Source organism: Coptis chinensis, chromosome 8 (genome assembly GCF_015680905.1).
Source record: "Coptis chinensis isolate HL-2020 chromosome 8, ASM1568090v1, whole genome shotgun sequence".
Taxonomy (NCBI): Eukaryota; Viridiplantae; Streptophyta; class Magnoliopsida; order Ranunculales; family Ranunculaceae; genus Coptis; species Coptis chinensis.
In genome coordinates this window covers 7,072,231-7,144,319 of record NC_141463.1, presented here as the reverse complement: position 1 = coordinate 7,144,319, position 72,089 = coordinate 7,072,231, and the positions used below count along the sequence as shown (strand labels likewise).

General features: G+C 38.8%; 5 protein-coding genes, 1 long non-coding RNA gene and 2 pseudogenes across 12 annotated transcripts; 5 read left to right on the top strand and 3 right to left on the bottom strand.

The window, feature by feature from the left end:
• Positions 1–8,149: 8,149 nt before the first annotated feature.
• On the bottom strand, positions 8,150–22,348 carry LOC147479631 (uncharacterized). 2 transcript variants are annotated; one of them, XM_086580803.1, is made up of 5 exons: positions 19,438–22,348; positions 10,706–10,751; positions 10,267–10,321; positions 9,369–9,439; positions 8,150–8,197 (listed from the first exon to the last, which is right to left on the bottom strand). In XM_086580803.1, the coding sequence occupies exon 1, from the start codon at positions 21,149–21,151 to the stop codon at positions 20,210–20,212; it is 942 nt and encodes a 313-aa protein (XP_086436929.1). In that variant the 5' UTR covers positions 21,152–22,348; the 3' UTR covers positions 8,150–8,197; positions 9,369–9,439; positions 10,267–10,321; positions 10,706–10,751; positions 19,438–20,209. The 2 variants fall into 2 exon arrangements, with proteins under 2 accessions (XP_086436929.1, XP_086436930.1); XM_086580804.1 differs by having other exon boundaries at positions 19,611–22,348.
• Positions 11,752–12,550, top strand: LOC147479633 (uncharacterized). Its single transcript, XR_015203946.1, has 3 exons — positions 11,752–11,840; positions 11,953–12,028; positions 12,495–12,550. It is a non-coding gene; the product is annotated as an uncharacterized LOC147479633 (long non-coding RNA).
• Positions 14,360–16,835, top strand: LOC147479632 (photosystem II 22 kDa protein 2, chloroplastic-like). 5 transcript variants are annotated; one of them, XM_086577461.1, is made up of 5 exons: positions 14,367–14,812; positions 15,089–15,238; positions 15,329–16,104; positions 16,198–16,433; positions 16,573–16,835. In XM_086577461.1, exons 3-4 carry the CDS (start codon positions 16,039–16,041, stop codon positions 16,384–16,386), a joined length of 255 nt encoding a protein of 84 aa, XP_086433587.1. In that variant the 5' UTR covers positions 14,367–14,812; positions 15,089–15,238; positions 15,329–16,038; the 3' UTR covers positions 16,387–16,433; positions 16,573–16,835. The 5 variants fall into 5 exon arrangements, 4 of the variants coding, with proteins under 4 accessions (XP_086433587.1, XP_086433588.1, XP_086433589.1 ...); XM_086577462.1 differs by having other exon boundaries at positions 14,368–14,812; positions 15,094–15,238; positions 16,198–16,835; XM_086577463.1 differs by having other exon boundaries at positions 14,368–14,812; positions 15,332–16,104; positions 16,198–16,835.
• A 3,829-nt stretch (positions 22,349–26,177) lies between the features above and the next one.
• Positions 26,178–29,960, top strand: LOC147479630 (endoglucanase 24-like; annotated as a pseudogene). The gene is made up of 4 exons (XR_015205000.1): positions 26,178–26,297; positions 26,485–26,678; positions 27,397–28,644; positions 29,843–29,960. The product of XR_015205000.1 is annotated as an endoglucanase 24-like (transcript).
• Positions 29,961–38,118: 8,158 nt separating this feature from the next.
• Positions 38,119–38,520, top strand: LOC147479629 (antifungal protein ginkbilobin-like protein). Its single transcript, XM_086578459.1, has one exon. It carries the CDS (start codon positions 38,119–38,121, stop codon positions 38,518–38,520), a length of 402 nt encoding a protein of 133 aa, XP_086434585.1.
• Positions 38,521–55,751: 17,231 nt separating this feature from the next.
• On the top strand, positions 55,752–58,959 carry LOC147479628 (3-dehydrosphinganine reductase TSC10A-like). The gene is made up of 4 exons (XM_086578336.1): positions 55,752–56,340; positions 56,976–57,123; positions 57,438–57,728; positions 58,520–58,959. Exons 1-4 carry the CDS (start codon positions 55,810–55,812, stop codon positions 58,525–58,527), a joined length of 978 nt encoding a protein of 325 aa, XP_086434462.1. The 5' UTR covers positions 55,752–55,809; the 3' UTR covers positions 58,528–58,959.
• A 2,691-nt stretch (positions 58,960–61,650) lies between these two features.
• On the bottom strand, positions 61,651–64,344 carry LOC147479627 (receptor-like protein CLAVATA2). Its single transcript, XM_086581007.1, is given in 2 exon segments — positions 61,651–61,902; positions 62,102–64,344. Coding segments are annotated over 2 exon segments (2,196 nt in total). The 5' UTR covers positions 64,172–64,344; the 3' UTR covers positions 61,651–61,776.
• A 140-nt stretch (positions 64,345–64,484) lies between these two features.
• LOC147479626 (norbelladine synthase pseudogene) lies at positions 64,485–69,685 on the bottom strand (annotated as a pseudogene).
• Positions 69,686–72,089: the final 2,404 nt, after the last annotated feature.

Genomic DNA, 72,089 nt, shown 5'->3' with positions numbered 1-72,089 from the left:
TTTTTAGGGCGAGACAAAAGTGTGATTGTGTTCATCACGAAATTGGCCAACCTCCCACTTCATTATAGTTCGACCAAGTTTAACATACATTTGAGCTTTGCATTCCCCTCTCTGGGTTGACGTATTCAAACGCGGTTTGTCCACGTCTTCATTTATTTTTTTCTTGTGAGACCCAAAATGTAAGCAAGCAAAAGAGACATTTGTCACTCTGTCACAATATCTCCAACCTTTGTTAGAGGATCTTGTAACGGTAGAAAAACCTTTGCTTATAGCATATACACCTCTCGTAATACTGTTTAGCTTCATCACTTGAACCAAAAGTCATCCTAACATAGGGTGTCTCTATGACATCATTGGATTTCCCATTTTCTTTGACTCCAATATAGTGCCCTGTAACCTCTGTGACTCTTCCATTTTTCACAGCACCTAAAACAATGATATAAGTGCATTATTAAATTGAATTCATGGCTAAGAAGAAAGTGACCAACTTTCGACAAGATTTACATAAATAATTAAAACAAAATGAGTACGTAGATACCCAAAAAACCAATTAAAACAAAATTTTAACCAAGTTACTCTCTTTCAATTAGATGAAGTGTTTCGAGAAAAGCAAACATTTTTTTCATTGAACGTCGTATCGGTCGTGGAGGGGGGGACAGTTTGTTAAGATTTTTTTTCTTGTTGTTCGGTCTAAAAGAGACGAGAAGGTGAGAAAAATAGAGTGGAATATGTGGGGGGTGTTTAGCTTGGCATGAGCCATGTTTTTGCACAACTTTATTGCCAAAATTAATACCAACTCACTCTACCTAAAAACCATTAGATTTTGTATGCTATGCAGTCAAGATCTGTTGTAAGAACTGTTGTATGAAAGTCATTGTATACGGAACCCACCCCATATATATGTATGGGGTGGGTTCCGTATATATATATATAGAGTGCCACTCTTATCTCACACTTTTTCTCAACCGTCCGATCTCTTCTCAAGATCTGATGATCTAATTCACTCAAAAACTCTGAAATTTTAAAATTTCGTAATATTTCAAAATTAATATAACGAAATAAGCCAAAAACGCGAAATTGGAGAACTCTCTCTCTCTCGGTCTTCTTCTTCTCCACTCCAGCAACCAAGCTTCTGGAACTCTCTCTCTCTCTCTTCAATCGGACGATTATCAATTGTTTAATTAAGGTAGCAAGCACTTTCATTATTTAATTTTTTTAATTCGTTTGATTTTCGTTTAATTCGTTTGGGTTTTGTTTAATTCATTTGAACAATTTATATTTTTAATGAAACTAAATATATCAACTTTAGTTTAGCTTTAAACATGCATAGTGATTTGTTCTCACCCCTTGCACTGGCCTCTTGCACATCTTTGAAGAGGTTTAGTGGCAATTTTGGCTAATCATAAAGCTCTTTATAACTTCAACTTCTTATTTTCAAAAAGATTTATAGTTTTGTTAGCTTATTTAAGAGTTAGTGAAAAAGTTAACTATAAGTAGACAATTTTGTAGATTGGGATTTGCTTACGGCAGATTCAACTTTCCAAACAATCAGCCAGTTCTAAATTTCTAATGTACCACTTCTTGAAAAGTTGTAAAGATTCTTACAATGCAGTTTATTCATTATTGTGCTCAATTTTTCTATACGGTCATCGATGCTGAAATGGAATCATTATTTGGTAACAATAATGAGTAAACTGCTGGATTATCAATTTGGAACTAGCATATTCGGTGAACTCTGTCAGAGTTCGGTGAATTAGCATATTCGGTGAACTCTGTCAGAGTTTTGAACTAGCATATTTGGTGAACTCTGTCAGATTTTGAACTCTATCAGAGTTTTGAACTAGCATATTCGGTGAACTCTGTCAGAGTTTTGAACTAGCATATTCGGTGAACTCTGTCAGAGTTCGGTGAACTAGCATATTCGGTGAACTCTGTCAGAGTTTTGAACTCTGTCAGAGTTTTGAACTAGAATATTTGGTGAACTAGATATTCACTCATACACTACCAGCTCATTGTTGTATATGTCGAGTCGAGTCCCTTTAACATCACATAATTAACATCACATGATGTCGAGTCATTTTTAAATGAGTAAAAGAAAACTAGATATTCAATTCAGAGATATTGAGAACGTAAAAGAGATGTATTTTTGGATAATGTTGGGAAATTTAAGTGTTCTGTTTTATATATTGTTAGGGCATAGCGTCTGCTGCAACGTTCATGGGTTCGAGCCATATTTCTACTTTAGTTATCCTCAAGGAATGGGCCCTGATGATGTCTCTTGTTTCCATCACATTGCTCAAGCTGGAGGCATTCGCTGTAGAGTGTTGGCATTCGCTGCAGAGTGTTGGCATTCGCTGCGGAGTGTTGGCATTGAAGCTTTCTTAGACTGAAGAGGATGTCTGCTGAAGAGTGTTGTCAAGGTTGCTCCAAATCCAGTGGACTTGGTGTTAAGTTTTCTTTCCATTAACCTCATTTTTTTTTCCAATTTTTATTGTGTTATTGTTATTGGTATTAAGGAAAGTGTATTTTGTGTGTTGCAGATCCAGCTCGAGTTTTATAATCCTCAAAGCTCTGGATCAGCGTCATTAGTGTCTTGTGTGGATAGTCTATGTAATTCGGCTGTTCAAACTGCTGAAGCTGGATGCAGTTAAGGGAGCTGAATTGCTGAACTTGCAGCAGTTTTGACAAATATATTTCTTTGTTCCACGTAGCTAGGTTATAAAAAAAAATTTGGAGATAATGAAAAGTTGAAGACAAATATGTATAACCAAGAAAATGGTTAAACCAGTAACGCAAATTGGGATTTTCATCTTCAATTGGATCACAACTCTATGTCTGTATGATGTATCAAATTGCTTTTAAATGAATTGTGTTGATTGTTCTTTGTTCAACATGACAAAATGGTGACAAAATTTAAAAATCTTCCAACAATGTGTATTTAAAAAGGTAAATGTATGCTCTTGACTACAGAGACAACGAGACATATTGTCACCTGGTCAAGTCAAGACTCAACAAAGTTTACACAAAGTCTCGAAATGGCTACCCGCCGAAGTTAGAAACGTAGAGTTAGAACTACTATTTTTTCACCACATCAGCTTAAAAAACAAAAGGATGTTGCTGCTTAATGTCAATGAACCACCAAAAAAGCACTAATGAAGACCCAAGCAGGTGGGATTTCATTTTTTTTTTGCAGGTACCTCATCAAAGCATATTTTACCTAGCTGCAGCAGAACCAAAATTTTAAAGTATGAACCCGCCGAGAAATAACTTGAAAAAAAAGAACTTTAAAACAACATCCTAACTACAAAATTGATCAAAATCTCATACACTACCAGCTCATTGTTGTTTAAGTCTGCGGGAGAAACATGTCATTGAGTTTTGTTACATAATTATTGTCACAAAAAGGCAAAAGGAAAAGCCTCTATAACATTCGAAGAAGAGCAGATATTATACCATCTATTTTGATTGTACAAAAGCTCTTTGCAAAAGACGAGGTGACATCAACACATAAACAAATAACTCGGTCTCAAACTACAATCTTCAAAGCTGCAATCTGGCCGAATTGCAATCTTCAAAACTAAAAATCTTCAAAGCGCTTTAACTGTTGAGCTGCTGCGGGCCTTGTGAATGTGCAGGAAAAAAAACAAATAGAACTGACCTTTGCCTTGACAGTATCGGCAGTCCACTCTCCCGTTACCTCCACAGATCACACAATGTGGACATATACAATAATTCACAGATCACACAATGTGGACATATACTAAATACAATAATGGATGCAAGCCACAATGAATATTCTAGTTCAAAACTCTGACAGAGTTCACCGAATATGCTAGTTCAAAACTCTGACAGAGTTCACCGAATATGCTAGTTCAAAACTCTGACAGAATTCACCAAATATTCTATTTCAAAACTCTGACAGAGTTCACCGAATATGCTAGTTCAAAACTCTGACAGAGCTCACCGAACTCTGACAGAGTTCAATACTCCGACAGAGTTCACCAAAGTGTGACAAGAGGTGTTAACTATTCTTTGTTCACCTTGAAAAAAGTTTCAACTCTTTGCAGCTTATGCTTCACATTTACAGAGACTACCTAATGCAGAACCTCGACACCACCACAATGACAATAGCTGGGATTCGGGGATTTCTTCCCATCTTAATTCTTAAATCAATTAATTCAGCCTGAGTATATAACCTAAGTATCCTAATTAATTCAACCAACCACAGTTAAAAACTCGAGTTATAAGTGGCTTTGAGGAGTAACCAACTACCATGGGTTGGAACTAGAACTGGCTCAAGGTCAGGAGAGTTTGGGTTGAGTGCTAAGTCAAATTGATAATCGAAAATCAAACGAGTTAAACAAAACCCAAACTGATAATCAATGTTCAAACGAATTAAACAAAACCCAAACTGATAATCGAAAATCAAACGAATTAAAAAAATTAAATAATGAAAGTGCTTGCTACCTTAATTAAACAATTGATAATCGTCCGATTGAAGAGAGAGAGAGAGAGAGAGAGTTCTAGAAGCTTGGTTGCTGGAGTGGAGAAGAAGAAGACCGAGAGAGAGAAAGTTCTCCAATTTCGCATTTTTGGCTTATTTCGTTTTTTCGATTTTGAAATATTACGAAAATTTGAAATTTCAGAGTTTCTGAGTGAATTAGATCATCAGATCTTGAGAAGAGATCGGACAGTTGAGAAGAAGTGTGAGATAAGAGTGGCAAATTATAAGAGTGGCACTCTAGCCTAACCGATATATATATATATATATATATATATATATATATATATATATATATATATATATATATATATATATATATATATATATATATATATAATGGAGTATAAAACTTACCGTTGTTCGGCACATACTCAAACTCCATCTCATCTAGTCTCACCACGAGAAATAAAAAACACATATCCAATATTACACACACAAATTAAATTGGCCTTTATGCTTGTTCTTGTAAATATGTATATATACAAAATGGAGTATGAAACTTCCCGCTGTTCCAGACATTCTCAGACTCCATCTCATTGTATCTCACCACTAGGATTTTTTATTTTATTTTTTTTTTTAAAAAAAAAAACCCCAATATTACACACACAAATTAAGTTGGCGCCTTATACTTCATGGCAATATATATATATGAAAAAAAATGGAATATGAAACTAGCCACTTTTCAGGACATACTCGAACTCCTTATCATCGTATCTCACCATTGGGAATTGTTCCTCTGCTACAACCTCTTTCTGATCCTCAAGCATTGTTGACTTTCCTTTCCTAGGTTCCTCATCATCTGCAACCTTTTTCTGATCCTCGAGCATTGTTGACTTTCCTTTCCTACGTTCCTCATAATCTGCAACCTCTTTCTGATCCTCGAGCATTGTTGACTTTCCTTTCCTAGGTTCCTCATCATCTGCAACCTCTTTCTGATCCTCGAGCATTGTTGACTTTCCTTTCCTAGGTTTCTCATAATCTGCAACCTCTTTCTGATCCTCGAGCATTGTTGACTTTCCTTTCCTAGGTTCCTCATAATCTGCAACCTCTTTCTGATCCTCGAGCATTGTTGACTTTCCTTTTCTAGGTTCCTCATCATCTGCAGCCTCTTTCCCATCATACGCTTCCTCATAGACCTTCTTATCAACCTCCAAAAGTTTCTTTTTCGTTTTAGCTTCGTCAATAGCCGTGAGTTCCCTTATCTCCGATGTGTAAAACCTTTTCCAAGGCAACTCTTCTATCACTTCTTTCTCCCATCTTCTTGCAATGGCCTGTGTACACTTCTCTTTGAGGATAACAAGTTTTTCTTGATAATCAATATTCAACGCCTCAATATTCATTACTCTTTGAAATTTTAAAAACTCTTCCGTGGCGTAATTACTCACTTCCCCCAATTCAATCCCAATGTCACAAGACTCCATCAATGTTCTGAAAGAAGGTTTGTCTCGAGAATTCAAATATAACAAATGGGAATAAAAGCATATAATTCGTGGGAAGCGAACTAGCAGTACACCCAACAGCTTTCGACATGTGAATCTCTTTGGCGTCTTCTTTTGTTTCTAAGAATGCGATTTCTTCCAAGCACGCTCCTTGGAGCCTAGTGACATAGATGGATATAGTGGGGTGTGTGTGGGGGCGGTCGCACCCCCAGAGATTAGGAAAGCTCTACTACCACATAACTAATTGTATAGAAAAAATTTCAAACTATAAAGACTCACACCCCCCAATTTTTTTAGCAATCTTCCACTACCGTACCTCCAAAAATTTCACAACTATAGTGAGAATATAATCAACAAAAAAAATAGTATGAAAAAAAAAGTAATAAAAAATATTCCAATAAACCAACTTTTTTTTTACTTCTCTTTTTGCCCTTACAAAATTATCATTTATCATTTATTTTGAGTCCAAAACTATTAAAGAGAGACAAATGTGTCTTTAAATGCTTGATGGGTTGATGAGACTAAAACAAATAGCCAAATGTCCAAAGCCCAACCAGTCAGTTTGTATAATTATAATCACCCATAACAAATCCGTAAGCTCTCCCTCATTTCTTTCACTTTCAATTATTAAACAAGCGTTAACCAAAAACAAAAACTAAAAACAAACAAAACAAATTCATAAAGGACTTGCAGTACTGCTTGTTGTACGCTTGTCCAAATTATTTGTAAAACTCGTTATCATTATCAATAAAATTTCCACTTAAAAAAACAAAAAATAAAACAAAGTAATTTTTTATTTTCAATGTTAATTTTTTATAGTTTTCTCCACATGATAGTAATATTATATATACTTATAGCATTATAGGAATTTAACAATTTGTTGAATTGTTGTAGACTTATGGACTAGATTATGTAGATATATATAGACATAATAATATCAATTAATGACTTAAGTGCTTAAGTAGTTAACTTCATCAGTTCATATTGAATTATTAGTAATCAACGCACTCTAGTTTTGTGAATTGAAATAAATGTATAATTTTGTTGATTTTTATTGTTTAGACCATGACAAAAATATTTTTTTTTTTGGGAGATGGTGGGGTTGCACATAATCTCGCACCCGGCTTAGAATCCTAGCTCCTGCCTATTGATAACATGACACAGAAGAGAACCCCTCAATGGATATACTAACATCTCCAGTATCATATCACAACTTCTTCTTGAACCATCTCGGAATCTACAAAGTGCCTTAAAAATATTATTCCTTTCACCTTGTATATCTCATTATCCCTTAGTATATAATTTCCACGTATAACCCTAATCTTGTTTTTGACTGATTCAATCCTCTCATTTGCATCTTTACCATCAAACTCCAATTGTATTAGGTGATTTGACTCTTTTGGGTCGATTGGGTGTTTTAGGGCTAACACTATACCATAATAGGCTATTACTAACAGTCAAAAACCGTTACAAAAAATATTTGTAACACTTTTTATCCGTAACAGTTTGGGCGTGGGTAATCTGTTACAAATATTTGTAACGGTTTAAAAGCGTTACAAAGCATTATTTTGTTAACAGTTTTTTCCGTAACTGAAAATATTTGCTAACGGTTTTCTTTGCTCAATTGTATTACTATTCAGTAACAGTTTTATAAAGTTAGTAACGCTTTTTTTGTGTTACTCCTTTCTAACATTAGTAATGATTTTATAAAATTAGTAACACTTTTTTGTGTTACTCTTTTCTAACATCAGTAACGGTTTTATAAAGTTAGTAACGCTTTTTTTGTGTTACTGATTTATAAAATTTGTAACGGTTAATTTTCTTTTTTGGTAGCGGTTTTCTTTGCGCAAGCAAAAGTGTTACTCATTGCAAAGCTTACTTTACGGTTTTTCACTATTACAAAACTATTTCATATGTAAAAAATAATTTCCCCAAAACCACTCTTTTTGGGAGACTCATTGAACACGCATAAAGATGCCCCACTTATTCGGTATTCTACAATCGTCCATAACATAAACAAGAAATTAATCTCACAAATACATCCAATCACATAAACTTTTATTAAAATAACATCACCAAAACATCTTTTCATAAATAGGACTTGCCATGAATGAAATACACACTATTTTCTAAATCAATGGGACTTGTCCTTAAACTCAAACTCTCCGTCATTTGTATAGAACTAGCACCTTGAGAATTGCAAGCATCGGGGGATGATTTTGAAATGGTATCATCGAGAAAAGTCCCTTTCATCCTATAATGCCAATAGAAATATATAAAATATAAGTCCGGCAGTAAAAACAAATATGTATAGATATATACTTATATCCTATTCTTAAGTAGTAGCTCATTATACTCAAACTACGAATTGAAAAGAGAATATAGTAGCAAGCTAGTAGCAATAGAAGCATATAGTATAGACATGAAAGTTTATGTAATGCCCTAAAACCCTATAACCTTGTAAGACACCTTGACTAAAGACATAAAAAATTTCGACAAAGTCTCATCCAGTATTTTCAACATTTCATATACATAAATCCCTGTCATAACACGAAAATCAAATAATATATTGATTCGTAGAACTAGCTATTCAAATATATATTGATTAAGTAGAACCGACTACTTAACCATCTCGACCAATGCCAGTTAAGTCAAATAACCAATCCTCGAATCAAAAAGACACTATAAATTATATGCACTAGTATACTACATTCCAATGGGGGCATAAGCGGAGTGGGGAAGATTTTTTTTGGGGGATATGAAATGTCCATCTTACTTAGGTTTCAACAATTTTTATGCTTTCATACATAGCTTTTGGATGACCATTCCTTTCCCAGCTTTTTTTTTTCATTCATTTGCCTTGGCATCTCCTGGCTCAGTTAAAGTAACATATTCATACCTAACAATTTTCCACACGCCACCAGTTTCATTGTCACAGTACATTTGTGGAGAATTTAAAAGAAAGAACCTATCTTAATAATTCCTAGCAAACCATATTACGTCAATGGAACACCTAGCATTTTGAAAGAAATATAATACTATGACAACATGGCCGGGGACAAGGAGAAAAAAAAAAAAAATATGAAAGGTTTGTGTTTTGCAATTAAAGATGAATGTAATTGAGTTGATAACTAATTGGAAGAGAAGTAGGTTATAATAGCTACGAGGGGTAAGGTGAACACCACTATCGATGAAGTTGGACCACTTCGGATAAATGAAGTTGTAGAATGACAAAAAAACATAAGCCAAAATCCATTTTTGTGACATCCATATAAATCAGCCTAGGTAGTTCGAGGCGGTGAGAATATTCTCCCCATAACTAAGTATTTAATTAATTAAGCTCATGACAAAACCATTACTAGGCTTGTAAATTTGAAACAATTTCTATATGTTATAACACAATGTAAGTAACTTATTCTATTTACCTTGAGTCTTCTGCTGGATCCAGCACTAGTGAGATCTACCAAAGCCACCAAACAAATTTGACAAGGAAATACTAAAGAAAAATACAAACACTCGAGTTCAGTCATGACAATGACGACAAGATAATATTTGTCCAAATAATGACATGTAAGAAAAGATCTCTCAAAATCAATTTTAACACCATCGATTAGTTTACTTACCACAATCATTTTACTTGGAAAAAACCCATAGAGATATACTAACGATAATAACATATAAACATATAATAACCACAAAATGCATTTCCACAAACAATCCGAGGAGACTCAAAAAGAAGAGTTCAAACTGCATAGTATTCATATATTGGTATCCCATCTGCTTATATCTAAAACAAAGTAAGTGCTTCTAAATACTCATTCTCAACACAACTCTAATCATAATGCATACGAGATAGAATCCTTAACAATCATTTTATCAAAGAGTTCTCGCGTGCGAATCCGGACTACCACAAGAAACATACATGAATAATAAAGCTGTTGGCTAATAGTAAAGTCATCCCATGACCACTTTTGGTCATGTGAGTGTGAACTTGTACACGGTTTCCGTCCATATATGGGTGCATTCTTTTATAAGATAAGCATACACACCATGTGGTATAGATAGTTTTAGGGCGTCCATAAAGCGTAAAATATGCGGCTGAAGTCACCGCCATGTCGTGGATAATATAATAGAGCATACCCATTACATATCTGATTAAAGCAACAAACTGAAATAGAGAACTAACAACTCCCAAAAACAATTAATTTTGATGCCTGATTGTTATGTAAAAGTAAATATCATAAGCCCTAAAATCATATCCCTTGTAGAGAAGATAGTAGTTTCGCTCAAAGAACACGCACAAATGAAAATAAAAAATCGTACCTTTTGCAGCAACTCAAATCGAACTTGGACTGAAACAAACTGAGCAAATCCCTCACTGAAGAATTAATCCAAAGAGAGAGAGAGAGAGAGAGAGAAGTTAATTAATCCAACTGAAAAATTACCAAACCCTATGTAATTAAAAGGAAGAGGAAGGGGAAGGCATATTTACAAGCGGTGGCAGGAAATAACTCAAGAACGAAACAGATTTGAGACAAATAAGACATTAGAAGCAAATGATGTGTACATCACATGTAATTAATCCTCTAATAAGACAAATGATGTGTACATCACAGGTAATTTTGTGCAACTATAATACATTAGAAGCAATTACTATCACCAACCACATTCTCGCTAACTACCCTATAGACCGCTCATTCCAATTTTGACTATAGACTATTAGAAGATTTTAAATGCAACAAAGAGATGTTATATGAAATACCTTAAGCTTAGGCACAGGTCCAATGAGATCATTAGAAGACAAATCCCTAAAATGTGAAACGCAATACAACAACACCCATTAGACAAAACCATGACATATATGGCTTGGCAACATGCCCATGCTGAAAAAAAATACCCTCGCAAAGGTCAAATGCAAGTGCTGCAATTTATGAATTGTAAAGTCCTGAATTATTATTAAGGGTATTTGTGTAAATTTCATATCAAATCTAGGGTCATTTATGTAAATTGGTCGTCGGGTTTATGTTTCAAACGTACGTAACTGGATGAAACTTAACTCCGACTCATAAGTCACGTTAGGTAAGCGACCATAGGCGAAAATTTGACCAAAAACGGCGGTTAGCGGTTTTCTGCGTGCGAAGCTGGCACGAGTTAACAGCTTACACGCATGATTGGGTCATCATTATAGCATGCGGTGAGATAGAATATAGAAGATTAAATTTAGCGGGATGAGCCGGAAAAATAATTACGACGCGACGCCAAATTAGTTAGTAGTTAGGAGTCTAAGTAGGACGTTAAGTCCAATTAGGATATATTGGGCTTGGGCCTAAATATATCGCGACCCAAATAGAAAAAAATAGAAATCGCGAAACAGGAAAACAAGTGAAATCGTGAAACCGAAAATCGCATAAACCCATTCTCTTCTTCCCCAATTCGTTACTTTTCAAAACCCTAGGAGAGAGAGAGACATAATCCTCTCAATTCCCATCGATTCTACCACAATCCTTCACACTCCAACCTAGAAACACTACACTAAAGTAATCTACTGGAAATTCGAGCGTACCCAAGCGAAACCGAAGTGGAATCGCGGCGACAGTGAGTGAATTCCTCTCCAATCAATTCAAACCCACGAATTCGAACAACCACTCACTAACAACAGTGAATTCAAGTGTGGAGACTCACAAAAATTCGGATTTTGCCGTAACACAGCGGAAGGTGAGTTTTATTTTCGTTTCAAATAATTATTTAGACTCGATTTAGATAGCTTGGGATTGTAATGCTGAAATTGATGGTATTGGGGGTGTTGAAGGTCGGCAGTGGAGGTTTGGAGGAGCTCAAGTGGAGGGAAACAGTGGTGGAGCCGAAAATTCTTGGAGTGCGTCGGGTTTTCGCGAAAGGTTAGTGAATTTCGCCTATAAATCGATAGTGTAAACTCGATTTCGAGTTCATTAGTGGTATTGGAAAGAAAAATGATAATAATAATTGGAATTGGGTGTTGAATGTCGGCAGTAGCTGATTTGGAGAGGAGTGAGTTGAGCGATATCGGTGGAGCAGCAAGCTAGGAGCGATTGTGGTTGCTGACTCGGTAAGAATTTTTAAATATTCAATCTATTTTAGAGCATTGATGCTAGTTCACATTTGTTTAAGATCACGGCGAGTATCGAGTGAGTGAGAAAGAACACCCACTTAGTATTGTTGGATTAAATGTGAATTGAAGAGTGGAATTTGTTGTAATTGGAGTTGGGAAAAATCGTAATAGTTAGTAGGATTGATAGATATGATTGGCGTTGACGTGCGGTCCTATAGTGGCTGTAAATGACTCTGAGCTGTCGAGAATACTTGAGTGCGAGAAATGGCACCCAGCTCTGATAATTGGTAGTTAGATGGAAATTTAACCGAAAACAAAATTTTAACGTTGAGAAAGAATTGAGTTTTGATGCTATCTACAAAACCAAATCCTTAGCGTCGAGATTCTTTTCAACTTTCGTAGATAAGAATTTTCTCGTTAGTTGATAAACTCTAACGACCGACATATACATTTGATGTTATAGGAGTGATCTCGAGTGAATTTGATTAAGTGGGCTTGAGGAGAACGGAGCTTGCTAAGGTAGGAACCTACATACCAATATATGATCTGCTTATTTTCATGCATGATTTGAATTGTTTAAATAGAAAATAGATAGTTGCGTATCAACCATGCATATATATATGATATTCATGTTTTGCACTGTATTTCCTCGCTATAAACTATATATATATATAGCTTTCGCGTGAAATGGGTTTTCTGTAAAATCGGGGGTAGCGAGGGATTGTTTTCTTGTTAAAGGTGAAAAACTGGTTTTGGGAAGGGTTCGCGTCTCTTGTTTCAGTAAGGAGACAGAGATGGATTTTGTATGCGGGTGAGGATTACCCGGTTGTTTGTAAATATGTGTGAGGTTCTGGATTTTCCCCGGGATAGAGTTTGTTTGTATTTACGATGATTCGCCGTTTGGGAATCATCGGTTGTCATTTACTATGACTGGCCCGTTTGGGAGTCATAGGTTGTATGTGATCGATGGGGAACATCCGGAACTCACACATACAGGATCAACAATTTTAAAAGAAAAACTAAATATGTATCTATAGTATTTGGAAAAACAATCGGTAATACGAGTATATATATAGATATTACTATGCTTATCACGAGGGGATTTAGAAAAGGAATTGTGAATTCCTAAAAAGAAGGAACTGTTGTCGCAAATTAGGAGGCGGCGGGTTCGCTTCTAGGATTCCAACTGTGGTGTACACCTTTCGAGGTGGTGGGCCACCTCTAAAGGGATGCATCACTGGATGTAGTCCGGGAATTCCTTTTCTACTTTTCTAGATAACCATGCTTTATGCGTGTCCATATGTATGGTGATTAGCTTGAGTGGGGTTACATGCTACCTCGATGAGGTTTTAGACATTTAGAGTGAGAGTTTAGTCCACTCTGGATGTGTCGGGATCTGGCGGTCTGCGGTCGTCGAGCGGTTGACCACCGTAAGTTAGGTGACGACCAGATGGGGGTCGTGGGTCACAGGGCCACCCGAAGTCCTAAAAGCTTTGGGGATTTTGTGTTAATGCGAACACAACAACGGAATTTCATCTCCCCACTACTGAGAATGACACATATACCACGGTCAATAAGAACGTTTATACCGCAGTTCTTCCAAAACCGTGGGAAATATTTTATATACCACGGGCGAAATTTCTTTGGTCATTGGTTTACTAGTATATGCCATAGTTACATGAAAACCGTGGGATAAGTTGGGTCATATACCATGGTTAGTTTTTTCAAAGATGAGAGTACTTCACATCCCACTACCTTAAACATAAACGATTGGTATATAAATTTTCCACTTTCTACCGTGGTTTATGACTTTATGCCAAATAGTCAAATCTTGAAAAAAAAAAATACCAAGATCTGAAACTCATTCAAATTGGATTCCCACTATACCAAAAGGGTAATTTTGTAACTCTCATTTTTCACTTGTAACGTTTTTAACCGTGACACAATTATTAATGTTTATAAAGCGTTAGCATGTACTTTATATGTTACTTAAATTTTAGATAATTATCGAATTAATTTGTCACGGTTGACTAACATATGGATACCGCCGAAATAAAATAAAAAAAAAAAAACTCGAAAAATAAGAAACAAGATAAAACCAATCCCGCGACTCCCTCTCTCTCACTTTCAAAGGAGGGAAGTGGTTGACTCAAACCAGTACTTCTTCATCTAAAACGAAGGTAAGTTTTTTTCTTTCTTCTTTTGTTAGTTCTTACTTTCCTTCTTCTTCTTCATTTTTTTTTTAAAGGTTTGGAAAATTAAGGTTTTTATTTTCGTGCCTTCCTCTTCAATTCTCTTCTTTAATTGGATTTCAGATTTCGGTTTGAGAACGAGTTAGCACTACAAGAAAATGGGTTTTTTGCCACGGAAGCCCGGTATTTTTACCCACGGCTAATTACCCTAGCTAAATAACCAACAGATGTTGGTCGTCGCTACTGCTCAAAGGTCCGTAGCACTATTTTGGAACTCATAGCCACTATTAAGCGACACTTTTAGCCGTGGCTGTTGCTATGGTTTCAACCGTGGGATACATGTGTGAACGGCTTTAGATCTTGTTATGCTGTCAAGAGCCGTAGGTAAAGGTCCACCTTATCATATATTATCTAAAACACAAGAAAAATTTAGAAAGACATAGCTCGAAACTGCTCGTATTCAACACTTCAAACCAACGAGAAGATCTGCCACTCCCACTTTGTGACTGGATGAATCAGAGTTATTATTAAATCGTTGGGATTTATGGGTGGAGGACGGACGCGCCTCTTTTTATTTCGATATACAAAGGTAAAAAATTATATCTTTTGTGTTCTTCTGTAAGGCAATTCTACAAATACCATCTTTTTGATATTTTCGCTAATTGGGGTTTCACTTGTCATATTTAATTGAATTAATGTTGAAGCTTTGGTTTTTCGAGAACCCCAGTTCGTATAAGCCTAATTTCTTGAGTATTTAGGGTTTGGAAAGCGAAATCTGATTTGAAAACATTTACTGGATTTCAAATAGAAACTAAAACTTTATCTTTATCTGGAATTGGTTCATAAATAATTTCCTTTTATGCAGTTCAGGAGGGTTTGGTTCCATGGGATTAGCTATTCCTGGAAAAAGTGAAGTCAATCAGAAACCTCGGAGTTGCAAGCAGCATAAGAAGATAGAGGTTGCTGGTTCGGGCGTGATGGCTCTTGACTTTCGTGACATTTCTTTATGGCACCGGTACTTGTACCCAGCACTTATTCTCCTTATCCCGCAGCACCTTCTGTTGTGTAACTTTTCTTTATGGTATCATGGATTTTTTTTTTATAGTAGTGATTGATTGACTGAGCCAAGAATGCATCTCTTAGTCGATTTCCCGAGAGCGAGGGCCCGAACACTTCCCTACTAATTGACTTCCCTGGTGCTGCTTTGCTGCCTGAATTCCCGGATAGCTGAGTTGGTGAAGCTCTTAGATGGGCTTGTTGGAATATTGTTGGGATAGGGGCGAAGCGTGAAGCCAATGCTGGTGGAAGGTGTCGAAGGAATTGAATCAAGAGTAGGAATGCAAAGAATATGGCCTTTGATTGAAAGGCAACTAAACTAGTCTTGGCGAGAGGTGCGTAGCAGAACTTTCTCTATTATAGTAGAGCTACACAATACTGAAATAGAATAACTTATATGGTTAGACTGTTCATCACCGCTAGTATCTACTTGCTTCCTTTTGCTGTGTTGATGCGCACCTGCCTGTATGGTGTGGGATCAAGTTTGTCGTGCAGGCAAATGAGTGTGCAACGTAACCGGTTGTTTGGAAGTGAGGAGACTACCTGACTTGTTATTATTTATAGCGGTGTTTGCAAATTTTGTGCAAACAGAAGGTGGGAGATTTAGCCTGCCTAATGGAAAGGAAAGAGAAATTGGTTTTACATTTTCTTTTCCAGTGAAACAGACGTCCATTGATTCTAGCATTTTGATCAAGTGGACAAAGGGTTTCGCTGTCTCTAGAACAGTCAGTATTTCACTCTATGTAATTAGTTGGTTAAATGTATCAATCGATTAGAGAGAAGGCTCAACCAGGTGCAACTGCATCTGATGTCAATGTGGATGAGGTAACTGAGAGTTGATTGTTTCACTCAAAAAGACAAAATATTTCTAAGTACTAATTTGCGTTTTACAACTTTTTCTCTGTTCATGGATTTCAGGTGAGAATGATAGTTGATGAGGGTGAAACTGGTTTTGGTTTCACAAAGAGGAATGAATTAATAAATGGAAAGACAGCCGCAATTGGTTTCCTCTTGTTGTTAGATTTTGAGCTCTTGACTGGTAAAGGTCTTCTCAAGGGAACAGGTTTCTTGGATTTCCTTTATGCTGTTTCAAATGCTTTCAATTAGGTGTCAGTTTTCTCCACAAAAGCTGCAGTGGTCCTAGATACACAGAGGTAAAGACCGTTTTATTCAAAGTAAAACATTTTGATAGAGGTGGATCAATTCTTTTTTGCACTAGTCTGGTTTGAGTTTAAAATGGTTATCACTGACTTTTAGTTATAATATCTGGTGTTGGATTTCGGTTGGTTTCAGCTAGCTAAAGGTAAAAAGGACGTGAGTATATGTCTGATGTTAATGATGGTCTTAATTGGACATCAAGGGGGTCATTCGTTCTTCACTGCATATGGCCTATGGCTACAGCAGTACAGCCTACAACAGCTTAGTAATAGTGTTGCTAAGCTAGTGTGATTTTACTCTTTTCAATTCTCAAATTCATAAAAAGGTTGTTCAACAATAAGGTATATATTGGAGATAAACATACGTCCATCAAACATGTATCACTTTCTTGATAGAGCTAGTTTAGGAAGGTTATTAATCATTTAGGTTGCATATTCCATAAACTGGTATGAGACAGAGCTCTATCATTTTTCTCACTTCATATAGGATAGGATGGTGATGAACCTGCCTTGTTGGATCAAAACATTGTGAAGCTTGAAAATAAGTTAACTCCTTAACATGTGTGAAATGTGGATGTTTAAAGCCTAGCATGTGAAGATGTATTGTCATTGTTAATTGTAAATCTTTCAAACTTCTGCTATGTACCTTTGGATTTGAAGTACATATCTGCGCCTCTCTTCTATCAATTTTGTCATTTTTTTTTATCCCGATTGGTCTCTAAGTCTAGTTCGTTTGGCGGGGAAAACCATGATGGTCGGAAGGATGAGTTCGATACTACTTGTTTGGAAGAATGGCTCATCTACTTATATCAAAGTGCAGAGCACCCGAAAGTTGGTTTGAACTTTGAAATGTCATTTAAATGGTCTCAAATTTTGTTAAAAATAACCGGGAAAGACTCACAATTGTTGGTTCAGGATCAACGAAGCTTGTAATGAAGTTGATTGTCAATATTTTTACATCAGACATTGAAAGAAACATTTGTAGTTTCTCTTATTATAATGTCTCTCCAAAACTGTATACATGAATAAAATCTCGAAGTTGTATAAATATTGAATCTCTCTTAGAACCCCTGAGTTACATGCAGTTTCTGAATCGCTTGAGTTTCAGAAACGAGGAAAAAAATTAATGGAAGTTTTTTTATTATTATCTTTTTTTTTGCAATGTTTGATAGTTTATTGTATATTTTGGAATTTGTTGGGAAGATGGAAATGTTGTATGTAGGCCGGCTGTGTAAATTTTGTTATGCAGGTTCAGTTTTTGATTGTTATTAGTATTATTATTAAAAAAATAATATATATATATATATACCACGGTTTGGCATAAACCGTAGTATTTAGTATAACTATATACCACGGTGTTATTACACATACACTAATATAAACCACGGTTTCAATAGCTTATATGTCACGGTTCTATTGACAACCGTGGTATATAATGGGCATACAAACCACGGTTCTTTGAAAAACCGTGGTATCCGTTAAATATATATACCACAGTTTTAATATAAACCACGGTTTCAATAGCTTATATGCCACGGTTCTATTGACAACCGTGGTATATAATGGGCATACAAACGGTTCTTTTGACAAACCGTGGTATCGCTAAATATATATACCACAGATTTTTTGCTATTATTATATACCACACCACCTATTGTCACGGTTGTATAACAAAGTTGGTAAATATATTTATACCACACTTAAAAACAAATTGGTATAAGTGTTATTCTCAGTAGTGCCCCCTCACGGTAAAATCGAAAACAACGGTGCATGGTTCATTGGGAAGGGAACCGATTGATCGCCTCGCGGATTGCACAATACTGAATACCGGTCGTCACTCACCATTCTAATAGGATGGCCGCCACAATAGTTGTATGATGGTTGTGGAAAGATATATTTGAATATTAAAGAAGATCCGATATGATTTATGCTAGCTAGTGATGTATGTATATAGTCACGATATTTTGATCGTATTATTATAAAAACATGTTTCAAATGATTTCTATAAGTAGAATATGTATTGGTTATGTCGCGTTGCTTTCTTGGGCATAGTTGTTTGCTCATCCTACTTAACATTTCGTGACCGAGCGATTCTTGGAGAGGAGGCTTTTCCTAACCCTAAGCGATGAGGGGTTATGGGATTTGGGAGGATTCCCTTTACGCTTTGACGAGAGACAGAGTCAAGTTTATATTTTTCATGTATAGAGATAAGCTAGGTTATTCTTTTCTTTGTATATAATGAGCATAGATCTTTTCTTTTGGTTGTATAGTAAGAGGCTAGTTCATTTGGTTGTATATATGGTGAGCTAGGCCATTTTGATGTAATATTTGATGTATTTAAGTAAAGCAGTTATACTTACATAGTTGGTGGATGGGATTTGATGTTGTTGGAAGGTTGTAGTTAGGATTTCCGGGTTTATGACAAAGTTATAGCGAGGTTTTATGTGTTTTGGGTTTACTTAATGTCGATCAAACAAAGGAAACTCTGTAAATTTCGGTAGAATCGGGATAGGTGTGCGCCTCGAGATTCATTCCACGTCCTCGGGATGTGTGATGGGTCTCGGGGCGTGACATGAATACAAAGTGAGTCATTTCATGAATACTTGGGCAGTAGATTTGTTATTCAAAACTTCTACTTGCATTGCTTCATGAACAAAAATCTATATTTCATAAAAAGAGGCCATGTATCTTCAAAATCTATCTAAACAGGCTTATGAACAGAAAACATCTAGATCAGTGGACTGCAGAAAAAATTAAAGAATTAACACGACATATAAGTGCAATGGTTAACATGGCAGCTGCAAAGAAAGCAAACTAAGACTAGGACCAATAAAGTATTTCCTTTCCTTTTTATTTTTTGAACAAAAAGTGATCCTTTATTTCTGTGGAATAGCAAGGTTTTCTATTTCGTAGACTAAAATTATTGAGTTGACAACAAATCATTAGAAAAACGGATAATAACATAAAAATTTAACTAAAATGATACCAATAAATCGGATACCATTCAATCAATTCTTCTGTTTAGTTCTGTACTCTCACAAAGATGGATGTCGAAAATGACAGAAACCTCCTTCATTGCAATAACCCCTCTGGTGATACCAGCACAGTTGGGTTCTGTAAGGTTTCCAGTACGGTGATACCAACATAGTAACCCTATTCTGATGTCTAGAATACCTGTTTTCATAAATCTCCTGATAGTTTCGCCGCATGGCAGTGTTTCCAGCGGGTGTACCCAACCCATTTTTGACATTTCCCCGCTGTGACATTCCCCAATTAGTTGCTTCATTTCCCTCTGATGCTGTTACCAAATCCATGGTCACTGTTTCTTGTCCTGGTCCTCCACAACTCAACTTTGGGGGGTTGGCTGAGCCACAAGAAGGTTTTGAGTCTGGATCCAGATTATATTCCGAGATAGTATGTGTACTTACATATGCAGTAGAACTGTTAACAACACACGGATCATTTCTCCATTTTTCAAAAGGTAACACAGGTTTTTCAGCAACAAATGCAGCGATAGAACCAAAACGCATTTTTTGGTTAACTGGTAATTCATTGCTCCATTCGAGTGATCCTGACTTAATTATAGGACCCTGTTCTGATTTCTTATCTGAAAAATCCCATCCTTGATTCTCTTTTGGAAGATTATCACAATTCCCAGATGAGTTTCCAATCAAGCCACTCGAACTAGCAAGTTCAGATGGTAAAGTTTCCGAATTCACACCTACATCCATCAAGGCTTCATCTAAGGCAGGTTGAGGAGGCTCTGCAAAACCTTAGATTTCAACTGAAATGATTGTCGACATATCCCGACTCTTTTCGCCATCGAATTCAGACATTGTAGGAAAACATGTTTCAGACGTTGTTTGAGGATCAAGAACATCCTGTAAGACAGCATGTGAAGCATCTGCCAGAGTAGATTTAGAGATCCTTTCTTGACAAGCCAACATAGTATCACTACCATTCAATAATCCCCAATCAAGTGATGAGTTTCCAGAAAACACCACTTTCAACTCTAGTGTTTCTGCAGTCCAACCAGATGGTTCAGAGCTCAAACCATCACTTTTAGCGGGTTCAATGTTACCATCAGCAAGGCCATTAGCATCCTCCAAATGCGAATTTCCGTTTAAGTCAATTTGCTGGTTGCATGTTCTCGTTATGTTACTATGCATTCCTTGGGCAGTAAAACCTTGGGTTTCGACAGAAATGATAGCCGACACATCACAAGCTTTCTTTCTGCCATCCAATTTAGACGTTGTAGGTAAACATGTTGCAGACTTCGTTTGAGCATCAAGAACATCATCCTTTAAGACAGCATGTGAAGCACCTTCCAGAGTAGACAGAGAAGTCCTTTCCAGAGGGGCCGACATAGTGTCATTACCATTCAATGACTCCCAAGCATGTGATGAGTTTCCAGACCACACCGCTTTCAAGTCTACTGTTTCTGCAGGTGAACCAGACAATTTAGAGCTCAAACCATTAACTAGTTCATTGCTATCCATAGGAAGGCCATTAGCATCTGCCAAATCCGAATTCAAGTTTAAGTCAATTTGTTGGTTGTCTGTTCTCATTAAGTTATTATCCATTCCTGGAGTAGAAAAGCCTTGTGCTTCAACCAAAATGATATCTGACGCATCATGAGATCTACTTTTGCCGTCCAATTGAGACCTTGGAGGTAAACATGCTCCAGATTTTGTTCGAGGACCAAGAACAACCATTCAATGAACCATGTGATGAGTTTCCAGACCGCACTGCATTCAAGCCTAGTGTTTCAGCAGTCCAACCAGATGGTCGAGAGCTCAACCCATCACTTTTAGCTGGTTCAGCGCTACCACTAGTAAGGCCATTAGCTTCCGCCGAATCTGAATTCCCATTTACGTCTCTTTGGTGCTTACTCGTCAAGTTACTATGTATTCCTTGGGTAGTAAAACCTTGGGTTTTAACTGAAATAGCAGCTGATATATCATGAGCTTGCTCTTCGCCATCCAATTGAGATCTTGTAGGTAAACATGCTTGACAGTTTGTTTAAGGATCAAGAACATCAACCTGTAAGAGAGCATGTGGAGCATCTACCAAAGTAGATTGAGAAGTTCTCTCAGGAGAAGCCGATATGGTATTGTTACCATTCAATGAGCCACGACCATATGATGGTATTTCTTTCCTTTTTATTGGTAAAGAAACAGATATGAAAAATATGATTAATTCAATGACATGAGACAACAAGCTCTAGCTATAATCTTTTCAAGCAAATTGTATAGCACACATTAGATAAATAAGTTAAGGGTCATAAAAGATGGGTGCTAACAAACGATGGTGCTAACAAAAATACACATCATTGATCTAACATTGCCATTGTTAGTGCACTAATAATTATATGAGACCACAAATCTGAATAGAGTGATTCCAAGTAATGCCTCATAATTCTGTAGTTCACATGGTTATAACATCAACCAATGGTGGCTTATAAGCCATAGCCAATTACAGAACTATGTGTCTATGACTCTATGCCCATATCTAAAGGTATGGTAGATAATGTCCGCTGCCTATTTCAGGAGGTAGAATCATTTTATCACTGTTTCTGCATCAAGTCTGCAACCATGTTAATCAGAGATCAATACGAAAAATCTATTGAGAATCCACACTAAAACTAACAACAAAATTCTAAATTCCACCGTTTTCATACCTTTTTCCCTCGAAACAAGATCTACGAAGGGTGAAAAAATAGAACTTTTGAACAATGACATAATTTTTATGAAACAATTTAAAATATTCAGCGAATATTAAGAGATAGCCAACACACTTGTGTTCAAATACCCCTTAGCAAAATTAATTGACCCAATCAGAAATGTTGAGCGTACCATTGACAAACCCTACCTCGTTCTAAAACAAAAATCTGAAATCCAATTAAACCTAACGCAAATAATGACAACAAGTCAAGAAAAGAATTGAAGAATATTTACTAATAACCAAAAAAAAACCCAAGAGGAAGGAGCGTAAAAATAAAAAATCTAAATTTTCCAAACCCTAAAAAGAGAAGAAGAAGAATTGAAGAAGAAGGAGAACAAGAAGACAAAAACTTACCATCAATTCTTTTTTAGATCCCGGGTTGTCTAGGTTTGAGCTATCCACATCTCGCCCTCTGAAAAGTGAGAAAGTGAGAGAGATGAGTGCGGTTTTGGACTGTCTTTTATTTTTGTGATTTGTTTTTTCTAACGGTATCAATGTGTTAGCTCACCGTGAAAAATTAATTTCGATAATTATCCAAATTAAGTAACGGAAAAATTTACATAGTTACGCTTTGTAAACGTTAGTAAGTGTGTTATGGTGAAAAAATGTTACTAAGTGAAAAAGGAGTGCGTTACTAAATCACCCTTTTGGTGTAGTGTAAAGCTATATCACACTCTTGAATTACCGACGGTTGATTACAACCACACAGAATTATCGATTTTCTCGATGAGTCGAGCCAGAGATGGTAATATTCATATATCATGGCAGGGTTAGTTGCGGCATTTCCTAAAATATGGTACACCTCAGCTTTCACTCTATGCAAATAACCCACTTCACCGTAAATGCCAATAGCAGTATTTTTTTTTTTTTTTTTATTTATTGGCAAGTCTGTTTTAAATGAGATCAGTAACTCTTTGATGTTGGTGGGGTTCAAGCACCAGACATTTGGTATCATCACCCAAAAGTTTTACCAACTTTGCTAGTCGGCACCTACTAAAATGTGTGGACAAGCCTGTTTTTAAAGAGATCAGTAACTCAACCCAATGGCAGTATCAAGTATCTTTAAACCTTTAAAGCTTTGGAGGGTTTTGATTTTTTAGACTTAAGTGGTAGAATTGCCTTTCGCCGGACGTCTCTTAGAGATTCATCCATTGATGGGTGTGGGGAAGTTGGCAACTGTTTTCTTGGAATGTTTGAGCGAGGGGTCTTGTTTTTGTGACCGGGATAGAGATACTTGATACTACTGATGTGTGCTAAATGGGAGATATCACTTGAATGGGTCTTGTTTATTAGTTTGATGTTTAATTTTCCACTTGTAATGAGAGTCCTTAAAAATTCAGTTCAGTATAGAGTGTAGAGTGAAATTATTGGCATTATGCTTCTTAAAAAGTGTTGATAATAATAATTTTATATATAATGGGAAAACTAGCCGCCGTTTATTAGTCTCCGTATTCTTGGTTTTAACCCAATGTTTTGGTTCAAAAGGGTACCCAAAAGTTTCACCCACCAAATTTTCTACAATTCACGTTCGAAGGGTAAATTGGTAATTTAAATCATTTCCCAAGACTATAAAACTCAACCTGAAAACAGATAGAGACACCGTTTCGCGGTTTCCTAACCGTTAGTTCGTCTTCTCTGTTCCTTCCCAATTAAAACCCGTTAATCTCGAAATTTTAAATCAAACACTTTGCAACCAATTCTATTCGTCTTCTCCGTTCCTTCCCAATTAAAACCCGTTAGACCAGTCGATTATTCCAGTGGCATTCTTTGCTTCGTTATAAATGCAAGTGAGTCAATAAAATTCTTCGATTCAATTCTCTGTTTCCAATTTGTAGGAAACCACACTAATTTTTTGCACCGTTTCAACACCGTTTCCAGATTCAAACCGGTCGATTATTCTTCGATACAATTCTCTGTTTCCAAGGTTATGGGAATCATAGGTTTGAGAAGAAACATAGTTCGGGATCTACTTACGAGGCTTTGGTACTTTCACAAACTCGTTTATTTGGAAATGGTATTAAGTAGAATTGAATTGAAGTGGATTTTGTGTTTTCCGCAAGAAAAAGATAAAATACCAGATTACTAAGCTTTGTTTTGGTAGTACTCAATTATTAAGTTTTCATTATCTCGAACATTGACAATGACTAATAATGCTTTCGACCAAATGTTTGAGAGTTAGTCGAAAGTGAATTATGTTCCTCTATTGAATTTTAGCACGTGGGTTTTATATGGAATTTTTCATAATTTGGTTACGGCAACAACAGTTTTTCATCACTTGGTCCACATATTGCTCTTGAAACCCTCATCTTGCTTGCCTTTTGAAATCGGGTTTAGTTGTACAGTTTCTCTTTGGCGCGAATGTAGTCTTTTTACTGTACACAATGGAACCGACTCTTGATGTTCAAAAGGAATTTAGAAACAACTGGATAACATATGTTTTAGTACTTTGCATTTTACATTCGTTTATGCATTTTAAATCACTCTCCTCAAGATCCGGGGACATGATACGAAGAAGTTACAGACGCAGGCAAGAACAACCACTTTAATAAGGGCTTTGAGCTATTACTCAACTATCCGGGGACATGATGGGCATTGGCTGGGGATTATGGTGGCCCTATGTTTCTCATGCCAGTGCGGTAAGTGTTGCCTTTCTTCACTGTGGAACTTGATGGACTTATTTCACATCTTTCACATTTTTCTGATATGATTGTTTGTTTTTCCCCCTCTTAATTCTTCTTTTTCTTAGATTATAGTTTCACATTCTCTCTGTTCGCTAATCAGTATTTTGGAATCATTTATGTTCTCTGCAAATACTGTGTACTCATTGGCCTTACAAATTTAAGAAAAGGGAAAAACATATGAATGAGTCAATAGAATAAACTCCCCACCACTTTCACACATTTTCTATCAATTTTCCTAATTTTAATTCATGCCAAAGCAAAGAGTACTAGAAGTACCATTCACGCAGTTCACAACTTTTTATGTCTTTGTTTCGATGATCATTCCAGAATATAGGTCTACATTTTGAGTATGGTACTTTGAATTTCAGATTCGTATTCGATGACATCCGTGACGACGTAATTAAATATCTAAAATAGGTTTGAAGGGAAACTTTTGTAGTTTTTTAGTTTCAAATGTTGTTTTAAGTTAGTTGTTGGTAAATGGAAAATTGGCACCTTATTACATGCATGAAAGCTTAACAATTAAAAATCATATCGCAACATTCATTTGCGTCTTTAACAGAGGGACAGAGGTTGTTTGTAAAACAAAGAAGCGGCTACCGCATCGGCTTCACCGGTCTTTAAGAAAATCAACTCAACATATTCATGTATGCTTCTTAAGCATGCATAACAGATTTTCACTTTCACGATACCTATAGAGGCTCTTACAGTTGTTAGTATCCCGGAGTTCAAACTTACTACAACTCTACGGGGATATGGAGATGAACTTCGTGGGCCGCTTCTTGGCTCTACGATGCAACAGGAAAATTCATATCTCAAGTATCTGATAGGGGAAAATGGAAAAGAATTTGCCAACTGGGGCAATCCAACATGGCTTAGTTGGGATAGCAAGCATGCTGGAACTCAAGTATACGTGTTATTGCCAAATGCAAGATATACTGTAAACACTTTGCATTTAATTTTCATCTGATCATGTTAGTAAACCTACTTCTCTTACTACATAGTGACATATATGTACAACGGCTACTACAAATAACAACATCTTGAGTTTCAATAAAACGAAAGTAATTTACACCTAATAATTCCGTAGTCATTTCTCAGATATTCAAGTAATGTGTTATAAAGGAACGTTAAATCTCTACACCTACTGATAAGACTCTTAGCAATTTAAATAGATTTGTAAAAATAATAAACTATAAAAAACAGTTAAAAAACAAAAAAGAATACCTCACCTTATATAGCAGAGAGTTTTTGCAGATGTTGATAACCCTTCAGAATAAGTTTGTAACAATAATCACAAAATCTGCAATTTTGGAGCGGGTTCTCTTGTCGAGTAAGTTTCTTTGGTGGAAAAGAGATTTCAGATGCTGATAGCTTTGGACTCCAAATGTACTGAAGAAAAACGGTGAGGCTCTCATGTGCAGCCTTCTACCAGATTCCCCTAGCCTCACCGGACGTAGCAACCGGTAATCTTTTACATGTCCAAACATAGACCAATTCATTTATTAAGGAAATTTCATCGGTTATAATCCGGATAACTTTGTCCATTCAGTAGTTTGTTATTAGTTATTGAGCTAAGAACTGTTTTTACATATAAACCCAAAGAATGATTAGGAGGAAATCGTACAACATTGTTCTCAAAGCACCTCCAGATTCTTACCAACTTGCGGGTGGTATGATATGGGTCAATCAATGGAATGCTCTGCAAGCACTTTGTTGGCTCAAGCATTTCTTGCCGTTCTTCTGATGATTACATGCTTTCATCCCAAACAAGCTGCTCTATATTGTAATGGAAAGACCTACACATGCAAATCTTTGAAACTTTGCCATTTCAGAGGTACTATCCAACACCAATACAAATAGAAGAAGAGCTCATATATTATCACTTGATGGGGTCTTTTAGGGGGGGGGGGGGAGGGGTTGACCTATATGATGATTCCCACATCCACTCAACATGCACTATTATTTTGGACCATAGTAAAATGGGCTCTCCTTTAGAATCGAGCATTAGATTATGCGCAGACGTTACTAAAAATTGCCCATAATGTAAAGCATCTATCCTTTATCCCCAACAGCAGGTTTTAATTTGATCGCTTATATTTTATGACAAAAAAAAACCGTTTGGACTTTGGCCGGAACCTTACGTAGAAGCAGGTGTCAGTGAGCGCTACTTTAGTATATGCCCGTTGACCTTCTTTTGTAGATAGAATTTTCAATGAGTGAAACATTTCATATGTTTTGAAAAATATAATAAAAGTATGTTTCTATCATGGAACCAGAGTATACCAAGTCCGCCTGCAGGTGGTAATTGATTGCTTATTTGGTTATGTGGTGTGTCATTTATGCATTACACAAAGTAGGGGTGAGTATTGGATTCCATTCCAATTTTTAGCGATGTAAATCCTTAAAGCAAAACCTCAGCCATCTACCACCCCTCCTTCACCTATGAATTAACACAAGTCTTTGTTTCCGAAGAGTTGTATACAGACAAGTTCTATTGGCCACATTTCTTTATAACACCATCTAACCATCCTAACGTGCAATGCTTCTTTTAGGCTGATTATGTGTTGGGGAACAATGCCATGGAGTTGAGCAATCTCATTGGTTATGGGAACAAGTACCCTGAGTATGTACACCACAGGGGGGCTTCAATTCCAGCCAATGCAAAAACAGTATGTAAAGGCTTCAAGTGGTTGGAATCAACTGAACTTAACCCCAATGTGGCTGTTGGAGCACTCGTAGGTGGACCCTTTCTAAATGAAAGCTACATAGACTCCCGGAACAATTCCATGCAAGGTGTACCAACCACTTACAACAGTGATGTTATCGTCGGTCTCCTCTCGAGCTTGGTCACCACCTCCTCAGTTGGCAGGTCTTTCACGTAGGGATGTCAACTGGGAGCGCATTCAGGGATGAAAGAAAGGATAAGTAAAGTAAAGGAGAAGATATTGAATCAATTCTTTTTTTACTCTAAAGAGAGGTAGGTATTTATCCTAACTATCCAACAACATGTTGTGGTAGATTATTGGGGTTAAGTTCGTTACCATGATAGGGGGATTTGACTCTACAGTGTGGTATATATTATATAGGGTTATTTTAGGAATAGTAGTCAGTTAATTTAGGGGGATTTGAATTTACAGTGTAGTAGATATAATAGGTTATTTTAGGAATAGTAGTAGATACAAACACTTTGCCAACCAACGAAACATAAATTTAAACCCTGTTTTCATTTTCCCAAATCACAATTCCCAGTTAAAAGCCGTTAAGTTTGAGAGTTCAAATCAGAAGGGCCGCCTATGTTGGTCATTTTATGTACAACAATTTTTTGCTAATCCAAACAGTGCGTCTCCTCCGTATTCCCAAATACTAAAATCACAATTTCCGTCCAGTTTTTTCAATTCTTTCCAATAAAACTTGTGAGAAGTTCTTGAAGATTGAAAGATTCGATTGCTCTGGTTATCCGGATCAAGGGTTCCAACCGTAAGTCGCAAATCAACTTTATATTTTTCCTTTCCAAAATTTCTAGATTTCTGGATCAATTAGTAGTCTGAAAGTGGTTTTCTCCAGGCTTTTCCCTCCTGTAGTATCAGTTCTTCTGATTTGTTGTTTCATTTTATGTTTAATTTATAATATGTTAATTCTCCGATTTTTTTTCTACTTTGCCTTTTCGGGTGTAGAAAGGAGTCTTAAGTGGTTTCGAAGGCGCATTTACAGGAAATGTTGTCTACAAAGACGTTCTCCAGTCATGTAATGTACATTTGTATTCCAATGTAGATTCTCCATAAGTCCAATCTCATTTCATTGTAAGTTCCTCCCTAATTTCCGTTCTTGCTTAATTTGGCCATCTTCTCCATATTTAATTTTATGTGTACATATATTTATCATTTTGTTTGTATGTGTTTTAACAATACGACTCATCAGGTTGAGTTTTAACACTTTGAAGGTTTTGTTTTTTCAATTATGAAATCTACTTTCAATTGGTGTAATATGATATTTCCATGTTGCATGACTAAGGAAGCTCATGCAAGGATGGAATGCTAGAATGCTTCGTCCTTTTCATCGAAATCAGTGGGGACAATATCCATATATATATATATATATATATATATATATATATATATATATATATATATATATATATATATATATATATACCGATTTTACTAAAAGAGCTATAAGCTGCATCTATGATATATAGACCGATAAAAGTCGTAGAACCTACCTCCTCCTACTTTTGGCTATTTTTTGCTTCAATATAGTTTTGGCTATATGTCGAACATGACTTCTGTGCTAGATGTTCTACCTAATGTTCTAGCTTGATAAAAAAAAAATTGACTAGGGTTGTTCGTTTTGGTAATCTATATTCTATTGTATCATCTCCTGCTATTGGTTTGATCGCCAGTATATAATTTTTAATGAATATGGTGTTGGACTGTTGCTAAATCGCTGACGATATTATTACTTTGACTGGTTTTCGAAAATTAGGGGAAATGATATAATTGTTATGTATTCCATAGCTCTCCTGTGCTCCAGCTAATGTAGAGAAACTATATTTTACTTTGAGCAGGAAACCATGTAAATAACCATATCTGAACTCTATACAGAGAATGTTATGTTTTTTGCTGTTTTTGTCGTTGTGATCTGATATCAATGAGTATAAGCCAAACATAAAATAGAGTCGAGCCCGAGGAGAACCGATAAAACTCGGGACCCTAAGACATGGAACTTTGGATATCTTTTTTTGGTATTGATTCAATTTTGCTACAAAATCTGTGTAGATTTCTATCTTTAAAGTAGTCGCTCTCTTGAAATTACATTAAAGGAGTCTAGGAATTTGAGTGTATAATTCGCTTTATAAATTCAGGATAACAACATTCTCTACTTAATGCACGACATCTCTGAATACCACGCTCATCGAGCGTGCATGTTTTCGAGAGAAACATTAACCTTCGATTTGATTGGTGTTTTACTGTGGATGAATTTACTTGCTGAGTCATGCAGGGAAGACGATGGAGTAATGGATTGCACCAGGCAATTGAAGCAAAAGAAGGGATGCACGTTTAAAACGAAACCGTAACTCCCGCGTCAATCAACCTCCATAATTACTTTCGCCGGTTTCTATCCTCGTCAATAGCCAAGCCAATGGGTAAGCAACTTTTAATTGTATGTTATTTTTAGAATTTCTATAATTGATGGAAAGAAAATACATTATTTCTATATTGCCGATTGTTGCCGGCGATATAAGTGTTGTATCTTTCATGTTGTAAAGCTATCTTGCGCGCATGCGAGTTGACTAGCCTTTCATGTTCTTAACTTTATTTCTATATAGATTTATGTTTATATGTGTCCTAATAATATATGATCAATGATACAAATGAAGCATGGGGTTGACTGGGGTTTGATTTCATATATTGTCAATGATCGAAAGTACAACGGTGTTACGGGGATTACATTCAATGATACTTCCAGGGCACATAACTATTATTATTGCTTTATTCATGGTCATCAATCTATAGTTTTATGAATGATACTTCCTTAGAACTATTGTTTAGATCCAAGTGAATAAAGTGTAGTTGATGAATTACTATGCACTTGGCGGCTTGGAGATAATATCTATGCAAGACCGGTCCAATGGAAAGAGGAAATCCAGAAGATCTGGGGATAGAATCAAAGACAATCTATATAACAGAGAATCTAAGAGACTGTTCACTGAATCCTTCCTTTTTCAAGTTACTTTGTGGCCTTCTTTTGGTTTCCTCTGGCTGTGAGTTTGCCGATTAGCTCTGTTGAGAGCTCACGAATATTCACCCGATTATGTATATATGCACTATGTTAACCTTAACTGGGCGCATTTGTTACATAGTGTCTTTATCTGATTTCATTTAGTATGTGTCATTGTTATTTGCGAACTATGTAATGCCATTAACTTTGGAACTATTTGGTGTCTAACATTGTGTCTCTACAATATTATTATATTGATATCAATATATCAAATTAGCAAAGTTTGTCTTTCCATTTCAGTGTTTGCTTCCCTGAATCCCTGAGCTTTGACACTTGAATTTTTTATCGGTTACTCTATTCTCTTTTTTTTAAAATGTCTTGCAAATAAGTGCATCCAATCTATATATGAGTGCATCCAATCTATATATGTAAGGTATGCATGTTGATGTCGATCATATGTTATATCAGTAGGCTTAGTCAGAGATTGTGTTAATTTATCTGGCATATTTTAATTTATACAAGTTTTCTGTGATATTCCAGTACAAGGCTTTTCTGTATACTACATTAGGTGTGATGTCAACATTTTCTTGAATCATAGTCACTGAGTTATATTACTCGTGTTTGTCTTTTGAGTTTTAAAATCTTTTCATGAAATATGTATGCGCTTCAATTTGTTATTTGACAATAGAATGAAGATTGTGATTATACTAATTGAAATTTCAAATCATTGTTATCTCTTTTTTGGTTTGTAGTTGCCCCAATTTTCTACGCCTATCTGGCTGCTGCTCATATAGGAAAGTTTATGAAGTTCGATGAAATGTCAAACATCTTGGGCCATCTTTGGGGTGACATCGCTAGGAGTGTCCGATCCCCACCTTTGCCTAGACTTCATGAAAATGTCAGCAGCTCAATGTATTTTTGTTAAGGTGGGCACTCATGTAGGTTTGTTTCTTTGGGACAAATCTGGTTCTGTCAGTATTTTGGGTAAATTCGTTTTCTGTTGGTGCTGACTTGTTGGTTGTATATGGTCTCCCAGCTACACATCCAAAGATAGGTTCAGAGTAACTCTTAACTCAGTTTTGTGATTTTTTGGCATGCTCGAGCCCTCATTCGACTATCACCCGAACTGCTGTCAGAGCCTCACGAAGAGAGACCAATTTTGTTCTACCATTTCCCTATTTGCATAAGCACATAATTCATCAAGGCCAGACCACCTTAACACCATCAGAGCTGCATCTTGATTTTGCCTTTCTAACAATACTTGAGCTATCTTTGGATGTGTAGTGGGGCCTGTAATTTCTGGAGAAAGGGCCCAAGCTTCCTAACAAAGACATATGTAAAGAACAATAAGTTTGCTCGTGAGAATCAAATCATCCTTCAGCATACAAGGTATACGTACATAGAAAAAACACTGTGAAATAAGTCCAAGAACAATCAACGAACATCATAGCAATGACCATAGAATCTAGATTACGTCCCAATTCCATGGGAACTACCTAAAAAGACATGCAACAATCAGAGACTTAATTCAAAATTTCAGATCATTGGGATTAGAAAACGCACCCAAAGAGCCTGCTCTGTGTGGTCATCCAGAAGATAAAAAATCATAGATTCTAGCAGTGAATGCCTGTTTATACTAAAAGAAGTGGCAAACTCATCTATAATGTATCTCCATTCTGCATCAGGCATACTCCAATGTCATCAAACAAGTAGTACAGAAACTGCAGCAAGGTTAAGGGAACAGACACAGATAAATAGAGAGATACTTATGGGTTTGGGACTCAGTATACTACAGCTAAAATATATCTTGAAGAAAACAAAAGAGGATACTATCACTTGCTTAGCAACAACCATATAAGAGGTTCCAGATAGAAAGAGTATATCAGCATCAGATCGTATATTCTCAAATGGATAGCATCCTGCGACGATTTTAGAAATGACGGTGAGCCTCCATCTTTCAACAAGGAAGTTACCTTAGTGTCCTGTTCACTTTCCGTCTCTATCTGAAGATTTGAAAGAGCGTCTTCAATAAATAGTGTGGCGCCACTCTGTTTGTATATGCTTTCGAGCTGAAGTTGTTTGTAACTGTTTTTTTGGTGTTTTTTGTGGTTCGCAAACGTGCTGGTTGTATATGGTTTCCAGCTTTAGATATGGCCTGTTTTGGTAGAGATGTCAACAAACTAATTTAAGAGATTTTGTGGGTTAGGCAACAATGTACCAAACTTTTTACTTGATGATCGTTTCAGTAAAATTTGCATTTCAAGTTTTCACCAATTAAATAAGAGTTTATGGGTTATAAATTTCTATATGAAGTGATTATCAAAATAAAATTTTCCATAAGAAGTACCATATGTTTATGTGTTTGTCAAATTAACTGTGGTATAAGTTACCAATTTATGTTTCTATTAGCCTTTTTATATCCTCAGCTATTAGCCTTTTTATATCCTCAGCTTTTCCGTTGAACAACATGAGAAGTCCATATTAGAAATAGTCATGTTTCAAATAAATATTGAAATTTTCTAATGTTTCCCATCCTTTTTAAACCTCATATGCAAGTTCAACTATTGCTTTTGTTATAATAGATATATACATTTCAAAAAACAAAATCCTCGTGTAGGATTGAACAACAATTCTACAAATCCTATCGGGATGAGTCTTTCACATATTCGTTGGCAAGCAAGGAATAGGAGTTCTCAAACTACAAACATATTACACAATGTTATTCCTAGAGGTACAATTTTTTCTCTATTAATTATCTACATTATAATTTAATTCATGTTGGTCTTTATAGTTTCCTAACACAAATCTATGTACGTTTTGTTACTTAGTTCACCACAATCAAAGCTCAAATACATTGTCTACGCGTAAAGCGTGAACACAAATTTCTAGGATTAGCAAAGGGTTTTATAGATACGCGAGAGGATTCATTCTGGATCATAACTTCACCCCTTACATGATACCCACTCTGACTATTTGTCAATATTGTGGAGCAAAACGATTTATTCATGAAACCCCAGAAATTTGTTATTCTAAAGGTAGAATAAATCTTCCAAGGCCAACAACACCTGATGAACTAAAAGAGTTGTTTCTTGGTCAAGGTGAATGTGGCCAACATTTTAGAGAAAACATCCGTTCTTACAATCATATTTTTTCATTTATTTTGATGGGTGTTGACCTGGATAAAAAAATTGCAAGTGGTAGAGATGGTGTATTTTCATATTGTGCACGGGGTTCTATTTATCAAAGAATAGGGAGCCTCTTACCAACACTTGGTAGCAAACCTAGATTTTTTCAACTGTATGTCTTTGACACTAATCACGAGATTGAAATTCGTCATGCTGAAAATGAAAATTTAAATATACATATTATTTCTAAGATAAAATCTATCTTGGATAATTGCAATAATCCATTTGTAGGTGTGTTTAGACAAATTTGACAAAGGGATGACTTACAACAATGCAGACTAATCATTAAAGAGTTGAAAACTGATCGTAGGGAATACACATTGCCAACAGAATCGCAAGTCACCGCTGCCTTGATTGGTGATAATGATCTAGAACTATTGGAAACAAGAGATATAATAGTTCAAACACAGACATGTCATATTCGTCCAATTCCAGACACCGCGTGATGTTACGATCTATTACAATATCCTCTTTTATTGTCATTCGGTGAATATGGGTGGGATCTAAGTGTACATCGTAGTAGTACAAGAAGAATTAGTTGTCGCGCTTATTATTCTTATATTCTTCAAATATAAACTTCTTCTTTGCTTTTTGCAATATTTTACGGTCTTCCCTTTTTTAAATCAAATTCATTTTTATAATTATGAATAATTCTTTCATTACATATTCCAGATTTGTCCTTGCGAGGCATCTTTGTTCCTTCTTGGTTGTTGCCTTCTTCAACAATTTGTTGTTGACATCCGTGTAAAAATAGAAACAATAACACTCAGATATTATCGTGAAAATCAGGCAAACATTAGAGCTAAATCCGCTTTATTACATTACAGTAATCATTTGTAAGAATTGAATTTCTAACTTTCTATGCTCCTGCAGTCATGCCAAACAATCAAGAGTTCATTTGCAAATTTCATCAACATAATACCTATTTTTTTGGTAAATTAGTTTGTGGCATATGCACTAATATTTACTAAATTACAGGCTGTTAAATACCTCTTCGAATAAATTTATTTGCATCATGGCAGAGCAGCAAAAATCGAATCAGACAAAGAACACAACTAACGTATTGAAGTGTTTTTTTCTTATTGAAGTTTTTTGTCAAACCTCTACCTGTATTAATCTAAAACATGTTACATAATATATCCATTCAAACAAATGTAATATGTTGCTGTTCTAATTTACATGCTTTCATTCCTTTGCTTTTTTCCACCCCAATTTTTTTTTCCTAACACGTGCAACGCACGTGCCCGTTTACTAGTAATAATAATAATAATAATAATAATAATAATAATGATATTCGCCTACAAATTTCGACGGTGTGTATACTATCGTCTGAAATCGCTCCATTTTGTATGAAATTGAATGCAATAAGGTATCAGGATTAAGGAGTGGAGATCACTTGACAACAGACATTATTGTTAGAGGCATGTTGCTTGCCAGACAAGTTTTGTATTGCATAATAGGGTTTCCCATAGTATCCTCAAATTCCCCAAAAATGTTATCAGTTTTTACCAAATGAAAGGCACCAAGTCAATTATGTACAGTACTGAGAAAAAAAATTGGAACTCACATCGATTACTTAGCAATTAGCAATGCAAATTTCATGTATTTTTATTTCTTGTTTTTTTTAACTTTATCAAAAAATTTGACAAGAATGCCGTTTTCAGACTCATAAAAACATCGACTAAACAACCACGGGAGAGAGAGAGAGCGTCAATGCATATTCCATTGGGAACAATAGATATATGCAGCACATAATGTTTATATCATAAGCAGGAACGTTCAAAGTTCAAACAACCCACTGTTCCTGCTAAAGCTAGATGACCATCGTGTTCTTCAATTTGCAACAATAACAGAGAGCATTTGCACATAATTCTAGGAAAGTTTTTTTACTTCAAACTAGATGGACACTTTCAAATTACCTCACAGAAAACTGCACTGCTGGCTGCAACCTTTCTCTATAATAACTTAATGTGTTATTTCCGATGATTCTTATCCCCTTTTCAGCAAAAAAGTTTGACTCCCATACAACGGCGAGCTAATCTAAACAACATACAGCTTTTATATAATGGCCAAATTCAATAAGAAGACTGACCAAGCATATCGGATCAAAGGAGTTGTGGTGCAACTCAACTCAAGTTACTGTGGCAGGTCTGTCAGGGAATAGATTGGTGGAAACTGACTTACATTAGCGCCACATAATGCTAACTACCCCTGGCATGAAGTGCTCAATCATAACTCATCACCATCTGACACAATTCCTACTTCACCTTCTGAAGAGATATCTGTGGTGTCTCGACCAATGGTGCTTTCTTTCAACTCTAACTTGTCTTTATGTACGGTACTAGTCTTCTCATCCCTCTTCAATTCTATGCATTCATATTTGAAGTGGCCATGGATACCGCAATGATTGCACGACAAGTCTTTCTTAGGAGGTCTGCTCGTGCTCCTAGATTTTCTTTTGTCCTCACCTCTAGAATGAGATGGTTTTCTGCTTTTGTCTCTCTCTTGCTTTTCTGTAACAAGGATCTCTGAGTGACAGGCCGGAGCTATTCTGTGCGTCATTTCTTGTCTTCTCGTTGAGGTCTTCTAAAGTCTTCCACAGGCTGAAAGTTGTGGTCTCTTGGGATACAAGGCGGATTACATTGTTGTCAATTCGTTGTCTAATGCACCCAATCGCTTTTTCATCAAGCGTCTTCCAATCGGCATCGGATATTGTATCCGGTTTTACTCCCCCATTCTCAATGGGTTGTGTCAGGTCCTCGCAATAGAGCAAGTCTTCCAACCTGGTTTTCCACATGGTGTAGTTATTCATATTCAGACTCGTCATGCGAGTGTTCATGGAATGGTCCATTTCTACAAGTTATTTAAACTCAAATATTTTCTCAGGAATTTTGTCAAACACCTTCCGACCAAGATTTGGATAACACCCTAGGCTAATCTAACTTGGCTCTAATACCACTTGTTGGGGTTTATACCAATACCAATCGATTCCCCCACTACACAAATAACTTATATTTGAACACAATTCAACTCCAGACAAATTCTAAATATCAACTACAATCTATGCTAACATGCCTAACTCGCTAAATAACTATTAATAACATATAATAATATAAAACAGAATTAAACACATAACACAACACAAAGATATACCGTGATTCGGCCAATAGTGCATACTTCTACAAAAGCTAATTTTTTATAAAGTGGGAAGGAAGATTATAATCTCTCATTTCAGTCTCTCACTTTACTAGATCACTCTTATCTCTTTACAGGGTTGTATCTCTGTAAAGATTATCTCTCAATCTTGATAACTTTTAAGATTAGGTTTTCTCTGACTTTTGTGCTGCCTCTCGTGTGTTTGGTTTTGCCAAAAACCCAAACATATAATGCAAAACTCACGGTTTCGCAAAAATAGAATCCTGCCAAAATTGGCATGGGGCAGGGGCTTCGGAATTGTCTTTATCGGTGGGTGGCTCTTTGCTTTGGACGATGTCCAAAAGCTTGAGCGCAGGGTGCGCTCCAGAATGGCTTATGGAGGGCGCAGGGCGCGCTCTGTCTTCTCCACACAAGCCGAAACTGAATTTCTCTCCTCTCCTCATGTGAGGGATAACTCTAACCAGTGTTTAGAAAACCGGACCGGACCGGTGGTTGAACCGGGATCCGACCAGAACCGGTAAATTTTCGGTTCGGTTCAGTTAAAACTTGAGTTTATGGTTGGACCCTCGGTCTAAGCTTAAACCGTGGTTGAACCGGTGAACCGGTTCAGCTCTAAACCGGGTCACCCTTATATAATTTTTTTTTTTTTTTTTTTTTTGAAAAATTGATAATATGGGGAGTTGAACCTAACACCTAAACAAGATAATCCAAACTCCAAACCAACATACTACTATGTATTTCTTGTATAATAAATTTATTTTGATATATAATACCAATTAATATTGAATTAAAACATGTATTTATTCATTTTATTATTGTAATTATTAAAAAATTTACTAAATAAACATCAATCGGTCCGACCGAGTCGAACCATGATTGAACCTGATTGAACCATTTTAACAAAAAGTCGGTTCGATCACCGGTTCGGTTTTCAAAACATTGACTCTAACAGTCACCAGTGTTGGTTTGATTTGTTTGTAAATAAATGCTTATCGGCTCAATATTTAACTGGATTAACTAATCCCTTTTCTTAAGCTATATGAGCTCATTATTGTAAGAGCTCATTCTCCATATGAAATGACAGAGCAATGAGACAAAAAGCTCAATGACATCTTCAAAGATAATGGAGAATCCAATGACACTAGAGTACAAAAGTATAAGTGACAAAACTTTATCCCTGGAAGATAGAGTGCGCACTCACACACACACAGGGCGATGGTTTCTCTTGCAAGGATAACGGCACTTGTAGTTGGGTTGTTGGCAGTGTCTAACATGGTTGAAAGTGTTCCCAACACCAACATTACCACAGTGCTGTGCAACTCGGGCTCCTTCACGGCAGGTGATCCTTTTGCTACTAGTCTAGCTTATGTTCTTGACGACTTAATGGGTTTCACACCATCAAAGAACGGCTATGATTACTACAACATCTCTCCCTATCCAAATGCTTTTGCCTATGGCCATGCAAGATGTAATTCTAGTCTGATAAGTGGTGACTGCACAACCTGTCTTCGTGCATCCAAACAGGCACTATTTAGTACTTGTCAAAGCCGAATTGGCGCTCGATCTGTGCTCTATGATTGTAGAATTAGATATGAGCAATACCCATTCAATGAGTAAGTATGTAATAGAACTTTCAATTTCTAGGAACTTTGTTAATGCCTCTGTAGGGGAGCAATATCCCCACTAAGGAACATTGCAGACGAAACACAAGCGACCTCAACGCATCGACCTCCAAGACCGACCTGTGAGCAACTCCTTACAAGTAGGTGTGTTTTGCAGACGAAGCACAAGCGACCTCAACGCATCGACCTCCAAGACCGATCTTTGAGCGACTCCTTACAAGTAGGTGGTACGAATGAAGATACTTCAGTACGAACACTTGGCTAGAGACAGAACGCGCCCCACCAGATGTAATCATTGCCAAAATCTTATTTGCATTTCCCACCACCGGGAAATAGGGACTACCGCCAACTCCCAATCAGAGTATGACTCACACCAAAACCACTCCAAAGACTCATTCACGATCTCTACCCTACATTTGTACACAAAGGGGGTACACGTGTCGAAGGATCTCCACCCCCGAATCCTATAAATACCATCTACCGGAACTTCGCCGGACTGATTCTTCTCTCCCCAAAAAGGAAAACGAGAGAAGATCGTGCTTCGGTTAAAATCCAATTCGGCGACCCCATCCAAATTCCAAACCCATCTCTCGTTCTCCTCAGAGTAATCGAGAAAGCTAAAACGCTCCTTTACATTCAAGGCCGTCGTGGTTTCGATTCTTGGAGAGCCACTTTAGATCGGGTTCATCCATCTCTAACTCTCCGACCCACGAAGCATGGTTAGCATAGAAGATCAAGTTGAACCTCGCCCACCGGTTTAGAATAGCGAATGAAAGCATTTCCTTGCTCGGGGAGGAAAATGCTACTTTACGCTTCGGTGGATAGTTATCGAAACAACAAGTCGGAAACGGGCCGAACACAAAGATCAATGGCGTTAATCGCCAGACTTAACGAGCTATCCCAAAGGATTGGTCAGACCTCTGCGAAGAAGGACTCGAAACACATTGTGCACAAGATGCTTAAGGCGTATCGCGCATCTCCGTTCACCGCAGAGGTCCTCAGTAAATCCTCTCCACACGACTTTATCCAGCCACGCTTTCCCATGTACGACGGCAGCACATGCCCTGGTCAGCACGTGGCTCGCTATATCAAGAGTTTGGCACTCTATAGTTCACCCGAGTTCGATTATCTCCATTGCAGATTATTTCCAGCCAGCCTCAAGGATGGCGTTCTAGATTGGTTCTTTTCATCGAGTCCGATTCTATAAACACTTTCGAACAACTTATCGATTTGTTGCCAACCAAGATCGTCACAACAGCGGGGAAGAAGGCGGATCTTGATTCTCGTTTCAATTATCATTCAAGGAGGGTTAAACTATTCGTGAATTCCTAGGACGGTTCAAGGCGAAGCATTGCGGCATGGAAAGTGGCTTGAAAGAATCTTTTCGCCATTAATCGCCTTTTCCAATGCTTGCCGAAAAGCGTAATAGCGACCTAGCTAGGTCGATTGATGAAGGAACGCCGAGACATCGTCCGAGCTCTAAGCGCTAGCGTAGATAAGTACATCAAGTTGCAAGAAACTTTAAAACTCCATGGATTAGCGAGAGAGCCACGAGGTCGCCGAAGTCTCGATCGTTCCCCTAGGGGCAAAGAAGCGCCAGTCGCGATGCCCGCGGCTTCGTCTGCGATCGGATAACAACAAGAGAGTTCATCGTCTCCGACACGTTCTCCCGATCCACATCTTGGATAAGATTAAAGCGCCTCATTTTTCGGCCGACAATAAGCAGACCGCATAGATCGACTGGCAAGCCTTTTGTGCATTTCATAAAGCAAAGTGCCATGAAACGATGCATCATTTGGGGGCTCAAGCATTATCTCCAAGACTGGTGGAAGCCGGTTATATCAAACACTACATTAGCATTTCGATGGCGACTGCGTCACAAGTTGCCGCTCGTCGTGTGCGTGAGTCGATCTCCACCTCACCGTCACCGCAAAGGGATCTGTTCGTCCCTCGCGGTCGAGGGGCGTTCGAGGCGTTTCGCCATGGCGAAGGCAAAGACTCGTCCGATCGCGTGACAATGCTCGCGACTATTCATGTGATTACCTTTTCCGGACGATTCCGTGACTTCTTCCCGAGAAAAGACGCCGGTCGAGCTCTTCGTGAAGTCTATCATTTTACTTCACAGGGCAGCGACTCCGCTGGGTTCGGTCGCGGCCAGCGGTATCACTTTCACAGAGGCCGACTTAAGCAAAGTCTGCCTTCCTCATAATGACGCATTGGTCGTTCATGTCAAAATCAGCGACTGGACAGTCAAGCGCGTCCTGATCGACCCTGGCAGTTCCTGTGACATCTTATTTTACCACACCATGCAAGAGATGAACCTCCCCAAGTCCGTTCTCGTCGACCCAATCGCTCCCCTTTATGGGTTCAACGGCTCCAGAGCCGACCCCGTTGGTGACATTATCTTACCAGTATCGGTGGGCTCTCGAGAGGATAAGATTACCTGCAATACTCGGTTCTGCGTTCTCGACAGCAAGTCGCCATACAATGCCATCCTCGGACGATTTGGATTCATCGGATGCAAAGTCGCACGGCCCACTTTACATCAAGTTCTCCGTTTCCCCGGACCTCGAGGCATGATGGAGCTTAGAAGCAATCAACTTGAAGGCGTACCATTGTAACCGGGTCCAATCAACGGGAGGCACCTCGCCGTGAATTGCTTCCCACCATACAGAGCCCTCCGCCTACACACAATGGCACGTGACTTAGTCGCGAAGTCCAACCCGAATCGCCAAGCGCGGCGGGGCTCTTACAAGCAGAAGTTCTCTCCAATGCCGATACCTGCACTCGCTCCCCGAGTCCTCAATGCACCGCGAAGACCCTAGCTTTGACCCAACGACAGTGGCTTCGTCAGTTAAAGTTTCAGAGATCGTCTCGGTACCATGCCGCTACCGACACGAGGTGCCAATAGCACCGCACCCTCAATGTGTTTGCAGCCAGGTCCCACTCCCCAGTTCGTGGCTACCCCTGGCCGCCTTGCGAACAGGTCGCTCCACCATCAGCGACCAGTCAGATCGTCCCACCAGCAGTTCCACCCTTATCTGGAAGTGAGTCGCCAAGTAGTGCTTCGCCACCAGTTGTAAAACCCCCAGTGGCAGAAAAAGAAAAAGTGAATCTTGGCAATGTAAGGCGACCGAAGTTTGTATATGTAGGGGCTAACCTCGACCCACACTCGGATCCCAACTTGTAAATTTCTTATCAATGAATAAAGATGTTTTGCTTGGTCGTGATATCGATGTGCACGGAATCGATCCTAACCTCGCTTTGCCACAAATTAAACGTGAACCCCAATGCTAGACCCGGTTCGATAACGACCTCGCCGACTATCCCTGCGCTTTCAAAAAAGCCATCAATGACGAGGTCGAAAAACTCAAACAAGTCGGTTTCATCGAAGGTAGACTACCCCGAGTGGATTGCCCAATATTGTCGCCGGCCCCCAAAAAGAATGGTACGATTAAACTTATCGTCGATTTCACAAATGTCAATCGGGCCGCCTAAAGATAGCTTTCCTTTGCCTCGTGATTGACCAACCGGTCGACCAAACCTGTGGTCATGAACTCCTCTCCTTTATGGATCGCATACGATTGGTACAACCAAATCCCACTCGCCGAGGAAGATCAAGAGAAGACTTCGTTCATTACGGAGCAAGGGATCTATTGTTACAACGCCCTCCGATTCGGTCTAAAGAACGCCTGGAGGCGACATACCAACGCCGGTCGCGGATATGTTCCAAGACATGTTAGGAGACACCATGGAGGTCTACATTGGCGACATGGTGGTCAAAAGCAAAAAGCTGGCGATCCACCTCACCCACTTAGAACAAGCGTTCTCCAGACTACGCCGTACGGGCATGAAGTTGAACCCCGAAAAATGCCTCTTTGGGGCGTCCTCCAAGTTTTTAGGGTATCAGGTGTCGCAGCGCGGATCGAGGCAAATCCCGACCAGATCCGAGCGTTCTTAGATATGCCCGATCCACGCACAAAGAAACAGATACAGAAGTTGTCGGGAATGGTCGCGGCGCTCAACCGATTCATATCAAGGGCCTCAGATAAATGTCGACCGTTCCTGCAGCTCCTCAAAAAAGGCGAGCCGTTCTCATGGAGCGATCAATGTCATCATGCATTCGCTACTCTCAAAGAGTATCTCACCACGCCTCCCGTCTTAGCCAAACCAGTATATGGAGAGACACTGGGGCTTTATCTGGCCATTTCCGACTTCGCCATCAGCTCAGTTCTCTTTAAAGAGGAGAACAATTCAGAGAAGCCGATCTACTTCACAAGTAAGACACTTTACGCGCCGAAAAGAATTATTCCTTCCCGGAACGAGCCATTACTTCGCTTTGTTGTATTCCGCGACGGAAGTTGGGGCCGTACTTTCAAGCACATCAAATTAAAGTTCTTACCGACCTTCCATTGAAGAAAGTCCTTCACAAAGAAAACAAGACTACTCGAATGGCGGTTTGGGCGAAGAACTTCGGAGAACACCACATAGAGTTCGCCCCCGCGACTTTCGGAAAGGTCGTCGTCGCCGATTTCCTAGCAGATTTTCGGTCGAGGACCCTAACCGGGAACAAGAAACCGAGCTCCCGACACAAAAAACGGAGTCAAATCGCATTGGTCTCTCTTTGTGGATGGTTCGAGTAATCTCGGTGGAAGCGGCATCGAGTCGTCTTAGTTTCCCGACGGAAATATGATTGAAAAGTCGATCCGCATTGATTTTGCAACATCCAACAATGAAGCGGAATCTGGTTTAATTAGGGGACTACGGATATGCCGCTTCCGGTGTCGAAGAGCTCCAAGTCTTTAGTGACTTCGCGAATCGTGGTCGGCCGGGTTGCAAAAGAGTACACTACCCCAAGGTAACCTTTCCAAGTATCTTCGTGTCGTTCATCGGTTATTGCCTTCTTTAAGCGGTACACATACATCATTTCTTGCGTGAGGAGAACCGCCACGCATGCAGACGGTTTAGCTTATTTGGCTACCTGGACTCGAAGCTGCGTTCCCGACAAGTTCTCATAGAAGTCGCCGACCGACTCGCATACCAAGTCGACCATACCTTGATGATAAAGCGACCTATTTCCTCTCCGCCGGTCGGTTGAGCCAAACATGGATGCGACCCATCATTGATTATATCAAGACGCGACGCCCCCGAGGAGCGTACCAAGGCCAGGCAGGTCTCTTATCAAGCTCGGCGTTATTGTTTAGTCCAAAACAAGCTATTCAGGAAATCAGCTGGTGGCCCACACTTACGATGCATTACCCCGCAGCGTGGTCGATTGATTTTGCCGAAATCCCACGGGCGTAATGTGGAAATCACGCCGGCCGGCGCCATTAGCCCACAAGGCCATCTCTCAAGGATATTTCTGGCCCCGGATGCAGATCGATGCTAAAGCATACGTCCTCAAATGTCTCAAATGCCAAACGTTCGGCCACAATATCATCCAACCCGCTTTCGCGAACCGACAAGATAGCGAGCCCGCGGGCCATTTCACATGTGGGGCATGGACATCATGGGACCATTCATTCCACAGAAGAGTACTGGCTTCCGCTTTGTCCTAGCTGCCACCGACTACTTCACCAAGTGGGTCGAGGCCATTCCTCTCGCCCACGTCAAAGAGTCCCATGTCCGAAACTTCATCTGGACTCACATTATCACCAGATTTGGTTTACCACATACACTAGTAATGGACAACGGGCCTCAATTCAAAGGCGAAGCAGGTTAAAGAGTTCCTAGCCAAGTGGAAGATCATTCATGCGTTCTCTACCCAAGATGCGCCGTGAGTAACGCCAAGCGAAGCCGATAACAAAGCAATCTTGGAAAATTTGAAGAAAAAGATTGAAAAGAATAAGAGCCAATGGCCAAACCGGTTGAAAACATTTTATGGGCTCACCGCACTACCGCTTCCAAAGACGGGCGAATCGCCATTCTCCTTATGTTATGGCACGTAAGCCGTAATTCCCACCGAAATGACCGTCACTACAACTTCGATCGAACTTGTTGAGTCAGGGTATAACGACTCCGTGTTATCAGACGGCGACTGTTGGAAGAAAAGCGAGACTTAGTCGCCGCCGAGTCGATCTTACCAAACAAACTCAAGAACTCCTACAATAAGCGAGTTCATCCTAGGTTTTTTCAACCTGGCGACCTAGTGCTCAAAAAGACGCAGGACGATTCCAAGTTAGCCCCCACATGGGAAGGCCCCTACATCGTGGAACGCGTCGTTGGCAATGGAGCATACTGGATAAGAACCCAAGAGGGGAAGATGTTGCCTCGACCTTGGAATACTTATCTACTGAAAAAAATTTATCAGTAGCGCCATTCATGTTGTAAATCTTTTGTTTTCATTAATGTAAGACAAGTTTTTGTGCTGACTGATACTATCTACTCCAGTTAGTTGTATTGGTACAGCTCTCAGGAGCTCACAGGCTACTTAGCCTCTCCAATTCTTGTAACGTCGAGGACCTATATTTCTAGGATCGACTAAAAACGAACGCCTCTCGGGATCGAGGCGGCTACCGGGGAGCTCTCGCGGCTCACAGCGGACCTATATTTCTTAGCCTCTCCAATTCTTGTAACGTCGAGGACCTATATTTCTAGGATCGACTAAAACGAGAACGCGAAAGCAGCTCTCGGAGAGCTCGACTGTGCTAGCTTAGCCTCTCCAATTCTTGTAACGTCGAGGACCTATATTTCTAGGATCGACTAAAAGCGAGAGCGCTCTCGGTTTGTAACGGCAAGGACCTTTCTAGGATCGAGCTCAGCGGGCTACTTAGCCTCTCCAATTTTGTAACGCGTCGAGGACCTATATTTCTAGGATCGACTAAAGCGAACGCCTACCGGCCGCGAGCGACCTATATTTCTCGGGAGCTCACAGCGACTTAGCCTCTCCAATTCTTGTAACGTCGAGGACCTATATTTCTAGGATCGACTAAAACGAGAACGCTCTCCACGAGCAAACACTCAGCTATCGCAAGCTACATGCATCATACACAGAACACATAACATGCATGTGAAACACAAGCAATAACAATATTCGATCAAGCATTGCAATAGATATGCCCACCGATCTGCTGGGATTACCCAGAAAATCCAGATCGGCGTCTCATGCAAAATAAACAAAGTATAGAACTGCCACTTTCGTGGAAACCAGTCCTCCGAACAAAAAGGCGAACTGCTCAGGCAAGCCTGAAAACACAGCTCTATTGTTTGCTCTCGTATAAGAGAGAGGAATGTAGACTATACTCACAACTTACGACTGACAGAGTCAGATGATGATCACCTTATCAATTTTCAGTAATGACATGCTTGTCTTCCGGGGCTGCGCTAGTCGAAGTAAAGATGTCGAGTGACCTCAACAATGTCATACTTTTTCGCCCGAGGCGGCATAGGCGATACAGGCTTCAGTATACGCCTTCTTCGCCTTTCGCGCCACCTTCTGACATTTCTTCGCATAAGCCGTCACAACCGCCAATTCCCTTTCCAGCTCAGTCACATCCGTCACCAGTACAGCGTTCTCAGCAGTTACGTTCTGGTACTTGGTGGACATCACTTCTAGTTTCTTCTTGTCCACCCCCCACGCAGCTCGCGTGATCAACCCGGCTCCGCGGCGGATTCCCACTAGTCTCGAACGCTGCCGCGGATCTTTCGCCTTATCATACCCTGCAAGAAACTGCATGAACACAGTTAGACCACCAAACTCCACTGAAAGTCGGTACAACAGCTTAAGCTATCAGGAACTCACCAAACAAGCGGCCATATCCATCGTCCCCAGTAGTGTCCCCATGTCCTCGTCCTCAACCTCTGCTTTATCACCATCTAGCACAATCCCCTTCAGAACGCTAGTCGCTATGGGAGCCGAGTGGAAGCTACAGTCTGAGCGTTTTACCATCCGCTTCTTCCCCGTCTTCCCCAGGTAGTAGAATTCGCTCCCCACATCCTTACATGGCGGGGCCGAACTCTCACCTGTAACTGGGCGACCTTGCCCCAACTCGTTGTGCTCACCGACCAAACGACCAGTAGTTTCACCCACTCGCTGTGGCGACCTGAATACAATGCCGCCAGCAGAGCGACTATCTCTCCTCGGTCGTTTATGACCCTTCGCTTCTCCCTCTGCAACCTTTCTCTTCCCCCGATCGCCATGAACATGAGGCTCAAACTCCATCTCCTCCATTGATAGTGGCGACGTTTCTCTCACAAACGCACGACATCTAGCCATCCCAACCTAGCAGCAAAGTTACGGCGGCTTCAGTTAACACTTACTCTAGGTATTACTCAAACAGAATAACATTTACAAAGAAGGAATCACGTACCTGGTGAAGAAGCAAGAAGAGCAGAGCACGGCGATAGGGTTAGAGCGAAGAAGAAAGAGAGCAGCGCAGACTCAACGATGGCCAAATACCTTGATGGTATGTAAGAACCGTTTATATTCCTTAGGAAACGTCTTTTCCTACGAGCCTCATAATTGCCTTGAGGCGTAAACGCCATCTGCGCCCGCCATCATTATGTCCCCGAACCCTCGCTTCTCCCTACACGTGTCACGCGACGCGGAAGCAACACTTCGGTTGCCGCGATGAATAAATCGCAATCGAACAACGCCTCCGGCGGTACAACCCAACAGCAGGACGTTCATCCACGCTTACCAGTCATCAGCAGCCAAGTGGTCACCGCAACGCACATACCACGTTCTGTTATGCGCAGTCTAATCACATTCAGCTATGACCAAGCAAACGAGTCAAGCACACAAAGCAAAACAAATAGCCAACACCGCATGAAAACAAGGAACGACCTGGTTTACCAGTTTTCTCATTCAGATCGTTGTTTAGCCGAGTTGCTGAGACTACTCAGGAAATCCAACCCGGCTACACAAATACCAACGTCGCATGGTTACCCCGAATCAGCACGAGGTACCCGGCTTGCTCAAGAGTATAGTACAACAACACAAGAAAACGAAGCGCCTGTGTTACCCCAGAAACCCGGTTCTATCAGATCACAAAGATATAAGCCGACAAGAAACAAAAAAAATAAATTCATTTCGCCTCCATGGGCCCCACGATCGATTCGCCGGGTTCAAACGCTTCATCAACCTCGGCAGCCTTTCCCTCCACCCGATCGATATCCCGTCCGGTTCTAAACTCATCAACAAGATCGAGGTAACAGCAGTTCATCGGACACCACGGTTTCTGGTATGATCAAGGAAGACCCAATCGCCCCACCGACGTCTCCTCGTACCTGTTCCACTGTGGTACGGGACGTGCAGCGTGCATGTTCCTCCTTCAAAGCCTTGTACTCCATTTCCAGATCTCCGTAGTCAGCATCCAGATCGTCGTACGCCTTAGTAGCGTCCTGAGCAATTTTCTTACAGTGCAGGGTATAATCGTTCAGCCTCCCAATTTCCACAGTGGCGGCACGAACGTTACCTTCCGCTCCTTCTAACTTCTGCTTCAGATCTTCAGCTTCGGTGTCTTTCAGCATCTTCGACAGAGTCAGAGCTTCATGTGCCTTCCGCAGACCCTCGAGCTCATCACGCTCCATCTTGGCCGCGTCCGCGCGTTTTCAGCTCTTGATCCAACCTCAAAGAGACTCCCTATCCGTTTCAAATAATCTGCGCAATCTCTTTCAACTTTGGAACCACCGACAAGCCGCCACAAGGCACACACGCAAACAGATCAAAGCAACGAATAGAGGTTAACATGCTATACTAACGGACGATAATTCTACGTACCAGACATTGCGCGATTTCCATCCGACGTATGGTATCCGCTAGCCCCTTCTCATCAAGTTCCTTGCGGTTCCCATCCGTGGCGACTGTTCCAAAGAACAAAGCCGCGCAACCTTTTACTCGACTGAAGCCGCGGTCGCGGTGCGCTTTTATAGCCACGCCTCCGTGTTTTCGTCCCAGTATTACAAATTGAGCCTCCAGCTCATCGCCACTCACAACCGCTTTTCCACTCGCCTTACGGGGAGCCTTCGCTTTCACCACCGGACTGGGTTCCCGTACTTGTCGAGGCGGACTAGATCCCGCACCGAAGGTGGCCAAATCCATGACTCCGCCAGACGCCGCGCCCGACTCGACGCCACCGCGCCAGCACCACCTCCTCCACTCGAGCCCTCCCCAACGATGTCGATCACTTTAGCCATTCGAGCTCCCTCGCTCGCCACTTCAGCTCTCCTCTTCTCCGACCTACCCCCGGAAGGAGCAAATAAAACTGATCTCCAACTCCGCGGGAGCATCAATGGTCGATCCCTCCGGGATAAAAGCTCGAGCTACCAGCCCGCAGAGCCTCCACAACAGACGCCGCCGAGGCGCCCCGGCGCCTCGGTCCTCCCGTGTTATCGATCACTTGACGCTTCTCCATCACCCTTCGCCGTCCGACTTAGAGCTCGCTCCTTTTGCACCTTCCTCTTCTCCGGATCGCAGCACCTCCTTTTTCCTCAAAGAAATGAGCAAACTCCGGAAGTTTTAGCTCGCTTTTGTTCCCGACTCAACCGCGCGAACCTTTCTATCTCCCCACGATCGGTTCGAGTCCGCATGTGAATATCTCGCAAAAACAAAACAAAGAGATGAACCAAGTTAGAGGAGCAAGTGGCTCACCCACTAACACAACAAGAGGGAAGCCAATCCTACCCACCGCTAGACTACACATCCTAGTTCGCGAACCTACATCCACCGGCACAAGTAGTTGCCCACTAGCAACAACAGCCTCCTCGCCCAGCCTCATTGCTTACACCATCAAGCACGCTATAACGCTGGCGGCATGGTTTGCAAGCTAAAGTTCGGATTACCGGACCGCCTCATTACGTAATGCTCTATTATGTCGACACACCTATGTGGAATTCCCCACTCGCATTTAACAGATTGAACACCCTGAATAGTCGCCAGGTGTTGCCAACGAACTGACATGGAGACTTCCCACAATAGCTCAAGAAGTCACAAACTAATTTCGAGAACGGTAGCTGCATGAACGCTCTCAACTGACCTTCACATATGATTACTCCACCATTCGGAGGCTTGTACCCCTCACTACGAACATTTTCACTCAACCTAGGTTCGTATATTTCCGTGTCGAACATTAATCCCATACGCCGCTTTCGAGCTCGAGGAAACGAAATGGCGACCATTTACAACTCTTAGGGGTCACATGTCTTTGGCGTCATTCCTCCTCGACCGCACGCATTTAGCCACCTCATCTTCTGACCCGTGATCGGCTATTAACCTCCTCTACCCTAACTTCTTCTTCCACTACAATCCGATCATCACCGCCGCCAACGAATCCTCATCCTCTTCTTCATACTCTCCACAACTCGATTGAAACTTCCCCGCCTCTTCCGAACGAGTGTCGCCGAATCCGACATTGTAATATCACCTTATTCTCGAATCACCAAACCCTAAACCCTATAACCTAACACTGACCTACCAACTTAATAAACCCTACTGGAACGAGAAGAAAGCAAAGCGAAAATGAAAAGCAAACAGCAACAGAAGCACTCACCTGCAAAGCCCTCGCTTGCGTTTTTTGCGGAAGAAGAAACCTGGAAATGCCTTTTTGGTTGCCTCAATTTTGATTTTGCACAAACCGTTCGTCCCAAGAAGTTATGATTACGGCCATGATATAGCCCACACACGTGTCCAAGGAACCGTCTTTTCCTTGACCTCCGAATACCGCGGCGACACGATTCCTTTCCAACTGCTATGATTCTGTCACGTGCCAGCAACACGCAAAAATTTCTTTCCCGCCAGTTTCCAACTCAGCGGCATCCCAAACAGAACGATCTCCATAGCTCGCTCATGCTTCACCCAAGTGTTGCGTCTTCTCTCAGCAGATCGCCTGCATGAACCCAGCCATTCTACTGAGAGGGGGCTGTGTAGGGGAGCAATATCCCCACTAAGGAACATTGCGCATTTAAACACCTGGCGACCTCAACGCGATCGACCTCCAAGACCGACTGTGAGCAACTCCTTACAAGTAGGTGTGTTTTTGCGAACCGAAGCACAAAGCGACCTCAACGATCGACCTCCAAGACCGATCTTTGGCGACTCCTTACAAGTAGGTGGTACTTAATGAAGATACTTCAAGCACGAACACTTGGCCGAGACGTAACGCCCCACCGGATGTAATCATTGCCAAAATCTTATTTGCATTTCCCATAGGAAATAGGGACTACCGCGCCAACTCCCAATCGAGTATGACTCACACCAAAACCACTCCAAAGACTCATTCACGATCTCTACCCTACATTTGTACACAAAGGGTGTTAATGACGAAGGATCTCCACCCCGAGAATCCTATAAATACCATCTATCGGAACTACGCGGACCTGATTCTTCTCTCCCCCAAAAAGGAAAAACGAGAGAAGATACGTGAGGGCAGTTAAGCTCCACCGGCGACCTCGGTCCCATCCAAATTCCAAACCCATCTCGTTCTCCTCTAGAGTAATCAGGAGAAAGCTAAAACGCTCCTTTACTGACCTCCTAAATGGGAAGTTCATGTTAGTTGTCATTAAACTGATCTTTGTTTCTTCTTTTTCGTTTGCGGCAATGTTTCTTTATAGTTGGTAACCAATTGGGTAAATCCATCATTGCCCGGTATGTTGTTAAAACGATAAAATCATTCAATAATATGGGAAGTAACTCGTACATGGTACCAAAAATCTTGCTAGAGAATCAAACGGGATGCCCTTAATGTTTTGAAATCCAACTAATCATTAACCGAATGGGCTCATTTGCGAACCCCAAGTTATTACGCTTACACCATGTAATGCATAGAATTAGCAAGAGGCATAATGCCCCAATAGCTTCATTCCCAAATTTCGAGGGGACGAGAAATGCTAAACAAACTAAGGCAAAAGAAAATGCACACAAATTAACCACATGACGAACATGTAATTAGTGTGACTATCACTAACACTAACACAAGCACGTCATATATTGTTGAGTTATTTTCGATAACACAAGTGGTTATGTTTGGAGTGATTTTGTGGCGGTTTGATACTTTGACCTTTTTGTGGATAGTTGTTTAAGTAGAGAACTTTAGTCCCACATTGGAGAGGAAGCACTATTGTGTAGTGTTTATAAGTGAAAGTCCCATACTAAGGGCGTGCCCTTAAGATACAAAAGTTTTTGGATTAGGAGGGAAGACTCACACAAAGCCACACACGCACAAAGGCTTGGGCTCTCTTTGATCATTTATGTTTCCGATACTTGGGCTCTCTTTGATCATTTATGTTTAACGTGATGGACTTGTTTGTAGAATCTAATCCTTATCGGGAAACTTGAGCAGTTCCTAAGTGCTCCACGTTTTTTCTCTATAAAAACTCCTCCACCAGCAGCCTATAGTATGAGCGAAAAAACTACTTTCTAACCTACGTTTTGGGCAATCATAAGATCAATATCGTGGTTTTTCTTTTTCTTCTTTGGTTTATCTGCAGTATACAAAGAAGAGTATAACTGGCTGTTGTATCCTGGAGGTTGACGCGTTTTGTTTGCATAAAGAGGAACAGACGCGAAACAACCTTAAAGAAAGCGTTTCGATTTGTGCCTTAGCCAGCTTTCTTTATAATTCACAGTTTGTTCTTATTGCAAAAATTATATTCCAATAATTTTAAGGTTGTTTGACAATGGAACATGAATAAGGTAACCAGTCCAGGTCCCACAACGACAATAGCCATAATCGACCGTTCAAATTTGTTGGTGAGCACTTTAAGCAGTGGAAGGTGAAGATGATGTTCTATCTAATCCTAGTGAAAGTGGAAATCGTTATAACTGAACCGATTCCTAATGAAGATGTCCTGCTGGAACCTATGCTATTTGTTGATGTTGATAAGTGGATCGCTGTTGATTTCAAGTGTAAAAATTACATCCTGAACTCGCTTGCTGATGATCTATACGACTTATACTATGAACTTCCATTTGCTTCTGATGTTTGGGAAGCCTTACAAAATAAGTATGATACTGAGGAAGCTGGCTCCAAAAAATACGCTGTAAGTTGTTATCTTAAGTTTCAGATGGTAGATGACAAATCTATTGTGTCTCAATGCCATGACCTACAGATTATTGTTCATGAGATACTTTCAGAAGGGATGAAAATTGACGGATAATTTCAGGTTGTTGTTGTCATTGATAAGCTTCCTCCTTCTTGGAAGGATTCCAGGAACATACTAAGGCATAAGTCTAAGGAGTTTTCAATGGAGAGTCTTATTATGAGACTCCGGATAGAAGAAGAATCACAAAAACAAGACCTTAATTAGGAAGTTGCCATGTCATCTGCTAAGGCTAAAGTTAATGTGGTAAATCAACAAACCAGTAAGACTAAATCTAGTTTGAAACCTAATAAGAAAGCCATGAAGAACAAACCTGTTAACAAAAAAGCTCTACAAAATCAAAACCATAATCAGGTGCATATGAATCAGAAACCACCCTTTGACATGTCAGAAGTTGTCTGTTATACTTGCAAGAAGAAGAGGCATTATGCTAGGAACTGTAAGTTTCGTAAAGTCAATGAGACTAATGTTACTGATGAACCTTTTGTTGCTATGATAACTGAGGTCAATTCTGTTAATGTTTGTGAGGGGTGGTGGGCTGATACTGGTGCTTCTAGGCACGTTTGCTATAATAGGAACTGGTTCAAGAGTTATACCACAACTACGAATCAGGAAGTTCTACTTGGTGATGATCATACGACCAAGGTTCTGGGTACTGGTGATATTGAGCTACAGTTCATTTATGGGAAGAAATTGTTGTTAAAGGATGTGCTTCATACTCCTGAGATTAGGAAGAATTTGGTTTCTGGTTTTATTTTGAACAAGGCTGGTTTTCAGCAAGTTATAGGTAGTGATTAGTATGTGATCACTAAGTCTGGGGTTTTTGTTGGTAAGGGCTATGCATGTAATGGGATGTTTCAGTTGAATGTTGCTGATTTGAATAAAACTTCTACTTCTGCGTACATGATTTCTTGTTCAGTTAATGTTTGGCAGAGTAGATTATGTCATATTAATAGGAAGTATGTTAAGAACATGAGCATCCTTGGTTTAATTCCTAACTTGAATGATGATTTTGCACACTGTGAATCTTGCACTAAAACGAAAATCACAAAGAAGCTTGACAAATCAGTTGAGAGAAGTACAAGTCTGCTAGACTTGGTACATACTAATATTTGTGAGCTTGAAGGAGTTCTGACTAGAGGTGGCAAAATATATTTTATTACTTTTATTGATGATTGCTCGAAGTTTGCATATGTTTATTTGCTGAAGAATAAAAGTGATACTTTTGATGCTTTTAAAGCTTATATACTTGAGATTCAAAATTAGCATGACAAGAACATTAAAGTAATTCGAAGTGATAGAGATACTGAATATGGTTCTGCTGATTTTGACCTTTTCTTGCAATCACATGGTATAATCCTTTATCCTTTGGTATAATCACATGGTTATGCTGATTTTGACCGAATTGGACTGGCCTTGTGGCTTGAGACTTGGGCTCTCTTTGATTCTTTATCTTCTTTTTGGTAAACCATTTTCCTTAAACTGTTTCTAGATAAGTTTGGAAACAGAATTGGATATGGATTGGGAAACAGAAACGTGATGGACTTGTAGAATCCAATCCTTATCGAGAAACTGGACCAGTTCCCTACAATTCGGATCTACTAAGTGCTCCACGTTTTTTCTCTATAAAAACTCCTCCACCAGCAGCCTATAGTATGAGCGAAAAACTACTTTCTAACTTACGTTTTGGACAATCATAAGATCAGTATCGTGGTTTTTTCTTTTCTTCTTTGGTTTATCTGCAGTAAACAAATGAGAGTATAATTGGCTGTTGTATCCTGGAGGTTGACGTGCTTTGTCTGCATAGAAAGTGTTTCGATTCGTGCCTCAGCTAGCCTTTTTTATAATTCATAGTTTGTTCTTGTTGCAGAAATTATATTCTAATATATATAAACTACCTGCCATACGAACATGATGATTCCACCCGACTTACTTCATCAGCAATGTACTCCGTGAACTGTTAGGGTGTATTTGTTTATCAGGAATTGGACTTGAAGAGTGTAATTAACTAGAATATTTGGTGGACCACTCACTTTTGGCCTGTTTGGAGGCATGGACATCCAAAGAAATCCTAGACTATTATGGGAATCGGTTTCTTATTTCTAATATGAAAATAGGGAAAAAATAAAATAAAATGAAATAAACTAAAAGTTGGAATTTGTTAGAGGATTCTATAGGGTAACCAAACACATTAATTTAAGTAGAAATTGAATTCCAATGATTTCTTAACGTTTGCCAAACACACATTTTGTAAGTTAGAATTGGAATCAAATTCTATTATAGTAGATTTCATTCCAATAGTTTCCAATTCCATTCAATTTCCAGTTGCAACACACTCTTATAATAAATAAATAAATAGCCAACCCCGTTGCCAAACACACTCTCATAATAAACAAGGTGATTATTTCGGATCAAATTTGTGTTTTTCACCAAAAAATAATTCAAGTTTGTCATTAGTTTCAAAATAAAAAAAACAATTATTACAAGTATGCCATTGGTCCAAAAAAATTTGAATTCAAACCCCAAACTTAAAACCCGGCACACACGGTTATATCCAAAAACAAAACTTTGAATTTTTTTTCAAAGTTCAAAATAACGACATGACCACACCGATGCGATCGAGTCCAAAACGATATTCGTTGACATATATCCAAAAATATTGAACCTTTTTTGGACTTAGAAAAATCCCATTTCCGATATAAAACTTTTGGACTAATATAAACGATATGGTCACACCGTTATAATTTAGTAAAACGTTGACTTTTGGGATTTGAACTTTCAAAAAATATATATAGTTACGTGTTTTAGGCTCTTGACCCGGTGTGGCGGATCGTTTGACTAAGTCCCAAATTGGCAGCCACCGTTATTACTTGTCCAACGACCGCCCCAAATATTTGGCCCGATATTTTAAATAGTTTGGACTGGCCGCTCGTTTAAGTTTGGGGTTTCGAATTCAAAACCAATATATCTTATAATAATAATTTTTTTTAGATTTTTTCAAACTAATACAATTAACCGAATATTAAATTTTGGGCAAAATCGAGGTCCGTCAGTAATAGGACCCATAAACAAATAGCCAAAGCATGTTAGCCCTAACCATTTAATCATTTATTATGGAATGAGCCGGCACTTGTCTAGTCAATGCATTGTTGGTATATATCGAAATTTCGAAAATCGAAAGTTTGAAACTACCAAAAAGAAAAGAAAAGAAAAGAAAAAACTCTCTCTTCTCTGTTGGTCAATATCAATGGAAGCCTTAAACTCTCTGTACCTCCTTCTCCTCTTCTCACCCATTCTTGTATACCATCTCCTCAACTTCCTAATCCGCCCCAAACCAACAAAAATCCAAATAAAAAACAAACACGTATTCATAACAGGTGGATCAAGTGGAATAGGCTTAGCACTAGCCCAACAATCCGCCTCCCAAGGAGCCAAAGTCTCAATCCTTGCACGTGATCCAGATAAACTAGAAGAAGCTAAGAACACCATCCGTTTATCAACTGGTATTGAGGTTAATACATTTAGTGCTGATGTACGTGATTATGATGCTGTTAAAAATGCTGTAAATCAAGCTGGGCCTATTGATGTGTTGATATGTAACCAAGGTGTTTTTATACCTGGGGAGTTGAGGGAGCAGGATTTAGAGACAGTTGGGTTTATGTTGGATGTTAATCTCATGGGCTGTTTTCATTTGATTAAAGCTGCTTTGCCTGGGATGGTTAAGAGGAAAGATAGAGGTCCTGGTGCTATTGCTCTTATGTCGTCGCAAGCCGGGCAGGTATATATGTTTTTCATATGTTTGTGTTTTTTGTGATTTGGAAGTAGTTGTTTGTCATTTATTTATTTATTGGTTGAAACAAAGACTGTATATTTTCATGTCTTGCATATGTATGTTGTCGCTTTAGCTATAAGATTGACTCGCTGATAGGGAATCTACATACTTGTTAGAATTTAGAAGTAATTCAGATTGTTTTGTACAGTAGCTTCTTCATGAGCTTTACTGTAAGTATTAGTGTGGCCTCATTAGTAGTGCAAAAGTTTCTCTTGCATTTTCTAGGATAAGAGACACTGTTAAAAAAGTTTCTGGTTGAGTTTTGAGATGTATTTCATGGAACTGAATTTCTTCTGAGCCGGCATATATTCCTCATTTTTTTCATGAGATTGTATGTTTGATGAAATTCCCTATTACGAGGTAACCATTTTATACATCATTAAGGACGACAGAGAAATCTGTACTTGTAGTCACCGATTTGGTGAGGTTGACGCGAATCATTTTATTTTCATGTCTGGGAATAATATATTTAATTTCCTTACTGCTTTTAACAATTCACATATTTTTTCTGCGTTGGCGTCCAATGCAACAGTTGCTCTATCTCGAATAATGTGATTTTTTTCCCCCTTTTTTCTACATAGGTGGGTATTTATGGTTACACAGCTTACTCAGCTAGTAAATTTGGCCTTCGCGGGCTGGGGGAGGCACTGCAGCAGGAAGTTATTTCAGAAGACATCCATGTTTCACTCATATTCCCCCCAGATACCGACACTCCTGGTTTAGTTGAAGGTTTGTGTCTTCCTATCCAGCCTGCTTGCCATATTCTTCAGAAGTTGATTTACTTTGGTGAATACTTTTGATCTTGGTATATGTAGTTTGTTTAATTAATATTTAAAATAGGCATAAATAGGATTTATAACTCCCACCCAGAGTGTAAGACTGGTATTGTGGTACGTTCTGTGCACTTGCGGCTTGCCCTAGATTATTATAAAATGAATTTGACGCTAGGCAGTCTTACTAGAGTTTGCCATTTCATGATCTGCTTGGATACTGGTTCAAATATAGTTTGCTGGTAACTCATTTCTAAAATGTACTTATTGCAGAAAATAAGAAAAGACCAGAGCTCACGAGTATCATTGCAGCCTCTTCTGGGGCAATGACGGCTGATGCAGTTGCCCAGAAAGCTCTAAATGGCATAAAATCTGGAACCTTTATTGTGCCTTGCAATTTTGAGGGACTCTTGCTGTCAATAGCAACCGCTGGTTTGTCACCCCAGAGATCTTCTCTGATGGCATTTGTTGAGGTGCTTGCAGCTGGTGTTTTACGTATCGCAGGTCTGTTCTTCCAATGGAATTGGTATGGAATTATAGCAAATTGGAGAGCACAAAACGATGGTATGTTTTCTGGAAGTAGAATGAAACCTTTCATCATATGAGTGACATTTCTTTTCATCGGTAAACATTTTTTTAGCATTTACTAGAGATGAAGCTGATTAATCCTTGACATTTTAAAACCCTGTATCATTGGTAAATAATTACGTGTGGAGCTATAAGTCGACCTTTTTAAAATTTTGTAAAATTGATATCCACTATGGAAGACAAAGTATATGGTGCATATAATTCTAATGTGCTCAAAAATAGTAATATAGTCTGAAATCTGAGCTTTGCTACTCTTCTAGATGCAAGTTTGTCCATGCACACTGTTCAATGTCCATAATGGTGTGGTCTTCTGGATTTATATGGTACACTGACCAATAATACTGGATAGTTCAATGCGGTTTAAAGTTTTTTAAACATATCTGTATCACATGATAGGATTTCAATTATTGATACTCGATCCTTCATAGACGCTTTTTAATTTGTATTTATCAGTCTCGTGTTTAATTTTGTTTTCTTTTACTCCCTTTACGTTGGTAAAACCAGAATATATAACATTATTAATCAATAAGAAAGTTTTTGTTCACATAACTCACATTACAAAGAAATCAAATCAGCAAAACAACTACATTGATTGTCCAAACACTTTAACTTCGCCTGGCTTATCAAAACTCCTATTGAAAGACAAAAGATACCAAACGGAGTGTCTATCCACCCTAGTTTGTTTTCTTTATCTAATTAGTTTTCTTCTGCAAAGGGATCGAAGATTTCTTATTGGAACAACCCATTGATCATTTGTTTAATTGTAGGGACCTAAGCTACAGAGCTTGATGTGGGTACGCATTCATCTGTGTATGGTGGCTAATGTGTCAGTAAATCAGTGCGGTCCATGACAATCTCATCAAGCAATCTTGGGAACCAATGCAAGACAGCCTCTGTTCGTCATTAGTTCTTTCTCCTGTCTCTGTCAGTATGGGTTTTTCAAGATACTGAATCACTTACATCACCAACTTCAATTTCCTTGTACGAGCTGTTGAACTGAATCTTGAAGCAGAATCTGCAAAGAGTGCCATTGTAACACCGTAGTTAGTGGATAACACCGTAGTTAGTGGATTAATAACTACCACATTTTTTTGTATTTTGTTTTCGTTTTTAACGAATGCGATATCCTTTTTTTATTTAGAAACATGTGGAACTCCATTTGCATTGAACTACTCCTGTTTCGTAATGCAAATTTAAGTTTGATCTCCTTGCTCTTGTATGTGACTCTGGTATGTCTTTCGTTAACGTCTTCCTCAGTACAAAAACTCCATTGTTTTAATTGGTGAATGTGTAGCACACTCACCTCGTCCCCACTGTGTTCTCCCAATTAGCTTTGCATCTTGCGCAAGACTGAAGACACTGTCAAAGTCATACTAATCTCCTGTTACGAGTAAAAAGATGTTTTTTGTCCACAGAGCAAAGTACAGTCACATAACCTAACAAGACACGAGCTAACAATGAGCAAATACAACTATTGAAAACCAAATGCCAGAATGATGCTTTAATATTTACAGTCACTTGATCTGTAGACGCAACTGCATCATTAAACCCTGTCCGAAGTAGCATATGCTCCAATACGGAACAGATGCCTTCAAGAAGGTTCAGCAAATTTTCTCACTTGACTGCTTTGGAAAAGCCATGTTCTATAGGTAGGCACCAGTTTGAGTAACAAAAGCTAAAATCTAGAATAACAGACTTAACATGCTGATTACAAAGATCGACCATAACACTATAACAGAGTACTTCACGTCAAAAAATCTATATCTAAATATAAATATCATAATGCAAGAAAGTATCCCTTTACCCTAAAATTTTACTATGTGACATGCAGAATCAGATTGTTATCAGCTTCCAGTCTTCGGCATTAGTTTCCTGAATTGTTTTGACACAATCATCATAACAATCGTTGTCCCACCTGAATAATTGTAGTAGTCTTGTGAAAGCCACAATCTTCACCATCAAGGAGGCAGAAATCATTGATAGCACGCTTAACTACTTAAACTCAAAGCACTATAAACGCTTAATTTCCAAGTTTCCAACTAACCAGTAACCATAACTTGACTCTCATTTACCCCTCTTTGTAAACTTAAAACTATACATCATTACATTGTCCTATCAACCTCATCCTTACAACTTTTTGGATGATTTTCAGAAAAATAATATCCCAGATCCACATTCTTTTTCAGTTCATTACAAACTTTCCTATTCAATTCCCCATCTTAGTCGAAAATATAATAGTAAGAATTTTGGAAGTTTTCTATGCGAAAAATAACTTGTGAAAATATTCCGACCAGGATTCTTGATGGCGTGCTCCTACTTCCTTGTATATGGCTAGTGCTTGTTCCATGACATGAGCTTGCTCCAAGAAGATTGCTCTTTCCTTATGAGATGGATGGGAGGAGAATTGATCTTCCTTTGGCGACTCAAGAGATAACCACCTCTCCAACTTCCTCTCCAACTCACACCACCAATCCAAATTCCTCCACACTTTTGGTGCAATTCGAGGATCATATCCAGCCGAAGCCATCAATAGTAACCCAATATAGTCGGCTTCCAATTCCCTCATATGGTAATTTATTGGGTATTCAGTGGAATGTCGAGCTACTTCATGTGCAATGACCATTGCCACTTCACCATCATTTCTAAACCTTTCAAGCACTCTACAAATAAAAAACTTTCCGCCTGGGACACCAAAAGCATAAATGTGGATCTCATCTAGCACTACTATGTCCCAATCATAGCAACTTAAGGGTGTGTTTGTTAAATTTTAACTCATGGAAAGGAAAAAAAATAAAATGGGTGGTCCACTATGGAATGGAATGGAATAGAATGGAAAAGTTAAAAAATAAAATGTGGATCTCATCTAGCTAAAACTACTATAAAGTCCTATCTATTTATTTCCTTTTCTTTTCCACAAAAATTTCTGGGAGTAAAGTTAAACACAAAACCTTTTCCATTTCAATAATTTTATTTCCATATGGAAAAGCTCATTTCCTTTCCATGTTCAAATCCCGAACTCAGACCAAGCTTTACCCCTCTTTCTAAGCCTTCCAAAACATTCTCTAATATCAACTTAGCTCTTATGCTTTGAGGATGTGTTTTATCTAAAATTTTCCCCTTGTATTTATCCTTAAGTCCTTGCAGTGCAAAATCTCCTAACCTTTTCTCCATCATAGGCGAGCAAATAACGAAATGCTTACGATTTGTATACGGAACAGTTTCGATGCCACGATAATATACAGTAGTAATCAAAATTCCAGAACCAACAATAGCACAAACCAACCATCTTTTCGGCCCTTTGGGCATGCTCATTTTAAACTTACTAGTAGTAGCAGTAGTAGTAGGCTTACAAGTAGGGAAAAAAGTAGAAAACAAAAAAAATGTTTGAGCTTTAGTTGTTGTCTTACCATAAAGTAGAGTTGAAGTTGGTGGGTGTTTTGGAGTAGTGATCTTGGTTGATATGAGATGCCGAAATGAGCTCATTGAAAGCTTTGGTCTTCTGTAAGAACTCATCATTTTGATGTTAAAGCCCTAGTCTTGATGGAGTCAAACAATATTCTCAACTATGAGGTTTTCTTTTCAGTTTCTTGCTTTTGTCTATTTGTGATTTTGCGTATAGCGTGTTCCTCTGTGACTGAAAAGGATAAATGAAACTTCGTACAAAACATTCATCCACTGTAAGCTTGGAGTATTTGTCATATTTGTGAGTTTGCCTGCCCCGGCTCAGTTTGGAGTAGGCAGTAGGTTGAATCATTTTATCACTTTTAATTTCTCTCATTTAACATGAGTGGACGTATATAACTTCTTGTTTTTGTTAAATAAGAATCATTTGTTTCTTCACCTATTGTTCTTCACAAACAGATTATAGCATTGTGCAAATATCTTATATATTAGAGAAAATTAAATCTGATTGATGATGGATCATAATGCAAGAAAGATGGTCCATAACAGAGCACTTCACGTCAAAAGATCTGTAACAGAATACTTTCATGGGAAATCCCACAGCACATAGGGAGTGCTGTGATCAGAATTCCGACTTGAGAGGCTGAAAAATATAACTCCTCATGGGAGCAGAGCAAAATATTACAACAACGCTAACATAAAAACTGACAAAAGAGCTGATTCCAAACGCCCATACAGAAGGATTCGACTTTCCAGTAACCGGTTACTGGGATCAAATCCCAGCAACCGTTACAAGTCACCGTTAATTTAGATCCGAGATCCGTGTGTGTGCATCGAGATCTGTGTGGGTGTGCCGAGATCCGTAACCGAGACAATCCAACGGCAACTTGTAATGGTTGCTGGGATTTGATCCCAGTAACCGGTTACTGTGTAGCCGGACTCCAGACAGAAATTAATCCTCCTTTTCTTTCTTCAAACATATCTCCTGTCCCCACTGGATACTTCGCAGTCTGACATCCTTCACCCAGAAACGCCACACACAAGTTCGGATTCCCAGCAAATGCTCCTGGAAACCTCCAAAACCTCTGGTTTTTTGGCACGAAGCCAGACAAACAGTTATAAGAAAGATTCAGAAACAACAACTCTTGAAGGCCGGATATGTTTGCTGGAATCTGACCCGTTAATGAATTATGAGATAGATCCAGAGTCTTCAGACTCCGCATCTTTTCTAACTTTGTTGAAATCTGACCAACAAGGGAGTTGTAGGACAAGTTTAAGTACTCCATGCCTTGCAACCCGAAGAGGCCCTCTGGTATCTCACCAGAGAGGAAATTACCAGATAAATCAATTCCAACTGAAGATAAGATATAATACTCAAACCTCAATTCACGATTCTCAACATTTGCAACAGCTCTAATATGTAGAGGGGAATCTGTGTCAGTGTAAGTTGTTCTTTTGCGATTATTGAAACTTGAACTGATGTTGAAGTTGCCCTCTGGGATGAATCCAGAGAAGTTGTTGCAAGAAAGATCAATAAACTGAATTCCCTCAAATGAGAACAACCAGTTAGGCAAAGCTCCATTGAAGTTGTTATGTGCAAGGGATAGGAACCTGAGGTTAGTCCACTTCAGGATGGCCTCATTTAACTCTCCTGCTAGATTGTTAGAGCTGAGATCAACAACTTCAAGTGACCTACAACCAGCCAAAGTGAGTGGAATCTCGCCCGAGAGCTTGTTATTGCTAACATCCAAAATTTTCAAGCTATCCAATGCATCAAGCTCAGGTTGAATAGTACCCGACAGATTATTGTTACTTAGCTTCAACTCAAGTAACTGAAAACACCCCACAATGTTGAGTGGAATCGGACCAGATAACAAGTTGTAAGAAAGATCAATAGCTTGAAGATAGGTCAAGTTACCGATTCTCGCAGGGATTTCTCCACTAAGAAGATTATTCGAAAGTAAGAAGCCTTGTAAACTCTTTAGCTCAGTTATACCAATTGGGATTTCACCAGAGAATCTATTATGAGACAAATCAAGAAGAACAAGCCCAGATTTCTCACTTGTTTCTGCAATTATACTAGGAAGAACACCCGAAAAATCGTTGTGACTCAAATCTAGAACAAGAAGCTTTTCTGAAAAAATCAACCTGGGAGGAACTTGATATTCCAACTCATTATAGGAAACATTCAACTCTCTTAAACCATGGAGTGAAGCAATGCAAGTGGGTATTCCTCCAATAATAGAATTATTAGCAAGGTTGATCACTGTTCAAGATTCAACAGAAAAACAAGGAAGGGTTCCAGGAAACCCGTTCGACGCAAGATTTAAATACTCGATTGGTTGTTCAAAATCGCGAAGAGTACCAGATAACAAATTGTTAGATAAATCAATGTACTTCAATGATTTCAAGTAAAACAAACTATCAGGAACATCCCCTTGAAATGAACAAAATGAAATATCAATTTTTTCGAGTTTATCCGAAAAATTCCCTATCAATTTAGGAACAAAACCACCTAGCCCCTCATTCTTTTTAAGTACTAATTCTCTTAAACCATTAACACTCATTAACTGATCTGGCACAACCCCATGAAACATATTACACCCAACATCTAAAACTTCAAGAAACTTAAGATTACCTAAACATGAAGGAATCAAACCAGAAAAATTATTCTGGCCAAGTACTAAAGTTTGGAGAAAAGTAAGTTTACATAAACTTGGGTGAACAAGTCCAGATAAATTCAAACCACTCAGATTAACTGAAACAACACGATTTGTTATATTCTCACAAGTGATTCCAGTCCAGTTACTGCATTTCAGCTCAGACTTCCAACTTGATAAGCTTTGTTTTGGGTCAGTTAACAAAGACTGAAACTTTAGAAGTGAGTTTCCATCTTCCATAAGAAAATCAAGGCTTGGGGTGTTTTGTTGGGTTGAAGAAAGAGGAAAGGTACATAGTGTAAGTAGTAATAGTGGAAAATGGAAGGTGGTGAAGTGAGAGAAATGGGTTTTAGCCATGGGTTTTAGATTTTTAAAGTAATGGTAAGATGAAGTGTTAGTGTTTAGTGAAGGTGTTTGGAAGTTTTTTCAGCTTAGATATGATCAAAGTTTCTAGCTTTGTCCTTTTTCTTTCTATCTGACACTAATTCAGACCACATTTTCCCTTCTTTTGGTTGTTTGTGAGCTTTTGCTTTTTTATGCTTTGTTGGAGGGAATAAAAAAACAATTTATTTATTTAATTTTCGCCGAATATATACGATATATCATATTCCTAGTACATAAGTGACACATAAATAAGTAATCAAAAGACGAGAAGGGACAGTACTCTGTATTAATTTTTCTTTTCAGTGATATACTTGGTAATGGCTTCAGCAACTAACTCCGTAGGTTTGGTAGAAACAAGTGAAGCTTTGTCTGCAGTATCAACTGCATGTCTGCATAGTATATGATTGATTTGATAATTGATGATTTTGCGTCTTTTTCTATGATCTCCAAGTGCATTTGATACAAGCTAAACCCAAGGTTGCTTCTCATTATCAATGATCTCCAAGTGCATATGATCTCCAAAACTCCTGCTTCTACCACCTCGGCAATTTTAAGTTGCGATCGCTTCTCATTATCAATGGTTGTAAACTTCTCTTTGTGATAAGCAATTGGTGATCCTATTAACAAAATAGAGATAGCAAACATCTTATAGTTGGAGAATAATAAGGTCGTTACATAAATCAATGTGTCATGTGGATTGGCATAGTGGAGCATCATATATATTCTAGCTAAACCACATCTGCACACCTGCTGCAAATACGACCTTTAGAATTGGTCCAACCCCTCCATCACCTTCAACAATTTCAACCTGTTAAACTATGCTAGGAGATACATATAGGGGTTAGCTAGTTAGGTTAAAGAGATGGAGTGGAGAAGAAGAAGAAATGATGGAAGATGGAAAGAAGGTTGACCAGGAAAAAGAACAGAGGTGATGTTTTTCCGCCTAACACTGAAGAGGGCATACGATTAATCAAGTATGTGGCAGTAAGGACTGTCTCTGCCCAATAAAACTTTGAGAGATTTGTTTGAAACATTAAGCATCGGGCGACTTCAAGAATGGGTCTATTCTTTCTCTCAGCAACCCCATTTTGTTGAGGTGTATCAACACAGGAGGTTTGATGTGTAATGCCATGGTCATCTAAAAAACACTTGAATATTGCAGAGGTATGGTCTTTGGCATTATTAGTTTGAAAAATATACATGTGTGTAGAATACCGATTAGTAGTCTCAGTATAGAATTTTTGAAATACAGAGAATACTTGATAACGATTTTCTATAATATATTCCCAACAAACATGAGAGAAATCATCTATAAATGTAATAAAGTACTTGACTCCAAAAAGGCCAGTGGTTCTACAAGGACCCCAGACATCTGAATGAACTAACTGAAAAGGAGCACTAGAACACTTATTTAACCTATTTTTGTAAGTAGCACGACGATGTTTAGCTAACTCACAAACCTCACAACTTAAAGACTAAATACTAGAAGAAATACTGGGAACTAAACTTAAAACTAGCCGAGGAGGAAGATGACCAAGATGTTTATGCCCATCGAACAGAGAGATTGAGGTCGCGGAAAGCCTACTTCTAGTGAGAGTGCCCATAACCATCTTGAAAGTAATAGATACCCCCCACCAACTAGTGTCTTTGTTTGTAGATCCTGAAACACAACATGAGTGGAAGAAAACATGACATTACAGTGAAGAGATTGGATGAGACGATGAACAGACAATAGATTAAAGGAAAGTTTTTGAATAAGTAAGATAGAGACAAGTGATATATTACGAGTTAACTGAATAGTACCCCGACCAAGAATACTAGCCTTAGCCCCATTTGCTAATGTGACATATGATGGTGTGTGAGTATACTCAAGATTAGAAAACAACCGGGATTACCTCGTCATATGATCAAGTTCCCCGAAGTCAATTGACCCAAGAGTTGTTACCACTTGTATGAAGACATGTTTTACCTAAATCGGCTAGGATTGTAGTGGGTTGGTTGGATGAACTCGATGAACTGACTGGAATAGCTTGTATTCGCTTCATCAGGGCTGCAAGGTCTTCTTGAACTTGTTGAAAATCGATCACTTTCTGATCAACTACTGTGGCATTGTTGGCTTTGTGCAAAGGTGGGCGTCCTGTTATATCCCAACAAAAATCAGAACTATAATTTGTGCACCCACAATGCTCACAAGGATCAAAACTGCCAATACCACGACCACGACCACTCCCTTGGTTATGACTACGTCCACGTCCACAACCGGCTCTACCCCCTCTACCTCCATTGCCATGACCAGAGGAGGGGTTGTTATTGCTGCTTGGAGGGATCAATAAAGCCGCACTGTCACTGTGCCTTGGAGGAGGTGCAGTAATACGAGAAAGACGAGAATAGGCTCAGACAGAGTAGGAAGCTTAGATTCAGCTTGAACTTGAGCTTTCATATTAGCAAACTCGGGACGTAGCCCAGATAGGAATTTTGAGACTCGAAATTCCTCTCTTTGTTTCTTCAACTGATTTATGTCTGTAGTAAGTGGGTGATAAATATTCAGTTCTTCCCACTTGCTACGAAGAGAATTATAATACTCAGAGATAGACATATCGCCTTGAGTGAGATCAAAGATGTTCTCAAACAACTGAAAGATACAAGAAATATTCTGAGATTGAGAGTATGATTCTTGAAGATACTCCCAAATCTCCTTAGAGGTTTTGAAAAACTGCACAGTATTACAAACATCCTTCTCCATAACCAAGGCTTCATCTTTCGTCCATGTTGTCTTTCTTTTATCATCTGGGGGATCTGTCAAATGACTTTCCTTACCTTTTCCAGTAAGATAAACAGTAACTGCTTCTGCCCATTTAAGGTAATTGGCTACACCCTCCAATTTGACAACGGTCATACCAATAGAGAAAATAGACGTATTACCGAATTCATCGGATTTTGGAACAACATCAGTCATTGTAAAGAGAAGAAAAAACTCACTTGATGGTGATAACCCGTAAAAACTCAATTAGATTACTCTAACCTTATTCTTACGGTATCAATAATTTATTTCCTACTCTCACATGTATATTCATGCAATATATAGAGTACGGAATCGTTCCACTCTTAACTCTCAAGACTTAAACAAATTCAATTGAACAAACACAAAGAACAATGGTGAGAGTAATGTGTTATGTGAAATTTCTATTTTACGATTATACTACGGATTCAATTTATACTAACAAGATACGATAATTCAACTACAGAAATACTAACTGGACTCTATGATAAGGAATTAGGGGGATTGATTCCACCTTAACTCTACTTAATCGGATGGTGATAACCCGTAAAAACTCAATTAGATTACTCTAACCTTATTCTTACGGTATCAATAATTTATTTCCTACTCTCACATGTATATTCATGCAATATATAGAGTACGGAATCGTTCCACTCTTAACTCTCAAGACTTAAACAAATTCAATTGAACAAACACAAAGAACAATGGTGAGAGTAATGTGTTATGTGAAATTTCTATTTTACGATTATACTACGGATTCAATTTATACTAACAAGATACGATAATTCAACTACAGAAATACTAACTAGACTCTATGATAAGGAATTAGGGGGATTGATTCCACCTTAACTATACTTAATCTACTAACAAAGAACTGTCGCACTCCAAATTGAAATGCTATCGCATAACAATTGGTAAATCTAATCTCTAACTATTCATGGCAATCTCTACCAAGTAATAACTAGCATGTGAAGCATTAAACCCATTCTCATGGTGAACTAATTACTTCTAGAATTGAATAGATTATCAGGACAAATTCTAAGCTAACAAAATCAAGTTTTCATCAAGGCTTCCTCAACCCCTCTAATGGAGGGTTAGCCTAGAGTCATTAAACTATCATTTCTCATGGAATCTAAACAAGACATAATATAAAAATTTGAACTTTACTTGTTTAAACTCAATTCGAAACTATTCATGCAATAATTGAATTAAACTAATAATGACAAATAAGTAAATCTAAGGATTTAAGCTAATAAATAAATGAAAATGAAACTAGATTATGGAGAACTAATTAACTTTATTTATCTAATGAATAGCAATAACAATAATTTAATAATTGAATTTAAGGCAAGAATAAAACTAATTAATTAATCTAAAACTAGATCTAGAACTAAGGTTTAATGGCTACTTTTCTTATCCTAACCTAATTTATTTTCTAACCTAACTATCTACCATTAACAAAGAGTCAAGATTTTGTTTTTATACTTTCAGATCCAAAAATCGTGCATGGGCTTGGAGCCATGTTTTGGGCCGGAAAATCGGGCCCAAAACCCAATTTCTTTAGTCCAAAATGGGCTCTTCAGCTGTAATTGGCTTTGACAAACGTTTCATCCACTTCTGCTCCTCTTATTGGGTCAAGGCTTGGACCATTGAAAAGCTCTTTCCGAGTCGGTCGTTTTGACATAAGGTAGGCCCAATTCTGAGGTCTGAGTCCAAAGATATGGTCTTCGGAAGTTCTCACGACTTTGTGCCTTTGTTTACCGCGTGGACTTTGACTTTTCATCTTTTGACCGGGCTTTACAGAGGCTTTGTTTTCTTGAAAATTGGCCTTTAATCACAGAACTCCTTAGCAACCGACCTTTTCTCCTTTATCTCACTAAAGTGGCACATTTCTACACATAATGGACTTTGAAGCCTAAAATGCATAAAAACACGTAATCAGTATTAACTCTTACTTATTATTCACATAATTGGTCTAAAAGTATGATTGTTAAGGGGTTAAAACTACAGTTTTGGGCTCTTATCAGATGGAAAGGAAGAAATTGCGAGATACAGGACTCCAAGCGCGTGCGCGCCTAACACAAGAAACTTCGAGATACAAGATTTCGATGCCTCGCTTTCAAGACTTCTTAAACTAAGCGCAGCACTGCATGTAGAAATTGAGAGATACAGCGAGATAACGATACCACGCCTTCCCCCTTTGAAAACCTGACGTACTCCTCTTTATCAATACCGAGAGATTGCGAAAGCGAAACAATACTAAGACATCAACTAAAACTAAAACTGGAACCTTGAAACTGCGGATCTCTCTCCTAGCATTCTCTAAACAGAGTCGGCTCCTGACACCATGTTAAATTATGCTAGGAGATACATATAGGGGTTAGCTAGTTAGGTTAAAGAGATGGAGTGGAGATGAAGAAGAAAGGATGGAGGCACAAGAAGAAGGTTAGGTTTAGAGTATATTTACTCTAACCTACAATTCATATATTTATACTGGGTGATAAGTTTCACCGAAATAGAAACTACTAAATAAGATACGGTATCATATTTATAAAATGTGTGAGACTCTACATCTTTAACACAATCTTTTCTAAGAGATGAGGAAGCAATTCAGGGACAAGCTTACCAAGTTTCAGGCTTCCATAAATTTCCCAAACATCAGAAGCAGGCACATTCACTTTCAACTCATGCACAAGATGTCCCTCCATCCTTTTTTCCTCCTAAAAATTTCCGAAAACTACTCTTCGGATAAGGGATTACTTGAAAGTTGCTATAAGCTCTAACTTATGTTAATGAAGCATTCATGTTTAGGAAATAGTTTTCAGAAATTAATGGACACAAGGGCATTTTATAATGTCTTCTACAAGGGCATTTTATAATGTCTTCTACATAAAGATTCCTCTATCATAAGAATACAAATTGTTAGTGGTGATGCTAGGAGAGTTTAAACATAATTGTAATGGAGGAGCCAAGAAAGAGAAGAATGGAGGCTGAGAGAATAATAGGGTTAGAGAGTTGTTAATACTCTACCCATAGTTTCATCTATTTATACTTGACTTAATTACTTGGGTGTCAAATTACTCAAAATAGAAACTCCTAAATACGTATCCACACTTATAGAAATGTGGGATATTTTACATACTTCAACACTCTCTCTCAAGCTGTAACTACGCAAACTATGCAAATTATAGATTAGATTGCAAAAATAAACGATAAGAATACTATAAGAATACTGCTCCTCCTTTCGCATAGAACTATCTTTAGTTGAAGAACTCGAACAACTGTTGAGATGTTCTAGAAAGTGAAACTGTCAGTGTAGGCAATGACCTAACCTGAGTACTGAAGGTGTACCACAATCACAAACTGAAACCATAACATCGGTTTGATGGCATGATATTTGGCTGTTGCTCACTCCATTCGCTACTATCAATATCATTGTTGAAGTCAACAAAATACTGTTCTGGGTACTCCTAAATACTAAAAATCACGAGTGTAGTTTAGGCTTGATTGCTACCTGAAACATACATACAGTTTAGGCTTGACTGCTACCTGAAACATACTGAAGACTGCAGTTTAGGCATGACTGCTACTTGAAACATACGTGCAGTTTAGGCTTGACTACTACCTGGAACATACATGCAGTTTAGGCGTGGATCGCTACGAAACATAATGCAGTTTAGGCTTGACTGCTAAAAACATAATGCGGCAGTTTAGGGCGGATCGCTACTGAATACTAATGAGTGTAGTTTAGGCTTGACTGCCACCTGAAACATACGTGCAGTTTAGGCTTGACTGCTACTTGAAACATATTTGCAGTTTAGGCTTAACTGCTACCTGAATACTGATGACTATAATTTAGGCATGACTGCTACATGGATACTGAAGACTGAATAGTGGGGATGTCATATTATTGAGATGCAAAGGGGGTGCAAGCCCTTAGATATGCCCTCACAGATGAGGGCTTATGCCCCTGAAGTGAGTTCACCAAGGCATGATGGAATATGGAGACATGAGTACTCTTCCTAATACGTCTCTATATTCTCTTTGCCTCATATACTACTGAATGTCTTCATATCTCCCTATTCCCCCCCCCTCAAGTTGGAATATATAAGTCTGAGTTGGAACATACAAAGACTTGTCTATTCTGACTTAAACTTGAAACAGAGAAAACCAAATACTAACCAAATAAATAAACTAATCATCCCCAAAGTTATACAACCAACCAATACCCAACTTGAAACATATGACGAATACTATGTTCATCAATACCAACTGTGGAAGCTAGAAACTCAAACATCCATAACGGCATACAAACAATAACACCCCTCCAATCATGCTAGGAGACAAAAAAAAATTTGAGCGCTTGAGGAAGGAGGGCAGGCGCCCCTCACAGAAGCACTGCAAGAAGGCGGACGCCCCTTACATGATGCCCATACGGCTCCAGAGAAATCCAATAAAAACAAAACAGAGAATCTTTTCGAACTTCTCATCAAACAATCCAACTAATGATTTCAAACACATAACAACAACTAACAATTTCTTTAAAGATGTGGAACTTACAAGGACGTGATGGCAATCTCCTTGCTGTCAAAATCGATATTGCAAACCAATACTTTCAATCAAGAAACCCAACGATTGCAATAAAGTGTCTGAAACGTGCAAGTTGTCGAGAAAACCAAGATGAAACAGAAGTCTCCAATCAAGATACCAAGGTGGAGAACTTCTGAAACAATATGAAACTAGAAACTGCAAGATCTGAGATGAAACCCAGAAGCGCTGCGGCGTGTAGCCAGCGTATAAGGCTAAGCGGCGTGTCTTGGCGCCTTCCACTAGAAACTGCGAGATACAGAGCCCAGAGCGCGTACGCGCCTGGCAGAAGGCTAAATTGAGCGCGTGCATGCCTCGTATAATACTAACTTCAGAGACTGTGAGATACAGAAAGGTTGTGCCCCTCTTATCAATACTAAGACAGAGATTGCGGAAGAAGGAGACTGCGGAAGCGAAAAAATACTAAGAAACCAATACTGAGAAACTTCGGATCCCTCTCCTAGTATTCTTCAAACAAACTTTAAACAACAGCAAAAACTTCTTGTGAGAAAGATTAAAACTTGA

What these genes read in the sequence shown, in the direction of transcription:
- LOC147479632 (XM_086577461.1), top strand. Translation starts at nt 16,039, where the DNA reads ATGTATCAATCGATTAGAGAGAAGGCTCAACCAGGTGCAACTGCATCT. An exon ending in CTGATGTCAATGTGGATGAG is followed by an intron (nt 16,105 to 16,197) that starts GTAACTGAGAGT and finishes CATGGATTTCAG; the next exon opens with GTGAGAATGATAGTTGATGA.
- LOC147479631 (XM_086580803.1), bottom strand. Translation starts at nt 21,151, where the DNA reads ATGGTTGTTCTTGGTCCTCGAACAAAATCTGGAGCATGTTTACCTCCA.
- LOC147479629 (XM_086578459.1), top strand. Translation starts at nt 38,119, where the DNA reads ATGGTTTCTCTTGCAAGGATAACGGCACTTGTAGTTGGGTTGTTGGCA.
- LOC147479628 (XM_086578336.1), top strand. Translation starts at nt 55,810, where the DNA reads ATGGAAGCCTTAAACTCTCTGTACCTCCTTCTCCTCTTCTCACCCATT. An exon ending in TGTCGTCGCAAGCCGGGCAG is followed by an intron (nt 56,341 to 56,975) that starts GTATATATGTTT and finishes TTTTCTACATAG; the next exon opens with GTGGGTATTTATGGTTACAC. An exon ending in CACTCCTGGTTTAGTTGAAG is followed by an intron (nt 57,124 to 57,437) that starts GTTTGTGTCTTC and finishes TACTTATTGCAG; the next exon opens with AAAATAAGAAAAGACCAGAG.